The 72,089-nt window shown below is 42.5% G+C and overlaps 1 protein-coding gene across 1 annotated transcript; it reads right to left on the bottom strand.

The window, feature by feature from the left end:
• Nucleotides 1-25,176: 25,176 nt before the first annotated feature.
• LOC147633052 (NPL4-like protein A) lies at nt 25,177-64,042 on the bottom strand. Its single transcript, XM_086806050.1, has 2 exons — nt 62,920-64,042; nt 25,177-25,626 (listed from the first exon to the last, which is right to left on the bottom strand). Exons 1-2 carry the CDS (start codon nt 63,892-63,894, stop codon nt 25,372-25,374), a joined length of 1,230 nt encoding a protein of 409 aa, XP_086662176.1. The 5' UTR covers nt 63,895-64,042; the 3' UTR covers nt 25,177-25,371.
• Between the last annotated feature and the right edge of the window lie 8,047 nt (nt 64,043-72,089).

Genomic DNA, 72,089 nt, shown 5'->3' with positions numbered 1-72,089 from the left:
CTGCTTCAACTAGATCCAAAAAGTAAGCTAAATTGACCTAAAAATGGTCAAAAATTGACCAAACTGATCTGAAAAATTCTAGAATCATTTTGCTTGGTTAGAAGCTCACTTTTTCCTATAAATGAAGCCTCCCCCTTTGTAAATGGTTAATAGTGTTTTATGCACTGTTACTCTACTCCTCCCCATATTCAAAAACAGTGAATTTATTGATAATTCATTAGTTTTTGACCATTTCCTCTTCAAAAGAATTGGTGGCCACTCTTGTTGCAAACAAGAGTAGATCCCTCAAACCATCAAGCCAAAGGAAAGCTCACAAAAATTCATGTAAGCTAGAAATCCCACTTTTTCTTTATTCCATTTAATAGTTTTCTATTTTTTTTTCTTTAAAATGAAAAATGATGCTATGCCTTGTTGGAAAGGCTTTCCCCCTCTCTTCATTCTTGAATTCAGTCTTTCTTTACCCTAGATGTGTAATCAAATTGTTAGAATTAAACTTTTCATATTGTTTCTCTTCAAAAAGTGAAATTCGATTAGTTTAGAATGCTTTAAACCATTTAATCTCTAAGTAACTTGAGAATGAAAAAATTTGAAAAATAAGAGAGAGAGAGAGAGAGAGAGAGAGAGAGAGAGAGAGAGAGAGAGAGAGAGAGATGAAATGATATATTAACGTCTCTAAGAGGCCATAATGGCGAGTGAGAGAGAGTGAGCAGGCAAGAGAGGCAGGCGAGGGAGGGAGGCAGGCGGGAGGGAGGTGACAGAAGTTCGAAGCAGCAGGTGCGGGACAAGGAGGTGACCCAGGTTTGGAGAGAGGGAGGCGACAGAGGCCATACAAAGGAGGTTATGGCAAAACTTTCTTAAATTTTATGAAAAAAGTTTTATCTTTTATCATTCAAAAAGAGTAATCCCCACCGCTTGTGTATTCTAGAAGTGTTATTTTTATTCTATGCATAGAAAAATGTATATTAGAAATATTTTTATAATAAAAGTATTATTTTCATTAGAATTAATTTCTATGCATAGAAAGATGCATATTGAGAATTTTTTTATTATAAAAATGTTACTTTTATCAAAATTATTTTTTATGCATAAATAGATGCATAAAAGAATTTTTTTATTATAAAAGTATTACTTTCATTAAAATTAAGATTATGCATAAATAGATGCATAAAAGAATTTTTTTTATTATAAAAGCATTACCTTCATCAAATTTTGATTTTATGCATAGAAAGATGCATAAAGAAAGTTATTTTTATTTCAAAAGAGTTATTCTCATTAATTTTGATTTTATGCATAGAAAGATGCATAAAGAAAGTTATTTTTATTTCAAAAGAGTTATTCTCATTAATTTTGATTTTATGCATAGAAACATGCATAAAGAAATTTATTTTTATTTCAAAAGAGTTATTCTCATTAATTTTGATTTTATGCATAGAAAGATCCATAAAGAAAATTATTTTTATTTCAAAAGAGTTATTCTTATTAATTTTGATCTTATGCATAGAAAGATGCATAAAGAATTTTATTTTTATTTCAAAAGAGTTATTCTCATTAATTTTGATTTTATGCATAGAAAGATGCATTAAAAATTTATTTTTATTTCGAAAGTGTTATTCTCCTTAAAATTGAATTTATGCATAAATAGATGCATAAAAGAATTTTTTATTATAAAAGCATTACTTTCATCAAATTTTAATTTTATGCATAGAAAGATGCATAAAGAAATTTATTTTTATTTCAAAAGAGTTATTCTCATTAATTTTGATTTTATGCAGAGAAAGATGCATAAAGAAATTTATTTTTATTTCAAAAGAGATATTCTCATTAATTTTGATTTTATGCATAGAAAGATGCATAAAGAAATTTTTTTTCTTTCAAAAGAGTTATTCTCATTGAAATTGAATTTATGCATAGAAAGATGCATAAAAGATTTTTTTATTTCGAAAGTGTTATTCTCCTTAAAATTGAATTTTTGCATAAATAGATGCATAAACAGATTTTTATAAAAGTGTTATTTCCCACTGAAGTTGTTCTTATGCATAAATAGATGCTTAAAGAATCTTTATATCAAAAATAAGAATTCTCTTACATTCTATAAATAGATGTGATATGAATCAGATAGATGAGAATTAATAGAGGATGGATGTGATGAGAATAGAAGTGATGAGAATGAAAGGTAAATAGATGTGATGATATGTGATGCCAATCAGATAGATGGGAATGAATGGATGGATGGATGTGATGAGATGTGATGAGAATAGAAGTGATGAGAATGAAAGGTAAATCGATGTGATGATATGTGATGCTAATCAAATAGATGGGAATGGATGGATGGATGGATGTGATGAGAATAGAAGTAATGAGAATGAAAGGTAAATAGATGTGATGATATGTGATGCGAATCAAATAGATGGGAATGAATGGATGGATGGATGTGATGAGAATAGAAGTGATGAGAATGAGAGGTAAATAGATGTGATGAGATGGGATGCGAATCAGATAGATGGGAATGAATGGATGGATGGATGTGATGAGAATAGAAGTGATGAGAATGAGAGGTAAATAAATGTGATGAGATGGGATGCGAATCAGATAGATGGGAATGAATGGATGGATGGATGTGATGAGAATGAGAGGTAAATAGATGTGATGAGATGGGATGCGAATCAGATAGATGGGAAACAATGGATGGATGGATGTGATGAGAATAGAAGTGATGAGAATGAAAGGTAAATAGATGTGATGATATGTGATGCGAATCAGATAGATGGGAATGAATGGATGGATGGATGAGAATAGGAGTGAATAGATGTGATGATATGTGATGCGAATCAGATAGATGGGAATGAATGGATGGATGCGATGAGAATAAGAGTGACATGAATTTGAGGTGAATAGATGTGATGAGATGTAATGCGAATCAGATAGATGGGAAAGAATGGATGGATGGATGTGATGAGAATAGAAGTGATGAGAATGAAAGGTAAATAGATATGATGATATGTGATGCGAATCAGATAAATGTGAATAAATAGATGAGATGTGATGTCATGTGAATCAAGATGTAAATGAATGATACAGGATGTGAATAAATGTGATAACATGTGAATCGGGATGTGAATGAACGATAAGGGATGTGAATGAATGTGTTAACATGTGAATCGGGATGTGAATGAATGAGATGTGATGTAAAATGGATGTGATAAGATGCGATGTAAATTGGATAAATGTTATTTTATGTGAAGTGATGAGATGTATGGGTAGATGCAAGTAGATGTGATCTGATGAGCATAAATGAGGAAATAAGTGATGAGATAGAAAAAGATGTGATTAGATGAGAATGTGGAATACTTATAAAATGAATGTGGATTGATCTGGATTGATGTGTGGGTAATGTGGATTGATGTGGATGGATGTATGGATGATGTGGATTGATGTATGGATTGATGTGGATGGATGTATGGAAGATGTGGATTGATGTGTGGGTAATGTGGATTGATGTATGGATTGATGTGTGGGTAATGTGGATTGATGTATGGATTGATGTGGATGGATGTATGGAAGATGTGGATTGATGTGTGGGTAATGTGGATTGATGTGGATGGATGTATGGATGATGTGGATTGATGTATGGATTGATGTGGATAGATGTATGGAAGATGTGGATGGATGTGTAGGTGTGCGCTTTTGCCGCACGAGTCGTAGCTGGGGACTTGCCGAACACCGTATGCGAGCCACGAATGGCTGCAAGCATACAACCAGGAAAGCAAGCTCAAACAGAATGCAAGGGTGTGTCACTCACCGCTCAAACCACCGCCGCCGTGAAGGATTCCCACGTCGCAGTGAAGGAGGAGCTGTCGTCGCCGCTCTACCGCCTCGCCGCCGCCGTGCTGCTACACAGTGCTCGATCACTCTCTCACTTTCTATCTCTCTCTCTCACACACGCAGGAGAAGGAAACCAAGAAGATAAGGCAAGAGCACTCTTGTATTCAACACCTTGAGAATGAGGGTTTTAGGGTTACATTTGACTCTTATAGATGACTTGGCCGTTCACACATGGATGCCCATACATGGCCGGCCGATCCTAACATGGCCGGCCGATCCTAACCCTTATCCTACTGATATTCAAGGTGCGCCTCTCATCGGCAATCACCCAATCCCTTTATCCTTTACATATGGTGCCGACAAGCCCGGCCCATGACTCAGAATACTTAAATTAATTACATGACGTAAAACATGGTACATCTCAATGTCCGTCATAGGTTTAGGATATCCGTCATAGGTTAACAGTGGGTAATGTGGATTGACGTGAATGGATGTATGGATGATATGGATTGATGTGTGGATAATGTGGATTGATGTGTGGGTAATGTGGATGGTGTATGGAAGATGTGGATGGATGTGTGGATAATGTGGATTGATGTGGATGGATGTATGGATGATGTGGATTGGTCTGGATGATGTGGATGGATGTATGAATGATGTGGATTGATGTGTGGATGATGCGATTGGATGTGAATTGATGTGGGAATGATGTGATGTGATAGGGATCGATAAAGAAAAAAAATGTGGGAAGATGAGAAAAGATGGGGACTAATGTGAAAGGATGTGGAGTGATGAGAAAAGATGGAAATATTAGTGGAACTATATTTGTATGTGAAATCTGTTTTTAAATGGCTGTTTTATGTCAAGAATGTTGGGGAAGCATTTTGACCGTCTTTTGAATGAGGTCATGGAAGACCTATCTGTTAAAGTTGCAACTGCTGAGACGGAGAGTCAACGGAGGACGTCTCGCATAGCAAGGTCGACCGAGGTCTTGACCAGCCTCGGTTTTATTTAAATGGTGAGCTCCCGGTACAGTGGATGAGGGACCAAGGAAGCGGCCTATGAGTGAAGCGCTAGGTGACCTACGAAGGATCCTAGAGGGTGCTGACCGTACAGTGCTCGGGCGCTGGGTCACCGAAGATACCCACATGTACATCGAGGAAGATATTGGAACAAGGAGTAAGAGTTGTTTTCTGAAATCGGGCATGGTCCTCAACGGATGAGTCCATGGCTCTTTTATATGGATCCGTTGGTTGGTTGACCTTGCTGGTCCTCAACGGATGAGTCCATGGCTCTTTTATATGGATCTGTTGGTTGATCTTGCTGATCTTCAATGGAGATTCCATTTCGATATGTGAATATATTGCCGGTGACTATGAGCTAGGAACTATCGAAAAGGCCCCTGAGTAAACAGGTGGTGAGCGTTCTGGTTTCCAATGATGCCATAGGTACACCGATGAAGGAATGATTGGAAATAAGGATTCAACCGGATATTTTCTAGGATTGTGATCAGTGACACAATGGTTTCATTAAATGATTGTTTTAAAGATAGGTGATGCTGAGAAAAAGGCAATTTCTTCATATTGGGTGTGTAAGTGATGTGACTAGTTTTAAGTTTGCATGAATATCCGGCTAGGGGGCCTGGGAACTCTTTTCCCTGGTACTCGGGACAAAACCTAACCAAATTCTTAATTGGATCCCATCACTACAGTGGTTGGGTGGTTGGCTAACCCCCACAGGACTAGATGGGGTTAGGCTGCTGGACTGATGGATCCTTAAATTGAGACTCAATTCTGTTATGGTACGATAGATGAAGTAAATCCCGAACAAAAATTGTTCTATGGAAAAGAATCAACAACTGTGCCTCTCAATGAGAAAAAAAGCATTGGTCTCTATGATCCAAGTGCAATCTTTTCCCTGATCTGACTTGGGACTTACGGGTTCGGTCGGATCAGTTTTGTTACTTAAGGCTTTTGACTACGTTAGAGAAAAGTTATCCTGGAGGAATCACCCGTGCTTTCTGGGCAAGGGAAGTTTTTTCCGAGATCGGTTTTGGAAGAACTGATGGATTAGTCTCTTGTCCGGATATTCGTGGGGGCAAGGCCCCAAGTGAGAGACCCTGCCCCGTGCAAGAAGTGCTACTTCCGCTGCTACAACCCCTGAATTCGTTACGCGGTGGGGATAGGGACCTCACAGAGTGGACCAGGAGAATCCTCATCCAGCAGTTCTGTTGACAGACCATGGAGTGGCAGGCTGCATCATAATACCAGTCCTGAAAATGTAGTTGGTACATCACATAAAGACAAAGAGAAAGTAGTTGAGCCCCTTGGTATGCCTGATATTTATGCAGGGCATTCCCTTGTTGATGGAGATTCTAGTGGCTCGGAGATGAGTCTTGATGAGGAGTTTGGGATTCCAGTAATGAGAACACCTGGTGTGAAGAAGGCTATGGAAGCCATGAATGCAAAGTTACAAAGATTTGGAAGAATCAAAAACCCTGTGCAGAGGTTGACTTATGATGGTTATGTGGCACATCACTATGCTTATATGGCAAAAGTTGTGCAGGTTGTAGAAGCCACATGTTTTGATGAGACTATTAGAAATGTGTGTTGGGAGAAAGCTATGGATGAGGAGATGGATGCATTGTATGCAAATGTATGCAAATGAGACTTGGGATTTGGTGCCATTTCCCTGAAGGCAAGAAAGCTATTGGCTGTAAGTGGGTGTATAAGGTGAAACATAACAGTGATGGTATCATAAGCAAGTACAAGGCTAGATCGATAGCCAAAGGATATGCACAGACACATGGAATTGATTATGAGGAGACATTTTCCCCAGTTTCAAAGATGGAAACTGTGAGAGTTGTGATTGCGGTGGCTATAGCTAAAGGCTAGTTTTTACATCAGATGTATGTAAAAAATACGTTCTTGCATGGCGACTTGCAAGAAGAGGTGTATATGGATTAGCCACCAGGTTTTGAGGATCAACACCAAGTTTTGAGGATACAGGTCACCCAGAGTATGTATGTAAGCTTTGTAAGGCTTTGTATGGGCTGAAGCAAGCTCCACGAGCATGGCATGACAAGATTGTTGAGTATCTTGTCACTATTGGTTTTCATATGGTAGATGCAAATCACTCTTTGTATGTGCGTAATTGTGATAGGTATTGTGATCATCACCATATATGTAGATGATCTTATTGTTGGGGGTGACAACTTGGATGAGATTGAGCATGTGAAAAGTCTTCTCAAAAGGAAGTTTGAGATAAAGGATTTGGGAGATCTACGCTACTTTTTGGGAATTGAGGTCATTTGCACACCTGAGAGTATTTGGCTGTCACAAAGACATAGTATGTATTAGACATGTTGTCCAAGTATGGAATGGCTGATTGTAAGTCAATCTCGGTACCATAGATCAAAATGGCAAGCTTAGTGCGGATGTAGGTTATGTGTTGGAGGATCCCACTATGTACGGAAGATTGTGGGGAGTTTGATCTATGTCACGATCAGCAGGCCAGATTTGAGTTGCACTGTTGGCTTAGAGAGCCAGTTTATACAGGTTCCGCACAAACCACATCTTGATAGTGTGCGACGCATACTTCGGTATTTGTTGAGAGCCACTGTTGATTATGCATTATTTTATGCAGCAGGTGTACCATTGGAGCTATATGGGTACACAGATGCACATTAGGCAGGTATCATCTCAGCAGACAAGAGATCTATGAGTGGATTTATGTTTTCATTGGGGAGTGCTACTGTAACATGGAGCAGCAAGAAGCAGCCCATAGTTTCCTTGTCAAGTACAGAGGAGCTACGGTGGCAGCATGTGAGGTAGCTTGGTTATGCAAGCTACTTGCTGATTTGGAGTTGCATGGAGAGAAAGGTTGTCATATATTGTGATAATCTTAGAAGTTATAATTGGCTAGGAACCCAGTTTTCCATGGGCGTACATTACCACTTCATTAGGGGGATAGTGTCTTGGCAGGCGACATCAACTTGGCCTACATCAGCACACAGGATCACATAGCTGACATCTTCACGAAGGCATTGAGAGTTGAGAAGCTCCACAGATTTTGAGATATGCTTGGAGTTCATGAGCTGGAGTTGAGCTTGAGGGGGAGTGTTGAGATGTCAAGCTCAACATGAGATGACACTCACGAGGTGCCTGCATAACCATTCAACATTTACATCACTGGCAGGTTTGGTAGCTGGCACCGACATATCTTCACCAGATTCTACAGTTGGACTACACCGATTAGTCCACACCTAGCCACTCCACTTTAGCGTGTTCACATTATGGACCGCTTGTATATACTATATTATGTGTGTTAGTCGCTTTATCTTCTTTGTAGACCTCTTTTTTTGTGTGAAGAAGAAGAAGAATTTTCAGCCTCTCACCTTGTGTGTTCTCTTCTAGGGTTTGTGTGAGTGTGTGTGTGTGTGCTTGCAACAAGAGCTCAAGCTCTCTTCTCCCTTGCATCTTTTCATCAATGGGATGCACATGACATTGTCTGTGGATCTAGTAGATATATGCCATGTCATTAAACTTGCTATAGATTTGCACCTGAACATATGTTTTATCCGAGGTATGATTGGGAAGTGTTTGAGAACTTTTGCAAGAACCTTTTTCCCTTGAACATCTTGCCTGTATGTGAGCGCCCCACAACTTGGAAATTCCTTGAGATGTGTGTATTCATGTCGGCATAGGATAGAATCATGGTGGGACAAGCATGGATACAAATTGTAGTCCATGACAATCGAGCTTAACAATCTTTTGGCCTCCGCACGAGAGCTCAGCAACTCATCATCCTGTGGTAAGATTTGTTCCTTTAATAACCTACTAAGATAAAATAGGTATGCTTAATCAACAATGTGTACATTATACGCACAAGAAAATTGCATCATAATCATGTCATACATACTTGAATAGCTCTGTCATGCTTGCATTAGACCACCCAAACATTGATTGTAAGTTCAACATAGACAGGCATATGCGTAATTTGGATATTTGAGCTCGAGGATAAAGTGGTAGATGTGCGACGTTACGTAATTCCTCTTCTTCATGTGTTGTATCTCGACATTGTGTTGTGGTATCATTCTCCACACCATGACACTCTAGTCTATCGCCAAGTGATTGTATAAATGTGTCCAACATCTCATCCTCCATAGTAGTCTCCTCTAACATGTCCTCTCATTGTTGATGTTGTTGGATGGGTTCCCGAGGAGAATTGTCCTGTATATTTTCGTTTATTTGGTTTCTTGTCTTGAAAATTGTATCTGGTAGTGTTTTGTCGGGCTGGATTTCTATGCGCTCGATATGATCATCTATATTATTCTCCATTTTTGAGTGACCTTATACTTACAATGTTTGCACGGGCACATGTATCTCTCTTCAAGATTGACAGATGCCTCAATGGACACCATACCAATGTTTGGAGTCTCCATGTCATGAGCGTATTGGGGCGCCATGTTATCATTGTTTGCCATCTCCACTACATTGGGATGTTTTTAATTTGGGCTAATGGGGGTCTCTTATATAGGGAAATCGCTGCAGTACCACCACCCAACACACCTTGCTTGTAGAGAGCAGCCAGCTGATGGTAATAAGGGCTTTAGTAATTGCACTGGTATAATTGCCAACATACTCGTCAAAAATTATTTTAATTATTACTGGCATTATACTGATGCCTATACTAGCATCTATACCGCGTAGATATCGGTAGTAAGCTCTTTTTGAGATCAAAGATGATGCCAATCTAGATGAGAACAAGCAGCTGGATAGCCCCATGACACCAAAGAGGAAGCTCAAGGAGCATCCTGGTTACCGGATGCATGCTCAAATGAAGGAGCAGGATACATGGTGGATGCTCGCATGAATGAGCAGAATGTTTGCTTTGAGGATGTTCGAATGGATGATCAGGATGGGTTGCAACATGCACCCATGGATGAGGAAGAGGGTGATGCAGTGGAGGAGTTTTGTGGCCGAGAGAGCCTAGGAATGCCCTCACATGACAAGACCCCTCAAATGGATATGCAGGATAGCATGGAGGACAATCTCCAGGATGCTTCAATGCATCACAACAAGGGTGAGATTAGAGAGGAGCAAAGTGGCTGCGAGAGCCTGGAGAAGCCCTCACATGCCAAGATCCCTTGGATGGATAAGTAGGTGAATCACCAGTATGCAATTTATGCTCGGCAGTGGAGATTTGGATGATCCAGATAGTAGTCCTAGCCATGATGATGGGATGGTTATGCTGACCTGATGGTTGAGAGAGCATGGAAGGAGCATGAAGGCCGCAAGAGCTAGGTGATGCTCTTGGATGTCTCTAACCTTGCATCAGGTTTCCCTCATGGTGTACATAGTTTGAAAAATCCAGTTTCCAATTTCGGTCAAGATGATGACATAAACTAGTTTGACATGTTGATTGCCGATGATGGTGTGCCTGTCCATGGTGATAGCCTTGCAAAGGTTGATATAGCTTGGTTTGACACCTTTCTATAAGAGGAGGTGGATCATACAGATTATGGTTGTATACTAGATGCTGTGGAGCATGGTTTGAGTGTTCTTGATGAGCCTCCAAAGCATGATATGGATAGATTTCTTACTTGGCTACTTATGCACACACTCTTGTGCTATTTAGCATAATTTTTGGTGATGATGCACCATGTTTATCAATTTGAGCTCGCAGTGTTGTGCCAATTGGGGTACATTAGTATGTAGCAGATGTTGGAGCTTCATCGACCTATCCTTTTGATGGTGGGCAGTGTCATGCCTACCCCCTGTCTACTCCATGATAGTGGAGTCTAGGCATACTGGTCACAACCTAGTTTTATGTTTTCATTTTATATGATCATGGGTGGATGGCCTTGTACTTGATGGGTTCCCATCCCTGGCACGTTGCCATCAAATGGTTGCACTATACTTGCACTAGCTACATATTATGTGCATGACGCTGGCATGACCCTATGATTGTGGGTTTGAGTTGTTGGATTGGGAATCCGACCCACCGGGTGTGCCAAGTGTTGGCGGCCGGATAGCCCCACTGCCGAATCAACACCGCTGGTGGATGTCAGAGCCGACGGAATGGCGCACTTTATTATAGAGCTGGCGTGCCATAGTCAGGTGTGTCCACCTACCTTATGTGGTTGGGCATTGGGAGCATTCATGGGTAGAGGTTGTGTGTGTGTTGCTACATGAGCATTCACAACTATGGATTTTGTGTGAGTGAGGCTGCAATGGAAGGCTGTGTTCTTGTCTTCAGCTCTTCTTTCTATGTGTTTTTCCTTATCTTTTGTTGTTGTTTCTCTGTTAGGGTGAAGAGGCCACTAACACATTACTGGCAGCCAGTCCATCAGTTTTCAATGGTTTTTGTGCTATGTTGTTTTGTTCTAGATTCGTATTTCTCTGGTGTATGCTATGTGCATAACCAGTGACTCTCAGTAGGTTGCCAAGGGAATAAGCAGTCATTTTCCTCACTAATAGTATGCCTATCAATTGGGGAGCGGCAACGAATGTGGTAAGCATCCTACTACTACTTGCATGCATCTACTCATTTTTATTGGCATGTTTGCATTGAATACTAATTTCTTCTTATGCATGCATTGATATAGGATATGCCTTAGCCCTCACCTGGCAACGAGTAGTGTTGCGGTGCTAGGTTTACATAAGGCTTGTACACATGATTTTGTGTCATGTTTGTTGAAATATGCAAGTGAATGGGTGTGTGTGGGAAGCAGCCCTTAGCTAGAGACTATAAAAGGGAGTCTGTAATTGAGTGGGTAGCAGTGAAAAGGTGAGAAGAATATAATGAATGAGAGAATCAAGGGTGGCATGAGTGAATATAGGGGTGTGGAAAGATTCTAGGAAAAGGTGCCTAGATATAGGGGAGGTGGCACAAATCAAGGAGAAATCAGTGGGATTAGATGCTTGGCATCTTGTGGATGTAAAATCTATAAATTGAGGCATTGGCCTAATGCGAAATTGCTAGTTTTTGAGTATCCATGCCTACATTAAGCTATTAGATTAATTGTGCACTAATCTCATCTTAATCACCTTCTAATTACTTGTGCTAATCATTTTGATCCTTGCATTTGATCCACCATAGCTCATCACATTGCTGCAAATTTAACTTGGTATCAGAGCCACAGCTTAGGATTCAGCTAATTTTTAAGCTAATAAGCTTACTAATCATGATTAGGAACTAATCCTCTTTTTAGTCTTTTTTTCAACTAATACTCTGCAACCCCAATTGGTGGAGGGGCTTCCCTCCAACCTTAACATTAGACTAAATCCTCTTAGCCAAACCTAGCCATCTTCCCCATGCATCAGCCCATCAACTCAATTCGTCAAACTACTGAGAGGAGCAGCCGAGAATCGCGATTTTGTTGGTGCCTGTTTTTTTAGTAAAAGTGCAAATTGGTCATCATGCCTTGGAATTGGGAGCAATGGAGCTAGCCCAAGGGGTTTTGGGTGCTCTGAACATGTGGGTGACCGCAGAAACTTGAAATTCATCAAGGAGAAGCTACATCAAGCCCTGCATCAAATCTACAAGTGACTTTGGTAAAACAGAGATTAAGCATTCAATGTTTGGTCGAATCTTTTATTTTTGGACTTGATCCTCTAGTAGACTTACTGTTATTGATTCCCTTGAAAGAATTTGAGCTTATTTGAACTCTAAGGCACCAGATCTGGCCTCCTCGTACACTCTATTTTTTGAACACAAAATAGGAAATTAATTTCACTAATCTATGATTAATTAGCACTAATCATTGTATTTTAGTGCAATTGATGGTTCAAACTTACCATTGGGTATCTGATACAGATCTCTATCACTTTAGATTGCAATTTGAAGTTGGTTTGATGTCCCAACCATCTAGTCCAAACCAACTATCCTTAGCTTTATGTAATTTTGGAATGTATGCCGAAAACAAAAGAAGAAAAAGATGGTTTGATTCAAACAAAAAAAACAAGAGGTTCAAGAAAGGGGGATTCGGTCCAACTTTATAACCTCAAGAAAAACAAAAGAAAACTCAGGCTTAGAGGGATGGGTCCTTTTAGAATCTATGAACTGGCTTCTCTGTCTAGAAACATTGGATGGAATCCAAATGGAAAGATTCCTAAACAAAAGTAAACTCAGAAAGTTCTACATACCTCTCTCCTATGAACAACTTTTAAAGCCATCCATCAAGCTGTGGACACCAAAAAGAAAGAAATGGAAAGGAAGAAACAGGCTCGACGAGAAGAAGCTCATGAGAAGAAAGCTAAATTGCGGAGAGGTATTATACATGTCCATATGCCTAACATAAACACACATGATAGAGAAGAAGATGTGAAGCCCGCAAGAGGTATTATACTCTCAACCCTTCCCAACTCTACCACAAATAGTGGCCAACAAGCCAACCCTAAGGTAGAGATGTCCAAGCCAAAACCGAGGAACCATAGGAGGAACCAAAAAACTACCCAAGAATCACCAATCTTTGCTGCCTCCACTTCACCACCATTGCCCAAGAACAAACTTTGATAGATATGGGTAGCAAAAGTTCCAACAATTCCAACACCCAGCACCCATACCACTCCAAAAGCCAAGGTAAAGCAACCAAAAGAGGTATGGGTCGTAAAGGTCAGTATACCAAATCTACAATAAATCTCTCATGCAACAAGCTAGTATGGATTCCAAAGCGAGGGAGAAGTACTAGTGAACAAATGATCCAATCATTAACCACAGAACACTCCTTTGACGCCCAAGGATACTATCAAGGTCTTGTTATACCAAGGCGTAAGCCCACAAACGGGGGCCATCAATAAAAGAGCAAAAGAGTCAAAGGACATCAAAAATCATCATCGTGCTTAAAGCCAATCTAGCCAATCCACAAGCTAGTCAAGCTAAAGCATGTATGGATACCCAAAAGGACCAACAAAGGTAAGGCTAAAGTAGAGGAACAATTGAGAGTGGGAATAACTCCAAAAGAAAATATAGGACCTCCCCTCAACCTCCAGCAGTCATGAAGAATGTTCCTCTTAGTCCAACACAAGTACCGGTCCCCTCACCATGGGAGGGCCCAAAGTCCTTAAAGCCTTTAATCCTAACATGAGAAAAAACCTTGTTTGTAAAGAGGATGTTTTCATCCTCATGCCAAATCAAAGGACAAAGAAAGTTGTTGCTTACTCAATAATAGCACCTAGCAAAACAAAACAAAAAGAAAAGGCCAAGGGCTTGTTAAATTGTCAATTCGTCGGAGGGCCAAAACATGCCAAGGGCATAAGAGTCAAGAGTCGGCGGTGGGTGGTGAAAGGACAAAATGAGTCCAAGCATAAATCCTAAGCACCTTACATCTTCTCTTCACTACTCATTAGCAGCACCTAGGAGAATAAAAGAAAAAGAAAAGGCCAAGGGCTACTTGTTAAATTGTCAATTCACCGAGGCCAAAACATGCCTAAGGGCATAAGAGTCAAGAGTCAATAGGCAATGAAAGGCCAAAAAGAGTCCAAGCATAAATCCTAAGCACCTTAAATCTTCTCTTCACTACACTTTTAAGGGCTAGTCACTTGGGCTAGAGGGACAAGCATAAAGGTCAAGTCAAGGCACCTATGCGTATCCAACAAGGATCCCCCCTGGGCCTCCTCAAAAGAAGTGGGCTCCACCACCTCTAATGTAAGGGCATAATTCACCAAGTGTGCTTGAGCCCTCCTTTGTTCCTCTCTCTTGCTGGATCTTCTTATGTTAGAAGTTGGCTTGTCATCAATAGCCAACGACAGTGCTCCATCCACAAGCTACATGTACCACTTAGGATAATAGTCTAGGGGATTGGCATAGTGGGTAATAGTCTCAATAAAGTTAGACGTTAGAGGGAATATGGAAAGCCAAGAACAACTGTAACGGCACTTTGGAGAAGTTACAAGGCTAGGCTTGTGAAGAAAGGATTTGCACAGATAGAAGAGTTTGATTACCAAGAGACCTTTGCCCTCGCAGCACGAATGACAACAATCCGCACGGTAAGTTAGCTTTGCCAAGTCAAGACAAATGGCCCATGTATTAGATGGATGTGAAATCCACCTTTCTAAACAGGGACCTCGAAGAGGAGGTGTATGTCAAACAACCCCAAGGTTTCGAGATCCTTGGTTCAAAAATCAAGGGATGCAAGGTTGAAGAAGGCCTTGTATGGCCTTAAGCAGGCTCCAAAGGGATTAATGCTTACTTGAAGAGTATCAGTCTCATTTGGAGTCCATCTAATTCAAACTTATATGTGTTTCATGAGGATAGGAAGTGCATGATTATTGTCGATGACCTTATCATTACAGGTAGTAGTCATGCGAAGATTGTGTTGACAAAGAAAGCTCTTAAACAGTAGTTCGAAATGACAAACCTAGGGCTCTTGCATTATTGCTTGGGTCTAGAGATTCATCAGAAGCCAAGGAGAATCTTGAAAGGTATGCCAGACAGATTTTGGCAGCATTTGGGATGACTGATTGTAAACCGGCAACACCAATGGATGTGGATATCAGGTAGGCTTCGCGTTGCATGTGTGCCTTTCTCTGTAGCTCTACTATGGGTTAGGGCAAAGCAGAGTGTAGGTGTCTAAGCGTAGAGCTTAAGGGTGTGTTTGTCAACGCACTGAGCGTAGAGCCTAAGAGCGCAAAGCAAAGTGCGGGTGTCTGAGTGCAGAGCCTAAGGGCTAATCGTGCATCTCTCGGATTGTGTGCTACTGGATCAGATTGTGTCATCTTGGATCATGAGCAAAGTTGAGTCTGATCGTAGCCCAATCTTGGATCATGATCACAAAAGGACAATTGTAGATTACACAGTGCATGAGTTTCTTTTACAAAATATTGCAATTGTTTGCAGGTGTGACAGTGATTGCATTAATTGGGTTGCATGCATTATTATTTACCTTGGACACAAACATGTAGTGGTTTTGGAAGTTGTATGCATTTTTGAGGGCAGACAATGATTGAATGCCTTACATTGACAAATAAGTGACAAGAAGAGCTCTATAGAGCCACTTGGGGAATTGCATGCAAGTTGCCCTATGTGCCTTGAAAGGCTGAAAAGGAGAAATGGCTATTGCTGGAACCTTGAGCAAAGGAGAAGGTAAAAAGCCAGTGGATGAGAGCCATAGGCCCCACCTGAACCATACACCCCACTAGAAATCTATGAAGCTAGGGAGAGCTATCTAGGGGATTTATTTAAGAAGCTTATGGCTGCCCCTGAAGGCAAGCAAGTAACATGAGCAAACAATTCTTCTTATCCAATTCAGGGTGTTGGTGAGGTGATCCTCACAACAGCAGATGGTGCAGACTTATGTCTTCTAGATGTATTGTATGTGCCAGGGATTAAGAACTTGATGTCCGTCTCCTCTTTTGCTAAAAGAGGATATGCAGTGAACTTTAAGGACGACATCTGCACAGTGAAGGACCATGAAGGTGGCTATGCATTGGTCACTTCCGGCACATTGTACCATGGGTTATATAAGCTTGACAGGTTTGACAGGAGAGAGCATGATGCTCATGTGGTTACCACTCTTACACCTGTCATGCATGAGGCAGAATTGTGGCATGCCAGGTTTGGGCATGTGAATTATGACAGTTTGATGCTATTGCAAAGGCATAATATGGTACAAGATATAGCTCATGTAGAACTGCCACCAAAACATGTATGTGAAGAGTGCATATTGGGTAAAATTCACAGAAATGCATTCCCAAAAGATTAGTCAACAAGGGATGTCTGAAAATTACAACTTGTGCACAATGATGTGTGTGGTCCTATGCGGACACCATCTTTTGGAAAGCATCTATACTTTGTAACCTTTATCGATGACTACTCCAGATTTTCTTGGGTGTATCCCTTGAAGACAAAATCTGATGTATTCGTCTATTTTCAGCATTTTGTGGCACAAGCTGAAAATCAAACAGGTTGCAAAGTCCAGACCCTCCGTACAGATCGAGGGGTGGAATACATGTTCATTGCTTTTAAAGCATTTATGGCATAAAAAAGCATAAAGCATCAATGCACGATGCCATATTCTCCTTGGCAAAATGTTGTTGCTAAGAGAAAGAATAGGTCTTTGATGGAAATGGCTAGATGCATGGTTAAAGGCAAAGGATTGCCTCACAAATTCTGGATGGAAGCAATAATGTGTGCTACACGTGTTGAATAGATGCCCTGCCAAAGCATTGAAAACCAAAACGCCATATGAGGCTTGGCACGGAAGGAAACCTAAAGTTGGATCACTTTAGAGTTTTTGGATATATAACATATGCACATGTACCTCAGCAGTTGAGAGATAAGCTTGATGACAAAGCAGCTAAGTGCATATTTGTGGGTTATAGCAATGGGTCAGTAAAGGCTACCATCTCTTTAATCCTTCCACACAAAGGATTTTGGATAGCAGAGATGCTGAATTTTTTGGACAGCCACCTTCGGGCCCACAAAACATGTTTGAAGTTGGGAATTAATGGCTCAATAGATCAGCAATCAACTTTGCCTAATGGTGGACAGCATTTGGGTACTCAAAATCAGCCCATGAATGAGCTCATCACACCTCAGAATGTCGAGGAAGCAGTAGAGAAAGAGTGGAGAGCAACAGAAAAGGCTAGAGTTGTGTCTCGTTGTGGCTGCTCCGTACTTTACGGGAGAGCAAACTTTTAGCTCCACTTGGTAGCAGGACTAGGGCTAGTTCACGTAATGTAAGAGAACACACAGTTGTTGCTTGCATGAGTACACTTTGTGATGCAGATGAGCCAGATTCATTTGAAGAGGCTCATGAGGATGAGCATTGGATGCAAGCCATGCAAAATGAGATGGATTCTATCGATAAAAACAGCCATGGGATTTGGTAGACTACAAAGTGGTTTACAATTTGAAACCAAAGTTTGATGGTACCATTGACAGGTACAAGGCCAAGCTAGTGGCTAAAGGATATGCCTAGCAAAAAGACATTGATTATGCTGAGACTTTCGCACCTACTTCTCGTATGGCCACAGTTGGATGTGTTGTTGCATTGGCTGCCCATCATGGATGGAAAGTGGATATAAATCAACTTTTCTCAATGGGGATTTGAATTTTGCAAGAAGAAGTGTATGTAAATCAACCCATTGGTTTTCTGACGTGTGGTATAATGAAAACAAAGTATGCAAGCTTTGAAAAGCACTTTATGGTCTCAATCAAGCTCACCATCTCTCACTCTTGAGAGTGCTTGCTGTTGTACTTCTCTGTGTGCCTCATTCTTGTGCAACCCTAACCTAACAGCCAGATCTATTGTTTGATAGTGAGATCCCTAACGGCACGTTAAACCTAATCAGATATACAGTGGGCCTCACCTTCTTTTGCTAAGGCATGTCACTATTACAATCTGCTAAGCTATCCGTCAAAGGCTCAAGGTGTACATTCCAATGACGGTTGTTCAAGGCACTCTTGCCCTGCAGAATTTTGCTGACTTGTACACAGCATAGAGCTCATGGCAGAAGAGTATCAAGTTAGAGTAGCCCTTACTGTGGAAACCTGCCAAGCAAACTTGATGTGGTTAGAAGGTCAAGGAAAGACGTTGGCGGCAAATGCTTGCACAGTTAATCCATATGGAATGCCCTGCCAACCACCTAGAAAACTTCCTTTTACTATACATCAGGAGTCTGCCCACAATTGAAGCGGTAACTAGAAGAACAAGCATGCTTCTTCCGCCCCGAACATGTGGCCTATCCGCAGTCAATCCCCCACGAGGATCAGGCAGAACTGGAGGACCTCCTAGAGAAAATAGAACATCAAGGAAATAACACAAAGGAACATGATGAGTCCAACAGTTCAGAGGATGATGAGGACGAGCAGAACTTGCAAAAGCAAGAAGATGATAAGACAGATGAAGAGAAGCCACAAAATGATACAGACAAAGAAAGACAAGCACAAAAGGGATGACACCCAGGATAAAGATGAAGATTTAGGAACAGACAAGGGTGCTCATCACAACCAACAAGACATAGAAAGAGTCAGAAAGAGGTCACGACCAAGGTCAACAATTTGGTGGACCATCCATAGAACAAAGCAACCAAGAGGCAACTGAAGAGAAAAAGAAGACCGCAGACCAAGGCTTGCAGTAGGAAACATTTCCTTGTAGGAAACATTTTTTCAAGCAAATTTTTTGACTTTTTTTTTTGCCCCAAATCTAATGTTGAGATCTATGCGACTCTTTTGATAAAGTTTTTTATGTAGTGTCATGTATGGTTTTTTTTTTTGTGGCATGGATGATGGATGATTGGATCATGGATCATGGACAATGGACCATGGTCTATGAATCATGATCATTTGACATTGATGATGGATGATTATATGGTTTTTGTTATTTGTGATTCAAAGACTATAGGCTTCAAATTGATGTTTCCATGTATTCTATGCATTTAGTGTTATTGTTACATTATTTTATGCAATATATATTTGTACATGCAAAAACCTATAGGTAGGAAACTTTGGGCTGATTTTACGAAACGCGTTTAAAACTTTTAGGAAACCCGTTTCAAACAACCTCCTAACTACTATGCTAATGACCACCAGATAGCCATGACTCAAATGCCCCCAAATCGATGGACCAAGCAACGCCAACGTTATGATCTTCAACACCTCACACCCAGTCATTAGCCGACCTATCCAAGCTGGCCTTTTAAGACTAGGGACCCATGTCACACAGCTAAATCCACTGCAGCTTCCTACAAAGATGCAATTTTATCGGGACCACTTTATGAGACTTACAAAGTATGGCTTCATTCAAAATCTTGGTTACCTCTTTATAGACGCATGTCACGTGCCATGAGTATTATTATTGGCCAGAATAGAGTCTCTATCACACCGTCGGAGGGTAGAGGCGAGCAGAGGCACCGTCCAAGAGAATAAGATCTGCCAATTCCGTTCGCTAGAGCTTGAGACAAAGGAGCACTAATTTTTTGAATGTCCAATGTACTATGAGATATGAGGGAGCTTTCATTGCCTCTTCACACGGTGGGATTTGGGCTATCCACTTATTTCCCAGGCCAATGATGCATAGGACTCGACCGCATTGAGTTACGCTGCCACAAAGATGAGAGACGGAGAGGAAAACCCAAAGATACCTCACAGCCCATCACACGAGTTTCTTTCATCTAACCCATGATAGAGACCCCTGATGACCACCAGATAGCCATGACTCAAATTTTCCCTAATCGACCGACCAAGCAACACATAGTGATAGTACATGTGCCACAAGTGCCACCGTGTCACCTCTAGGCAAAACGATCGATGTGCAACGAGCTAGGCTCCCCCGACACCCACTAGCCTGATGAGACGCTCAACCCAATAGATTCAGGTCCAAAAATCCTCCGGGAGATACAACAGTGTCACTCCACAAGCAGTGGATATGGAGAGCCTCTACATGTCCATGACCCACTTTGATCCCCACTGTAAAATTGTACCATTTGCTCTTACATGACTAATGGTTTATTATGTTTTTTCAAAATTCTATCACTTCATGTGTAAGATTCCTCTCCAGTCCCTCACGATGTCCAGTATCTTCCCTTGTAATCAATTTCCTCTTCAAAATAATAAAAGATCTTGTTTCTACCTATTTTGGCTTAGAGAGAGAAAATATTCTAGAGAGAGATTAGATTTTAGATATTTTTGGATGAAAAAATATCTCTTCTTATTAAAATAAATTCTCCCGAAACAGAAGTTCAAAAAGATTTTCAAAAGGTGCATTAGAAATAAATTATAATCTATTCAAAAGGAAGGCCTTATCCTAAGGGTCCAGATTTTCTGAAAATTTTAAATTAAGGTTCTGAGGGACCAATCAGATTCATCCAAATGTATGCAGAAGATAAATTGAAGAAATAAAGAAAATCCTCCCCAAAAATGAGTAAATACTCACAGAAGATTAAGAGTGGACTAAGGACCAAAGGGAATACTAAAAAAATGAATTTTTGATACCTTGGAGTGGGAGATTCCCCCTCATGAAGGAGGCACCTATTTCACATGTGTGGTGGAGTTTTAAATTCTCAAATATTGAGATATTTCATCTCTCCTCTCTCCTAATTCAAGTCTAGTTCCAAAAAGTAAGCTAAACTGACCCAAAAATGGTCAAAAATTGACCAAACTGATCTGAAAAATTCTAGAATCAGTTTACTTAGTTAGAAGCTCACTTTTTCCTATAAATAAAAGCCTCCCCCTTTGTAGAAGCTTAATAGTGTTTTATGCACTATTACTCTACTCCACCCCAGAGCCAGAAACGGTGAATTTATTGATAATTCATTAGTTTTTGACCTTTCTCTCTTCAAAAGAATTGGCGGCCATTCTTGTTGTAAACAAGAGTAGATCCCTCAAACCATCAAGCCAAAGGAAAGCTCACAGAAATTCAAGTAAGCTAGAAATCTTACTTTTTCTTTATTCTTTTTAATGGTTTTCTAATTTTTATTTTCTTTAAAATGAAAAAATGATGTTATGCCTTGTTGGAAAGGCTTTCCTCCTCTCTTCATTCTTAAATTCAGCCTTTCTTTATCCTAGATAAGTAATCAAATTGTTAGAATTAAACTTTTCATATTGTTTCTCTTTTAAAAGTAAAATTTGATTAGTTTAGAATGCTTTAAACTATTTGGGATAATTTTTAAGTAACTTGAGGATAGAAAAAATTAAAAAATGATCAGCCATACAAAGGAGGTTATGGTGAAATTTTCTTAAATTTTGTGAAATAAGTTTTATCTTTTATTATTCAAAAAGAGTAATCCCTACCATTTTTGTATTTTAGAAGTGTTATTTTCATTCTAGGCATAGAAAAATGCATAGTAGAAATATTTTTATTATAAAAGTGTTATTTCCATTAAAATTTAAATTCCATGCATAGAAAGATGCATATTGATTATTTTTTTATTTTAAAAGAGTGATTTTCATTAGATTTAAATTCTATGCATAGAAAGATGCATATTGGTTTTTTTTAATTATAAAAGAGTGATTTTTATTAGATTTAAATTCTACTTTTATCAATATTAATTTTTATGCATAAAAGATTTTTTTTATTATAAAAGTTACTTTTATTAATATTAATTTTTATGCATAAAATGATGCATAAAAGAATTTTTTTTATCATAAAAGTGTTACTTTCACCAATATTGATTTTTATGCATAAAATGATGCATAAAAAAAATTTAATTATAAAAGTGTTACTTTCACCAATATTGATTTTTATGCATAAAAGATTTTATTTTTATAAAAGTGATACTTTCATCAATATTAATTTTTATGCATAAAATGATGCATAAAAGAATTTTTTATTATAAAAGTGTTACTTTCATCAAAATTGATTTTTATGCATAAAAGAATTTTTTTTTATAAAAGTGTTACTTTCATCAAAATAAATTTTTATGCATAAATAGATGCATAAAAGAATTTTTTTATTTTCATCAAAATAGATTTTTATACATAAATAGATGCATAAAAGAATTTTTTTTAATTATAAAAGTATTACTTTCATCAAAATTAATTTTTTATGCATAAATAGATGCATAAAAGGATTTTCTTTTATATAAAAGTGTTATTTCCATAAAAGTTAGATTTTATGTATTCCTCATAAGAATTCATGATTAGTTTTAAATTCAGTTAAGCAAAATACTCAATGATTGAAATTCAGTAAAGTAGTAATTGAAATATTACCCTTCAAGAAAGTTAGTTTAGGGAAAACCTTTATAGACTCAAACCCTAAATCAGACTATGACCAAGACCTAATCTCCTTCGTCAGTTTCAAGAAAAGACGATGTGACCAGTTCAGGAAAATTTCACTCAAATCACCCACCGAATCTGAAATCAAGCTAAGACCTTGATTCTGATCTGAGGATCAAGGTTACAGAATTCAAAAAATTCTGTTGAAATTTTAGACCTGTGATCTAGAAGTATTGGGATACGGATTTAAGATTACCCATTGTATTCAAAAGAAAATCAAAACTGAAAACTTGCATAGAAACCCTGTTTTCTTAAAGGACTGTCTTACGCTGTCTTATGCCAGAATGCTGGAGGGAACATTTGGTATATGTATTTTTCTAAGGGAAGTTCGGTTGCAACAGCTGACGGAGAGTGTTCAAAGGACGGCTCACGCGGCAAAAACCTGTCCAAGTCTTGACCAACCTGGATATGGTGAAAAATGGTGTGCTTCCGATACGATGGGCGAGGACCGACGAAGCGGTCCCTGAGTGAAGTGCCAGGAGGATCCTGGAGAGTTCTGACCAGGCGATGCACAGGCTCGCGGTGCTTAGGACACCCATGTGTATATCGTGGAAGATATATATATGTATGATGACGAGAAAATTATTATAATCTGTTACTAGATCTCGTTGCTGACCTGCTGGTCTCAACGTAGAGTCCAGAGTGATACTGTTTTGTGAGAAACAAGGATTGAATGAAATTTTTGAGTTATGACATCTGTAACCAATAATTGTTTGTCAATGGATTATTTTAAAAGTTAAAGTTTAAAGAGGAGTGTGTGTGTATCTGTATTCTAAAGCAAAAGTTAAGAAAGGCATTCAATCATGGATGGGTGAGTACTTGTCTGGTTCTACCAATTCCAATGTGGTTGGGCGGTGACTAATCCATGGGCCGGATGGGGTTAGGCTGGAATCAATAGAGTTTTCATAATAAAATTGATTAATAGGAATACGTTTGAAACACGAGTAATTAAATAAAAGCCTGAAGACTTCTCTAATGAATAGATCAACGGTGACTGTGCCTCATTCAATTAGGAAAAAAGCATTGATCCCTTCAAGTTAAGTCTGTAATAGTTTCCCTTCTATCTGGTTTATTCAGATGAAGGTTAGTTCAGTATCTTGACCTCGTTAGAAAAAATCGTTAAGAAATTCAAAATGGTGAAATCATCCCCGTTTTTCGAGCATGAAAAATTTTTCCGATTTTGATTTTCAGAATGACGACCAACTTAGTCTCGTGCCCAGACATTCGAGGGCGAGGCCCGGAGTGGGAACCCCTGCCCCGCGCATGAGGGAGCTGCTTCCGCCTACTAGCTACCGAGAATCCGGTGTGCAGAGGGGACAGTGGGATCCTACATCATGGACACAATGTAACACTTTTGGTCTCATAGACAGTCTAGTCCTTTGTAGACATTAGTATCTCTCTCTCTCTCTCTCTCTCTCTCTCTCTCTCATGTTATAGAGAGTGGTATACCATCTATGTTCTTAGTATTCCATGATGAGTTTCCATGGACAGTTTTGTATCACCCCAATGAGATAGCTATGTTTATGTTTTCGAGATATGCCATGGACATTATTGTATCACTTTGGTCTCATAGGCCCATTGGGTCTTTAGTAGATGCTTAATATATATATATATATATATATATCTCTCTCTCTCTCTCAAACCAGTAGGATCATGTACTTCTCGGATCAGAGATTCCTAGGACTCTTCCTTTTGGAGCTTCGCAGACACAAGGAGTCACTATTGTGGCCTAGACCAGCAACACCTAGCCAAGGACCAACGCAAAGAGCCGAGCTCCAAGGGCGGACCCACCCACCCTACCTAGACCCCAGGCTGATGGAGCTCGTCCCAGAGTAGTGACTGGACAGAGCCATCAGGTATGCATAGGTCGACAACCTCGACCTAGAGGCCCCCACCTACACTCGCACCACCATCGGAGGATCAAGGCCATCATCTTACACCATCATAAGACTTCCTCACGCCCACTCAGCTTTACCACTCTAAGTGCCGTGTCACCAACTCAGCTTTACCACTCTGAGTGCCATGTTGTGGCGCCCCATGCGGGATATCTTAGGATGATACGCAAGCCTTATGCTCTTTGTACATGGATCAGCCCTAGCAGCTCAGCATTGTCATTTTCTTTCATTTTAGTATCCATGATGATATATTCCATGGACATGATGTAATCCTTTTGGTCTCATAGGTCATTTTGGCCTTTTGTAGATGTTAATATAACTTTCTTTCTTTCTCTCTCTCTAGTGCCATCACAACCATCCCATAAAAATACCACACACTATTGTGCCAAAAACTATGACAACTTAAAAGCAAGTAGAAGAATAGAAGCTTTTAATTGAAAACAAGTTGGAAAACGTGGGGATCTTTTAAAAAAACAAATTAACCAAAAATATGAGTGAGAGAGAGAGAGTGAGAGAAAGAAAGAGAGAGAGATCTTATCATGTATCCTCCGACGGTGTACACAGGAAACAAAGAAGGAGCTTCACAAAGGGAGCAAAGCATAAAGGACCCATCAAGAATAGATAGTAAAAACCTACCTTAGTCATTGATAAAAACGATTAGGCCAAGCCTAGTTCATACATGCGAAGGCAAACCTTAAAACTGATTCTCTATGGACCCTTACAACAAAATATCAAGGTCATATAAACACACCCTCACAAGAGTTGATCTTAGTTAAGAACTCATAAAAATCAACAAAGTGTTGATGCCAAGAACACTTTAAAACTTTATGACGCCTTCAAGTAAATTATTTAATATTTTTGCCAATTACTGCCCATAAATATTGGAAGGTGAAAAAAGTAGCTATATGGTTGAGCAGAGAATTTGAAAATAACTTTATGCGCTATTTGCAAGAGAGTCGATAATGATCTGATATCCCTCAGGTACAGGGCCCTGGATTCGAACAGCCTCAGCGAGCTGAGGCAGATCCGCATTTACATCAAGAAACTTTGCAAGAAGTAAGAGCAAATGGAAGTCCGAAATACGCTTCACAAAAGCCAAACTTTTTGTGCGATCCAAATGCACCTTTAGATCTCTCAAAGTTGGCAGTATAGCACGGTTTTCGATGGGGAAAGTACATGACAAACTCCCCTGCAAAAGAAATTCATGTTAATACAAACTAAACAAGCTGCAAAAGCATAAAAATAAACACTCTACCACCACCACCTCCATTGTATAAATACATACCAGAAAGGTTGCTCTCCTACCATAGTTATGGGAAACGCCCAACGGACATGGAAATGAAAACGGTAACCACAGTTTTGAGGGGATTGAAATGGGAAAAGCCACATTAGCAAAGGAGATGAAAAATAAGGGGAGAGGAGAAGGAGAACAAGCAGAGGATAAAGGGTGCGGCCATGCATGAAGGCATCTACACTCATTAACGAGAGGGGTGCCAACCTTATAGGTTGTTCGCCCAAATTAGACTAAAGTATAAAGGAAGAGTTTGAACCGTGCTTACCACCTATTCACACGCACAATAGCTACTCATATTCATGAACATAGTAGGTAGTCATATTCAGGCAATTTATGCACACGCCCTTGGGATAGTTCCAGGCGTTTGCAGACCCTGATCGGTATTTCACAGGCAGCAGACACTAGAAACCAAGCAACATACATTACCAAAAAGTAGTTCATACCTTCAAATCACTGCCATACATCGAGCAAACAAACATAAAAGATGTAATGGACATGTTGTATCGGACAATCTCCCATTCTCAAAAGCTTCTAAATCACATACCTCGGCACAGGCGCAGGCACCAAGCTCCAATGTGCCTCTAGAGTCTATCCCAACTGTCATCAGTTCACTCGGCGCAGGCGCAGGCACCAAGCTCCAATGTGCCTCAAGAGTCTATCCCAACTGTCATCAGTTCACTCGTAGCCAATAATCAAGGATGGAACCGAAGCGTTATATTCCTCGTGAAGATAAAGACGAGAGGAAGGCCAAACTAGGGAAAAGGGTGAGCATCACAGGAAGAGGACTAAAGAATTCACAGCGAGACAAATCCATGAAGTTATGGTGAATTTAACTCTAGTAAGGCCTTAGCTTTTATCTTACAATTTGAAATTGCCTTTTATGAAGCAAAGTTTTAGAGAGATCACAACTCACACATGTGGAAATGTACATGAAAGGTACTTCTGCACATTGGTGGTTGGCCGAGAAGCTTTCAGGCAACACCATCACTACATGAAATGAATTTAAATATTAGTTTTATAAGAAGGAAGAAGAGCCCAAGGTGCATGCGAACATGGTGCCCGATGTGCACGGCACTACACGTCATGCAAACAAGGTATAGTATGCGAAGCACGGGGACAACTCAAGGATCACCCCGCTCTAAAGGTACTTCTGCACATTGGTGGTTGGCCGCCGAGAAGCTTTCGGGCAACACCATCGCTACATGAAATGAATTTAAATATTAGTTTTATAAGAAGGAAGAAGAGCCCAAGGTGCATGCGAACATGGTGCCCGATGTGCACGGCCCTACACGTCATGCAAACAAGGTAGAGTAGTATGCGAAGCATGGGGCGTACGTGCATACGTATGTATGTAATAGTCTTTGTGCGAGAGAGAGAGAGAGAGAGAGACTTGCATACATATGCAAGTCTAGATAAAAATGTGTACATGCATACATACGTATGTAATAGTCTCTGTACGAGAGAGAGAGAGAGAGAGAGAGAGAGAGAGAGAGAGAGACTTGAAACTGAGAACACAAAACGGTGTTTCAGAAATGGCATTTCAAGGTTTTAACAAAATGCGAAACACATTTCAATGTTTCAAGGTTTCAGCCGAGCTGAAACGCGTTTCAGGGTGACCATGGTCTAAGGTACCTCAACTCTTGCTTTAAGAAATTACATTTGCTTTGTTTTGCAAACAAAACTTCTCTGCTAAGAATATCTAATACAATTTTCAACCGTTGAGCATGTTCCTTTAAGATCTTGCTATACACTAGGATGGCGCATTAGTAAGTGCAAATGGTAATACCAAGAACTCATAATGGCCATATCTGATTCTAAAACCTGTCTTAAAAGATGGGAGAAACAGGAATAGGGTTTGGTCATGTGGGAGACATACACAGAGAAGAACAAGGGAGAGAGAGAGAGAGAGAGAGTTGTGGGGATAAGTCAACTCATCAATAGCATGAGTGTGTGACTCCCCTATCACACATGTATATTGCACTAGTACACATAGTGCACTTAGTACATTAAAAGTACTAAGTGTACTATGTACTATAACTTATGGGCTTGTACACACTATAAGGGTGGGCATAACGCCTTTACCCCAACAACCTCCCACTTAAAGGCAAAGTGCCCTTAAATGAAGGAAAAGAAAAATCAGCATGTACATGATAATATACAAGGCCATATCAAGGCTGAAACTGGCCTCATCCAATGCCCATCAAGTGTCTGCAATGAGCAAACCGCTCCGGAGACAAACTCTTTGTCAACAGATCAGCCGGGTTGTCATCCGTGTGAATCTTAACAAGCTGAATTTGCTTGTTCTCTATCACCTCTCTGATGAAGTGATACTTCACATCCACATGCTTCGTCTTTGCATGAAAAACAGGGTTCTTTGCCAACTGGATGGCACTCTGCCTGTCACAATGCAACGATGGAATATCCCCTGTATAACCCAAATCAACCACTAACCGAGATAGCCATAATGCCTCCTTGCAAGCCTCTGTGGCTGCAATATACTCGGCCTCTGTAGTAGATAAGGCTGTGCACTTCTGCATCCTGGATATCCATGACACAGCACCTCCTGTGAATGTAAAAACATAACCGGTAGTAGACTTCCGGTTATCTGGATGACCGGCATAATCCGAATCCGTGTAACCATGCACTAATGCATCCTGTTTGCCAAAACAAATGCACATATCCTGTGTGCCCTTCAGGTATCTCATGACACCTTTCACTGCTTCCCAATGCTTCTTGCCAGGGTTGGCCATGTATCTAGAAACCACTCCCACTGCAAATGCAATGTCCGGCCTAGTAGCAACCATGGCATACATGAGACTGCCACATGCTGAAGCATACGGAATCTTGGCCATATCAGTCCTGTCTCTATCTGACTGTGGGCTGTCCATAGCACTGAGTTTCACATATGGAGGCAAAGGAGTACTAGTCTTCTTCCCCCCGTCCATATTGAACCTCTGCAAGACTTTGCCAATGTATTCCTTCTGAGACAAATACAACACATGCTGATTTCTGTCCCGAAGTATCCGCATACCCAAGATGTGATTTGCATCACCCAAATCCTTCATATCAAAGGTTTGATGCAGCCTCTGCTTCAAGGTATCCATCTCTTTACGAGATTTCCCGGCAATCAACATATCATCAACATACAAGATGAGGATCAATAGACTGCCATCCAAAGCTTTCTTGGTGTACAAGCAGTGATCTATGTCACTTCTCCTGAATTTCTGGGATTTCATGAATGTATCAAATTTATGATACCATTCCCTTGGTGCCTGTTTGAGCCCATAAAGACTCTTTTTCAGCTTGCATACAAGCTTCTCCTTTCCAGTCACTGCATAACCCTCTGGTTGCTGCATATATATCTCCTCATGGAGATCACCGTGAAGAAAAGCAGTCTTCACATCCATCTGAATCAAGTCCAGATCATCATGCGCAACCAAAGCTAACACAGCTCTAAGTGTGGTCATTTTGACCACTGGAGAGAAGATCTCCTCAAAGTCCACACCATATTCTTGCTTGAAGCCCTTAGCCACTAACCTGGCTTTGTATCTTGGCTTTGCATCTGGTGCAACTTTGAGCCTGTAAACCCACTTGCATGGCAAAACCTTCTTGCCTGCAGGCAAATGCACCAACTTCCAAGTTCCATTTTTATGCACAGAATCCATCTCTGACTTCATGGCACGCTCCCAAAGAGCCTTGTCTGCCCTCTGTAAAGCCTCCTTATAACATGAGGGCTCCCCACAGTCAGTGAGCATCAAGTAGTCAACTCCTGGAACAAACCTGTCAGGGGCTCTGGAGGGTCTAGTGGACCTCCGTACCCAATGACCATCATTTGCAGGTTGCTGTCCAGCCTGCATATCACCCATTGGTGGCTCATGTTCCATGCCATAAGGCTGAAAAATCATGCCCGGTATCTCCTCCAACTGTGGTATATCCATAGGGATATCTTCTGCCATCTCTGGCTGTCCATTTGGACCATTTTCAGTACCATTTAAGGGCTGGTTTTCCTGCTGTAATGGCTGATTTACAGCCCTTTGTTGTTGTCCATGATGTCCATCATCATCAAAGATGACTATGCCAGGCTCCTGTTGCCTTGCAGGCTCCTTATACATGCATGTTTCATCAAAAATGACATCATTGCTGCGTATGATCTTTCTATTCACGGGATCCCAAAGTCTATACCCCATTTCACACCTGTCACCATATCCTAGGAATATGCATTTGTGAGACTTAGGATCAAGTTTGGTGCGCATTTCCCTGCGTATGTGCACGTACGCAACGCAACCAAACACTCTCAAGTGCTTGTATGACGGAGGCTTCCCTGTCCATACTTCCTCTGGCACTTTCCCACCAAGCCTCGTGTTAGGTGACCTGTTTATAAGGTGAACGGCTGTCATAACAGCTTCAGCCCAAAAACCATGAGGTAATGCAGCATGTGACAACATAGAACGGACCTTTTCCTGAATGGTCCTGTTCATCCTCTCTGCTGTCCCGTTTTGTGGAGGATCATAAGGAGTAGAGAGCTCCCTCTTGATGCCTTTAGCATCACAAAAGTCCTGAAACTGTTTGGACATGTACTCTCCACCATTGTCGGAACGCAAAGCCTTCAGTGTTTTGCCAGTTTGATTCTCAACAAGAGCAACAAACTTCTGAAACACTGAGAATGTATCACTCTTCAAACGAAGAGGATAAACCCACACCTTGCGTGTGGCATCATCTATAAAAGACACAAAGTATTTTGCCCCTCCCAAAGAAAGCTGAGGCATCTCACATACATCTGTATGCACAAGCTCTAACTGAGCATCTTTCTGTCCAAGAGCTTTCTTGTGGGGGCACTGCAGTTGCCTGCCATATATACAATGCTCACAAAACTAAAAACTTGAAAACTTTAGAGAAGGCAAGTAACCCAAACGAGACAATTGCTCCATTCCTTTGACACTCATGTGTCCCAACCGGCTATGCCACAGAAATTTCCGGCAGCTCGGTTGCATTTACATTAGCATGGTGACAAACACCTGCATGCATAAAGTAAAGAGTGTCCACCTTAGAGCCTCTGGCAACAACCAGTGAGCCCTTACTAATTTTCCACTTTCCACTACCAAATGTGGTAACATAATCAGCATCATCAAGCTGTCCAGTAGAAAGCAGGTTCTTCTTGATCTCAGGCACATGCCTGACATCATGGAGCATAAGCTGTGAGCCATCTGAAAATACAAGCCTCACATCACCTCTGCCAAGAATCTTGCATGCATGGTTATCACCCAAATAAACCACTCCTTCATTGCCAGCAGTATACCTGACAAACAAGTCTCTGCAACCTGTGACATGAAAGGAGGCACCTGAATCAATGATCCATGAGTGCATACCATGACCACCTGTAAGAAGTGAATGGGCATCAAGTGAAGAAGTAAATAGGACCTCATCCTCACTGCCACCTGCATGTGACACATTGATTTCTTCAATCTTGACTCCACTTTTGCCCTTTGGCTTTACATCTTTGGCTTCATCTTTCTCTTTGTCTTTGCCTTTTCCCTTTTCCTTTTGATCATTTTTCCATTTGTAGCATTGCTTTTTAATGTGTCCCTTTTTGCCACAATAATGGCATTCCAAATCCTTTTTGGAGCGAGACTTGCTCCTTCCCCTTTCTTGGCTTTTCCCCCTTTGCTGGGATCTCCCACGTGCATTCATTGCATTGGACTTTCCAACAGAGTTGTTTTTCCTGTTCATCTCTTCTTGAAGAAGAGCACCCTCAACATCTGCATATGACAACATAGCATTCGAATTGCTAGTGGCTGTCCTGAATGTATCCCAACTCTCTGGCAAAGTGCATAACAGAAAAGTGGCTTTGAACTCATCGTCCATTGCCAACTTTTGATTTATAACTTGGCTGACAATACCATTAAACTCATTGAGATGGGCTGTCATAGATGCCCCTTCCTTCATTTGAAGACCTATGAGTTTCTTCAACCAATACACTTTGCTTGAGGCACTCTGTTGGGCATACAAGTCCTGCAATCTCTGCCACATTCCCCAAGCTGTCTTCTCTTCACGAATGCTGAAAAGTAATGAGTCTGACACAGACAACATGATAGTAGATCTTGCCAGCTCATCCATATCTTCCCACTCTTCAGCAGTAAGAGAAGCGGGCATTACACCCCTTTCTTTGATAGGCTTGTGCTGCTTTTTCTGGAGCAACACATTGTAGCACTGGGTTTGCCAAATATCATAATTATGCGAGCCTTCAAGCTTCTTGATATGAAGCAATGAAGAGCTCTCACCTGTGGTTGCCATAGCAAAATGCAACCTGTCAATGCCTGACTCCCTGCAAAATGTGCAAACACTGCACCAAAAGCACACAAAGTGCTCACAGTTGTTCTCCCAAGCTTTATCTCCCACTGCGGAAGCACAAATGCAACTTTTCTCCCACTTTATGTGATGAAATCACCAAAATTTGGTTGCTGCAGATTTTGGACAGCACCTTAAATGTGCTCTGTTGCCCTTCCAAAGTACTGTACAACAGTACCAAGTGCTCACCAATGATGTACCAAACCTGTACCGGCAAGTACAACAACTGAAATTGAACTTTTTGGTCACTCAAAACAGTGTACAGCCATGCCAAAAGATGCACAAAGCTGTGCCAAATCTGTACCAACAGGTACAATAGCAATAAATGCTCTCCTGGCTGTCCAAATGAGTGAAAATCAGACTTTTACAGTCCTGTACACTGTATACAACAGTCCCGAACAGAAATTGGGCAAAAGCCCCTTGACTGCAAGCTGATTTTTGAGGATTCAAGACATAAAAGTCTTGCCTGCTGCTTTGCCAAGCTTAACAAGCATACGAACTTAAAAAGCCCCTTGATTTAAGATCAATTTCTGATCATACATGGTACATTGACGCACATGAAGGCATCCAGAGTGTTCACGATGCTTCCCCCTGGCCACATATACATCAAATACATGAAAGCCCCTTGATTTACAGGCACATTGAGTGCTTGTAAGGCATCAACACATTATCCACAGCATCAAATGCGATTGCCTGCATGCAAATCAACCAAATCGGCACAAAAGCCCCTTGATTTGCACTACAATTTGCTGCAATTTTGCCCAAATGTGCAATTTCTCACATCATACGGCATGTATGAGTGCTTAATTGCACAATTACATCAAAAGCCCCAAATTTCGACATTCAATTTCCTGCAAATTGATCCTGATTGTGACCAATTTCCTGCAAATTGATCCTGATTGTGACCAATGTCACCCAATTTTGCCAATTTTGCTCAAAAATTGAGCAATTTGGCACCTGTACCTGCTCAATTGCAAATAATGGACATAAAAATTCCCGAAATTGAAGCAAAATACCTCTAATTTGGGCTGAATTTGAGGGGCAATTCTGATTTGAGGGGCAATTCTGATGTTGACTGCTGATTCGTGTGGATAATTAGCTGCTGCTGCTGTAGAGGACACGTGGCTGTTTTTGGGCAGGCGAAGGACCAGACGGACAAGCTATGGCTTCTCTCGCAGTGATGAAGTGCGGTGTGGCAACAGTGGCGGGACTGCAGCAACGCCTCACGACTGGAAGGTGGGCTTTGTCGAACTGCACCTTGGGTGACGTGGACCAGCGCTGTCCGCCCTGCCTTCGCTAATGTGTTTCCGCTCGTTGACGTATTCGCCTAGCGCTTGCACGATTAGAGTCGCTCACGTAGCCAGCTTGTTGTATTACGCCTTCGCCTGCGTATTTTTATGCCATCGCTCCACGCTTTTCGCCTTCGCTCAACGCCTGGCGCTGCTTTCGCTTCAGTTTCGCCTAGCGCCAGCTTTGCTGCCTTCGTGTCCTTGGCTTCTTCGCTCGCCTAGAGCCAGCCTACACGCCTGAAGTCGACGGGCTCCCTTCGCTTGTGTTTCCGCCGCCTCCTTCAGTGGCTTGCGTTACACGTACTCGCTCACGTTTAGCAGCCTGTTGACGCCCGCCTTGTGGACCAGCCTGTTCAAATTGCAGCTGCCTTGTCCTCAGCAACATGAAAGAAGAAAATCCCACTTCTTTCTCCTCGAAGGAACTGAAGGCTCTGATACCAGTTGATGGGAGAAACAGGAATAGGGTTTGGTCATGTGGGAGACATACACAGAGAAGAACAAGGGAGAGAGAGAGAGAGAGAGAGTTGTGGGGATAAGTCAACTCATCAATAGCATGAGTGTGTGACTCCCCTATCACACATGTATATTGCACTAGTACACATAGTGCACTTAGTACATTAAAAGTACTAAGTGTACTATGTACTATAACTTATGGGCTTGTACACACTATAAGGGTGGGCATAACGCCTTTACCCCAACATTAAAGACATCACCCAAATATATCCTAATCTAATGGTAACCTATCCTCAGATCTATCTGCATGAAGTATTGCACTCCACAAAGCTGATCAATAAGGTCATCCATCCTCGGTAATGGATATTTGTTCTTGTTAAAACCCTTATAATCCACACACACGTTCGTGAGGTATTGCACTCCACAAAACTGATCAATAAGGCCATCCATCCTCGGTAATGGATATTTGTTCTTGAAAGTAAATTTATTAAGACCCTTATAATCCACACACATTTTATCCTTCTTGTCCACTAGAAGAATTGGTGCTCCCCAAGGTGATTTGTTAGGCCCCACATGCCCCATCCGGAGATACTCCTAAAGTTATCTGCCTAAATATTGGTTGTGCCCCAAGTCTAAGCTCAATTTTATGGTCTACATCCTTGTTTGGAGGTACATGCGATAGTTCATTTAAAAACACGTCAAAAAATTGGGACATAATTTCTCCAAAAAGTTTCCCTTCAAGAGAATGCACACTCCAAAGATCAACACACTTCAAATGATGCCGTATCCATGGGGGAGAACTCAAACTAGCTTGTTGGTCCCCAACAACAAATCTCTCAAGAAGAGAATTGCATCACCCATTTCTCCCTTACTCAAAAATCAATGGATTGTCCAAACCACAACATTTGGTTCAGCACCCGATGTGCTACTATGCTCATTACGAATGCACCACAAGTTGAAATGTCAATCGTGCTATTGTGCTCGTTATGAATGCACCACCCATTGAAATGTCAATCATGCTAAGCAATTGAGTATACATTTGGCCTACATTTCATAGCTTCTCCTCTAAATGTGATTTACATGTAGGTGAATAGGTAATTATAATAATTATCAGCATCAAATGATGGTGGGTGGAGTCATCTAGAAGAAGTCATTTTTGTTAAAGTTCTTACCCTTCCATGAAGCCCTTCCACATGTACTGAGCCATGCCAGGAACTCACACCAGGATATCAATCCATGGAGCCCTTCCACATGTACTAAACCATGCCTGGAACACACACACAAGGGTCTATACCTACCCTTCCATGGTGTTCCTCCACATGTGTATAGTCAGAAATATAACAGCCACACAGTACGTCAATAAGTTTTTGCCCATACCATAGTGTGGTTAGATGAACTAACTTCATAGGATAACTCTTCCTTGCCTAATTACAAAAAAACAATGCAATTGTGACAACTTGAACCACACATGGATCATCCATTCGCCTGACCAACCCCAAATCCAAAGATGCCTTCCACCTCCCAAACATGTCATGTCAACACAGTTGGTTTTGCTAATGGGATCGTTCCTTATGGAGTTGGGCAGGTTTGAGAAGAGAAGACGGGATAATCCAAAGAAGAGAGTGTTCAAGGCCATAATAAGGGATCTAGTACCTTGGAAGTATCAACGCAAATTGAAAAAACAAAGCCTCATGAAGATGGAGAATCTTTGTAGACCCCCACCCTATTCGTCCAGATATGCAGGAGGGTATGTCACATGGTATTGAGAATTAAATACGCAGTTATGTCAAGGCAAATGAGAAGGACTAGGCAAATTAGAGGTATTGGAGTTTCACTATAACAACTCAGTGCACGGTGCAGCAAGATATATGTCACCAGCCTAGACATTTCCTAGTATGAAAGAGGTCTGGTGGATTCCAAGACAAAAATCACCAAGGATCGCGACTCTGGATCCCATAATTTGTATGCTTTGGCATGAGAGGTATATCCAAGGGATTTGTACTTCCTGGACTTGGATCTGTCAGAATCAAGGATATAAACATAGGCATTACAACCAAAAATCCTAAAATGAGACACAAAAGGTTTCTAGCCTTCTCTCTAGTCATATGAGAAACCGCCTTTGTAGGAGAATAGTTGATGATATAAACAACAGTGCTCACAGCTTCTCCCTAGAAAGAGGGAGGAAGATATGGTGCAAGCCATATCCTTCATAGTCTTGTTCTTGCATTCAGCCACACCATTTTGGTGAGGAGTGTGAAGTGTGGAAAATTGACGGCTTATACCTTTCTGTGAGCAAAAACTATGTCGGAGCGGATTTGTCGAACCTTCTGTCGCAATCTCGACCATATTGGAATGAATTCTTGCCCTCCGCTTCTCACGCTAACATGTGGTAGTCTATTAACCCACATAGTGGGTTGGGGTCAACTTAAGCGGAGGGAAAGAATTCATTCCAACACCCCCCTGGATGTGATGCCCAAAGCCAAGCAGTAAGAGCCGATGAGGCCATGATACCATGAAAGAACGTTGAGCATTAAACACTAAGCGAATAGATGCGCAGCACGCGAAAGATGGCCATCAACTAGCCGGGTCCCCTCCGCCCCACCCAAACATCCCTCCACGTTCTTTCATGGTATCAAGAAAGTAGTAAAGTAGACCAAGATTAGTCATCTCAAAGGTATGACTCAGAAGATCCATAATCATAGCAGTGCGGTCGGGGTCGGATCCAGTGAGAATGAGATCATCAACATACAAAATGATAATCACAATGTGATCCTCCTCTATCAAAACATAAAGGTTATTGTCCGCAGGAGTTCTCTCAAAGGAATGAGAGAGAAAGAAAGCATCAATCTTTTGGTACCATGTCTTGGGAGCCCGTTTAAGGCCATAAAGAGCTTTCCACAAAAGATAAAACATGGTCCTCGAAACAATCGCAGATAAACCAAAGGTGGTTGTTCAACATATATTTCCTCTTGAAGGTCCCCATTGAGAGAGGCGGTGTAAGCCCAGCGGGGCGTGAAGTGACAGACTCAACCACGTGTCCAAGAGATAAAAATATAAAGAGAGAGAGGGGAGAGAGAAAAGGGAATGGGGATCTTGCATAGTACACCACATTGAGCGGGGAACAGGCCCCCCCCCTTTCAGGAATTTATTCAAGAACAATCCACGGGCACGCTAGCCAGGATCAATTCAATCAATGAATACAAAACAAACAAATATGCCGATGTAGGATATCCAAGTCGATGTTGATGTCAACGTACAAGATCTCTGATGTCGAGCACACCACGGGGATGACCCATGAGTATCTCTCACCGGGTTAGTACCAAATCCAAATATCCAAATCTAAATCCAATGAATCCAAATCTAAATCCAATGAATCCAAGTCCAATGAATCCAAATCCAAATCCAAATCCAAGTCCAAGTCCAAGTCCAAATCCAAGTCCAAGTTCCATGTTCATGTCCAAGCTTCATGTCCAACCTATATGTCCAAGTTCCATGTTTATGTCCAAGCTTCATGTTCCATGTCCAAGCTCTGTGCCCAAGTTCTCCATGTCCAAGCTATATGTCCAAGTCCAAGAAACACTCGCTCATCCCATGAGTAATCTTCACAACTCCTATAGCCTTGTCCATGAAGAAAACCATGGAAAAGCTCTTTCTCGCAAGAAAACTGATATAAAACCTGTTTTTAATGGTTTTTGGGTGATAAAAACATCTAAAAAGCAATTTTTAGGGTTTTTGGAGCAGTTTTAGGATTTCTGAATTTTTTAGGGTTTCTGATATTTCTGTCCGTACATGCGTCCATATCACCCATGCATATGCCCATACAAGTCTAGGGATGACCGTACATCGGAAAAGCATGTTGGAGAAGTTGTTGATGGCGAAGAAGAAGCTCTCCATAATCATAATGATGTCCACACATACTCCACGATCTCCTTCAATCTTCAATGATCTTGTTCATGGTACTACAAGAGAAGTCCAATCTTTTTTATACTTGTAAGAGACCCTGCTTTTTGCTAAAAAGCCTTCATGCTTTTGCTTTGCCTTTTTAAGCTTTGCTTTTCGCTTTTTACTTTTATTAATAAAATATTACTCAACTTTTGGTGCTTTGCTTTTCTTGCTTTAAGGCCTTGCTTTTTGGCCTTAGAGATGCTTTTTGAGAAAACGTCTTTAAGCTTTTTGGTTCGGCTCAATCTCCTCTTTTCAATGGTGCCCTTGGCTCGCGGTCAACCTGTTTGACTTTTTGCTTTTTCCCTCCTTTTTGACCAAGAATGGTGCTTTTTCTTAATCAATCCTTATGGACCTTGTCCCCATGTCTTCTTCCACCTGTCTGGTATCTGGGCATGGATTTCATTATGTGAAATAGAGCTAGGAGGGCCAAATAGTTACATGCGGACTTGACATCCATCTGAAAGATGGGCCCAGAGAAGTGAGCAGCAATGGCAAGAACAATGCGAATGGTGGTATACTTGGCGGTGGGAGCAAAAGTCTCTGAGAAGTCCTCGCCTACCTTCTGGGCATAGCCCTTAGTCACCAAGCGGGCTTTATACTTGTCGAGTGAACCATCGGCAAGAAACGTCACTTTATAAGTCCATTTGATGCCAATAACCTTCCTATGAGAAGGGCAGGGAACAAGTTCCCATGTGTGATTTCTGTTAGTGGCATCCATTTCCGCCTCCATCGCAAGCTGCCACTCATGAATTTGTAAGGCCTCCTCTAGTGTGGAAGGCTCCGCATGATGCATCAAGTAAGTCATCAATGCAAAATTAACTGTAAGCATGCCAGCACTCTGAGGTTGTAATCTGGCAGATCTCCTCAATCCGGATGGAGCAATCCCAGATTGATAAATGGTCAGAGAAGGGACTTGAGAATCCTACAATGTAGAGTGAAGTCACTGTCAGAATACGCAGCGGAGATGATGACCAGATCTGGGAACACGAGAGCCAAAAAAATGCAGGCAGAAAACAGCACAAGAGAGAGAGAGATGTAGGCGTGTAACTCTGCTCTGATATACACAAGAAGATCCCGGTATGATACAATAAGTGGTGGGGGCAAAGGGGCCTATATATATGCCCCTGGGAGAGCAGTCGGCCAGCATAAAAGATGCCCACGACTGCATAAATGCAGTCGGCCAGCAAAAGAAGTGTCCACGACTGAGTGAATGTAGTCGGCCAGCAGTCCAGTAGCCCATGCATCACCTGTGTGCAGTCGGCCAGCCACAGGACTGCTGTTGGGACAGTCGGCCAGCCCTAGAGTGCTCTTGCCAACCTCTGGCAACCCTCCCCACCACTAGAAAAAATGGAAAAAATAGGGGAAAAATGCGGGGAGTGAGGAAAAATGATAAAACACCTCATAGGGGCGGGCACACCCACGACAAAGGCCCTAGTGTATAAATCTAGACAGGAGATGACTTCTAACACCCCCTCTCAGCTCCTGACTTTGTGAAACCACCTACAGGGAGCTGGGGTGCCGCCTAAGCAAATCCTAAGAGAGCGACTTCGTGAAGAGGTCCACCGTACTGTCCTCCGTCGAACAGAACTCTAGCAAGATGTCATCAGCAACAATCTGTTCACGAACAAAGTGCCTCTGGATGACCATGGGTTCCTCCAGTAAAACTGCTCCTGGGCCATAAGTAGATCTCCTCGTGTCCGGATCTCCTCCCCAAACCGAGTCACTCCAACCGTGGAGTCGGACTCCATCCAACAATCCCCCTCCTGTGTACAAGAGTCCATAATCCTTCGCATGCCGCAGAAACCACAGGAAACACAATCCTACCTCCCAAAGAGTCATCCGCAACCATGAGCTCAACTGCCTCATCAGGAAGCTCCCGTCCAATCTAGTGTCCATCAACCAGATCAATGAACCATACAACTTCTGAGTCAAAGAGACATCACACTGCTCACAAGGATCAACACCTGTTACGGTGCACAAACAAGTCCTGGAAACCTGATTAAACCTGTCAACCACCCCCTCTAAATTCGGAACCACAAAGCCTGGAGAAACCACCTCCTTCTGCAAGTAAGCACCTGTCACCTGCCTGGCTTTCCGAAAGGTCCCCGTGGAAGGAACATCCTCAACAACTGGAAGTTCTATGTCCCGAACACTACGAGACATCAGAGCATAAGTGACCTGTTCAGCTTCCTCTGACTGACGAACACAAGAACTACCACCATCAGTACTGGAAAGTTCCTGCCAACGGCTGCCATCTACTGGCAAGCTATCCACCACCTGGTCTCGGAAAGCCCGCTCCTGCAGTGTATCCACACTTGAGTAGCCATTACCAGACTGCCACTCATCACAATCCTGAGGACCTGGGAGAGAGAGTGCTGAAAGCCTGTAAACTCCATTCTCCACTCCGCCTTCCCAAACCACTTGGCATGTTGCTTTGTCCCGGAGAGCAACAAAATGCTCATCAAACTCCACCCGTACGCCAGTAACCTGATGCACTGACAACAGATGAAAACCAAGTGCCGGAACATACAACACCTGGGAGGAATGCTTCCCCCCTCTGCCATCGAGAACTATCTCCATCCTGCCCTCACTATGAACTGGGATAGTGGATGTATCCCCAGTAAGAATATGACCAGAAAGCCTGCAGAGATCCTGTAAAAACCGGAACGGGAAGGAGTCATGTGCCTGGAAGCACCACTATCGAGAATCCACTCCCGAGTATCCGTTGCGGAGAGTCCTCCAATCTCCTCCCTGCCTGAAGAAAATGAAACATCGGTGTCCATCACCTCCAGGTGCACAAAAGCCGGAGTCTTCATGATTGCTGCTGAGGAATCTTCACCCTTATCGGTCTTCCGCTTGGGACACTGCCTCCAATAGAGGCCTTTCTCGCCACAATCATTACAGGTCCGCTCTGCCTTCAGTTTCTCGCGGTCAGCGTCGGACTTCTTCTCAGAAGACTTCTCCGATGAAGCCTTCCCTTTGCCCGAGTTACGGCCTTTCAACCGTTGGCCAGTAAAGGCCTCCGAACCTCCACCCTGAGGAGGGTTCGTGAATCGTTCCTCCTGGTCCAGGACCATGGGCACAAGCTCCTCCCACGTGATGGTGCTGAGCCTGCCACTGGTAATCAAAGAGGAGTAAAATGTTGAGTATGAAGAGGGCAAATGTGACAGCAATGTGATGGCCATGTCCTCTGACAATATCTCCTTCCCAGCCTGAAGAACTTCTTGCTGAAGAGCCTGCAGCTTGTTAATATGCTCCCGCATCGTCGACGACTTTGCAGGGCTTATAACCCGCATCTGTACTTCCAAGGAAATCCTCTTCATGGGCGATACCCTGTTGTAAAGTGAGGCCAAGTGCTGCCATATACCTCTGGCCAGCGTCATGTGCTTTACATGATTGATTACCTGTGGTGTGCAGTTGAGGAAAATAAACGAACGGACCCTAGCGTTGACACGATCCCACATGTGTGTCTGAGCCTCCCGGTCCTTTCGGGTCGACGGTAACTCCCCTTCCTCTACTTCCGGCCGTGGAACACCAACAACGACGAAATCGGCGAGGTCGTAAGACTCCAAAACAGATTCCATCATCACCTTCCATATGCCATAGTTGCTCCCGTCCAACTGACGGTCCACCGAGAACGTGGGGAGTGTCGGGATCTTCACATGTCTCTCGGCCATCTGAAACAGATCTGCCATAGCGGGGATGTACTCTGAAAAGGGGTGGGTGGTGGGAACAAAGAAGAACTAAAACCTGCAAGTGGCTGTCCAGCAAATCAGCCCGCCTTCCTCTTGCACCTTCTCTTCCCGATCAGCCCAAAACAGTCCACCAATCAGCCACAAAACAGTCCCCCTCTTGCTCACACAAATCCCAAGACCTATCTAGAGCCTAGGCTCTGATACCATGTTAGAATACGCAGCGGAGATGGACAACGGCACATGGCAGAAGCTGCGAAAGTTCTTCAAGGGGGCACCAGCTGATAGCGTGCTGCAGAGGGCAAAGGTAGCGGCAATATGCAGGCTGGGTGGCAGCGCAGCCAGGTTCTACTGGACGTGTAGGGGCTGCAGATGGATGAGTAGACAGCGCCTGGTGGCAACAGCAACAGCCGCAGGTGGCAGATGAGAGGCGGTTCACGGCAACTGTGCAGGTGTGCAAGGAGATGCAAAGCAGGTGTTTTGGAGTCTTATGACCTTGCTGATTTCATTGTTGTTGGGGTTCCACAGCCGGAGTTAAGAGGAAGGGGAGTTACCCTCTATTCGGAAGGAACGGGAGGCACAGGCACAATTATGGGATAGTGTCAATGCCAGAGTCCGTTCTTTCATCTTCCTCAATTGCACACCACAAGCTGCAGGCTCTTCAGCAGCAGGAAGTTCTCCAAGCAAGGAAAGAGATATCATCAAAGGATATGGCCATAACGTTGCTGTCACATTTGTCCTCTCAGTACTCAGCGTTTTACTCTTCGTTGATTACCAGTGGCACGCTCAGCACCATCACATGGGAGGAGCTTGTGCCTATGGTCTTGGACCAGGAAGAGCGATTCACGAACCCTCCCCATGGCAGAGGTTCTGAAGCCTTAACTGGCCAACCGTCGAAAGGCCATAATAACAACAACAAGGGCAAAGGGAAGGCTTCATCGAAGAAGTCTTCTGAGAAGAAGCCCGACTCAGACCGGGAGAAACTGAAGGCCGAGAGGACCTGTAATGATTGTGGCGAGAAAGGCCACCATTGGAGGAAGTGTCCCAAGCAGACTGGGAAGAGTGCTAATTCTTCAGCTTCAGCTACAAAGACTCCAGCCTTTGTGCACTTAGAGATGATGGACATGGATGCTTCATCTTCTTCAAGCCAAGAGGCAGTTGGCTTCACCGCAAAGGATACTCGGGAATGGATTCTCAACAGTGGTGCTTCCAGGCACATGACTCCTTCCCGTGACTTCTTTCTAGATCTGAAACGGCAATCAGGTCGCATTTTCATTGGCGACAATTCCACAATTCCAATACACAGTGAGGGCCGGATGGAGATCATTCCCGATGGCAGAGTGCGGAAGCATTCATCTCGCATTCTTTACGTCCCAACACTTGGTTTTCATCTCTTGTCAGTGCATGAGGTATGCAAGACTGGCTTCCGGGTGGAGTTTGAGGAGCATTCTGTTGCTCTACGAGACCGCAAGACTGGCCAAGTTGTTTGGGAAGGCGGCGTGGAGAATGGTATATACAAACTCTCCGCACTCTCCTCTTTGACAGGCTCTCAAGTTGGTGACTTGTGGCACTTTTTGCTTGGCCACTTAAATGTGGATGCGTTGCGGCGAGCTTTCCGGAACCAGATGGTGGTTGGCTTGTTAGATGTTGGTAGCAGGCAAGGACGCTGCAGTTCTTGCATACGTGGTAAGCAGCACAGGGAATCTTTTCCGAAGCACCCTTCCAGGCAGGCTTCGAAACCATTGGAGTTGGTACACACTGACTTGTGTGGACCTATGCAAACAGCATCCCTGGGAGGTTCTTTGTACTTCATGTTGCTTGTTGATGATTGTTCCAGATTCACATGGGTTTATTTCCTTTCTCAGAAGGACCAAGATTTTGCTCGGTTCAAGGAGTGGCATGTAATGGTGGAGAAAGAGTCTAGCTTGCAGGTGAAGACTCTTCGGGCTGACAAAGGAGGTGAATTTTCTTCTAATGCTTTCGTGAGATTTTGTGCAGAACATGGCATCAAGAGGGAGCTAGCGAATACAGGTTCGCCGTCACAGAATGGAGTAGTTGAACGTAAGAACAGGACTGTGGTGGAGATGGCGAGGACGATGCTGGAGCATCGTGATCTTCCTCGTCCACTTTGGGAAGAGGCTGTGGCTACGGCTGTCCATATCCTCAACCGGTCTCCAACGACTTCAGTACCGAACATGACTCCCTTTGAGACATTTTGGCAGGAAACCTAATGTCTCCCATTTCCGTGTGTTTGGGAGCGATGTCTATATTCACATTCCGAAGAAGCAGAGGGGGAAGCTCGACTCAAAGTCCCAAAAGCTTATCTTTGTGGAATATAACTCTCTTTCCAAGGGATACACGCTATATGATCCAAAGAGAAACGAGGTTGTTGTCAGTAGGGATGTGGGTCTTTGATGAGCATGTTCCGGTTTCCATTGTTGATGAGCCGCCACTTCTTGGAGACCCAGAGGATTCTGATGATTCCCAATCTATTGTTCCAGCTGGATAACCTCAGTCACTTCAGGAGGTTGAGCCCGCAGTTGGAGATGAGCCCCCGCAACAACAAGAGGCTCAGCGTTCTGTTCGAGTACCCAGGTGGTTGGTAGACACCCTTCGGGCGTCAAGGAGCTTCCCTCCAAATGGACCACAGAGGATGGACCTCGAAGATCACACAAAGTCCGTGATAAAAGTCATTCAACGGAGCTTTTACAGGTAAACTATGCTTTGATGTCTCGTATCATGCGGGACAAAGAGCCCACTTCCGTCAAGGAAGCCCTTGCACAAGATACTTAGAGGAAAGCCATGCAGGTGGAACTGGATGCCATTGAGAGAAGAACAACACTTGGGAGTTGGTACCGAGGCCGTCGAAATGGTCTGTCATTAGTGTCAAGTGGGTCTTTAAGACCACGTATACGTCAGATGGGTCGGTGGACAAACACATAGCCAGACTTGTGGCTAAGGGTTATGCTCAGCAGCCTGGCATCGACTATGAGGATAACTTTGCACCGACAGCGAGGATGACCACGATTCGGACCGTTTTTGCCCTTGCTTTTTCTCAGTGGTGGCCCGTATATCAGATGGATGTCAAATCTGCATTCCTTAATGGTGACCTGCAAGAGGAGGTGTATGTTGAGCAGCCTCCAGGCTTTGAGGTTCTAGGATCAAAGGGTATGGTTTACATGTTGAGAAAGGCCTTGTATGGTCTTAAACACGCTCCCAGGGCTTGGACTCAGAAGATTGATGCCTTCTTTCTCCGGGCAGGATTTCAGAGATCGATTGCAGATCCCAACCTATATCTCTTTCGAGAACGCGGCATGGTCACACTGAGTCTTCCATGCCCGGACCAAGCACATAGAGATACAATATCACTTTGTTCGTGAGAAGATCTTGGCTGGTGACATCTTGCTTCTTTATTGTTAGACGGAGGACAATGCGGCGGACCTCTTCACGAAGTCTCTACTTCAGGCTATGCTCCGACAGCACCCAACTCACTAGGGTTGGTTCCACATCCAGGAGCTGAGAGGGGGTGTTAGCAATCATCTCCTATCTGTATATTTACACCAAGGCCTCTGTTGTGGCTGTGCCCGCCCGATTTAGGTGTTTTCTCATTTTTCCCCTCTCCATATTTTTTCCCTGGTGTGGAGGGCTGTACGATTGCTCTGTTGCCCCCGACCTTCCCCTGTGTGCTGGCCGACTAGGAGATGCTGGCCGATTGGAGGGCAAAACTGGTCATGGGTACTTTTGCTGGCTATCGGCTGTTTTTTAGCAGGCCAACTGGCTACCTGGGGCCATATAAAATGGCCCCTTGCCCCCCCCACACTTTTCATCTTGTATTCCAGGATTTCTCGTGTATATAGCAGAGTTATACGCTTCTCTCTCTCTCTCTCTCATTTCTGCATTTTTCTGTTGTGCACCTGCTCTAGGTGTTTTCAGATCTTGTCTTCATCTCCGCTACATATTCTGACAGAAATGTGGGATACAAAGTAATGTGATAGGTGTGATTTGAACTTCAAAGATGTAGATAGAATGACTTACAATGCTTTGCATGAACTCATGCACAATCCATTATTTCATTAGCATGTACTCATGCTATACTTTCCTTTCCCAAGATCCATTATCAAACAATATCAAAACCAATGCAACAATCAAGATGAAGCAAATAGCATGTGGATTGGCATGTAATTTGACATTCCCAAGTATAAAGATGGCTTAAATGTCACACCAATGATTGAAGAAGCGTCGAATGATTCCAACGGCATCCAATGGTATATGGAATTGATCAAGAACTCCCAAACTTGAGAAACATGGCTTGATCATTGGTCTATTTGAAGCATTAGCCTGTTTAATGGCACCATTAGTTTACTTAATGATGATTAGACAAGGCTAATGGCAAGTTGAAGTGACCAATGTCAAGAAATTAGGGTTTCTTAGAAGAAAGCCCCAAATCTCAAGTGGAGATTCAAGAAATCCAAGAAATCAACCACGAAATGCAAGGGAATGCTTAGCAATTATTCAAATGTTACCAAGAAGCCATAGTCTTGAGTGTTGGTTGAGAAAATACCCTTGCCTTGATGAAAAACGTAGGCCTCTAGTTGCAGCTTTCTGGAGAGTCCATGGGCTTCATTCCTCAAGAAATAGGGCTCCAAAAGGGTAGAAATTGATGGAAGACTCTACTGCTAAGCTTGGGAGAGCATTTAGAACTTGTAATGAGCATGTATGTAACACGCGGAAGCTCTGGGAGTCTTCTTTCAGCCCTAAACACTACTGACAACATGCTGATGCTAAAACGCAGACAAAAGAGAGAGTAGAGAGAGAGAGATATGCTGGAAATTCAGTATAATCTTATGGTACAAAAAGGTACCCTAATCTACAGCCATAGGCTGCCTTACATAAAAGGTGGAATACACCAAAATCTGTCCTACTCTAAGGACCCAACTCATAAGGAGTTGAATGAGTAACACAATGAGCAAACATGCCTATTTATAGGATCTTGGACAATAGAAGAGCTGGCCGACTGCTGGTCGGCCAGCCGACTCGCAGAATTCTCCATAAATGATGATGCGCCTGCAACCACCTCTCATCTGGTTCAGCCGACGGTCCTTCTTGCAGCCGACAGTACCCTCCTTGCAGCCGACAGGTCATCCTAGTCCCTTCTCACAGCACTTTATGCTCCAACTTCAGGTTCTTATCATCTTTTCTTGGCTGCCCCTTCTGGACTAGCGTCAGGATATGTCCATGGGCAAGCATGCACATGACAATGTATGAGGTGCCAAATGACGATTTCGCCACCCTGCTATCCTGAATTTCACCGCCCTGTTGCCACCTCTTCATAGTTTGAATCACATGCTTATGATGCCCAAGAATCACTACCAGATCTTGGTTAGATGCTTGGTAACATGTATGTGAAGTTTGATCAAGAAATTTGATGAAACCTATGAGATTCTAGGGTTTTCTTGAAGCACAAAAGGAACTGAAAATTCTAAAGCTTTCCATGATGAAATTTGAAATTTGGGAAAAATAGGATCAATGAGAAGCTCGGATACCACTCCACTGAACTAGCATTGATCGCTCAAGGCATGGAGTGATAACATGGGTGTAGGAGCACCATCTGTCAAATCCACTCGGATCTCCTCGTGATCGATCTTGGTTCGAGACTCGAAACCTGCAAACAAACGAACAAACGAACAACAAGGGGGTGCAAGCCTGACTCACCTCCCAACCATGACAGCCGTGGGCGAGCCCACAGTCTTGGCTGTCCCCACCGAGCCACGAGCTGAGCTAACTAGGATGACGTACCGACCAATCTCCTCCTCGCGACGTCCCATACCGCCACGAAGCTGCCCTCGCGGGCCTCGAGACTGCTGCCGGCCTCGGCTACATAAAGCAGGTGCAAGTCTGCACTAGATCCAGGCTCCAAGACCATAGAGCTCTCACAAACTCGCGGGACTCTCTATATCCCAATAACTAACCTTGGCCACCCTTTTATAGGCTCTTGGCCGGTCATCGGGCGTCCACACTTGGACGTCCGCCCGTCCATACTTGGGTGCCCGCCCGTTCGTATATCCCTCACTCAGCTCGTCAATCAGCCTGCCTAGTTCCAAGCTTCCCCAAGCCTCGAAACTAGTCTTGCGTGCGTGTAGCACACGGTAGATACACACTGTGCACATGACATACTCCCCTTCCTCTAAGAGCTCACTCCTGAGCTCACTAAAAAGCCAAGGTAATCTCTCTGAAGAGTAGTCAATGTCTCCCATGTAGCGTCCTCCTCAACACGATCCTTCCACTTGATCTTGTATTCGGTGATAAGCGTATTACGCAATCTTCGTTCACGAAATCCAAGAATCCTTTCAGGTTCGTGCGGAACAAATGTCATGTCCTCGACATCTATAATTTCTTGAGGAGTAACTAACTGATCTGCTCCACCCAGTACTTCCTTAAGTCTACTGACATGAAATACAAGATGAACTTTCACATGAGAAGGCAAATCCAATTCATATGCAACTGAACCAATCCGTCGTGTAACACGAAATGGTCCACAGTATCTAGGGGATAATTTCGGAGATCTACCTGTCCTTAAAGTCTCAAAATCTTTCAGAACTCGCAAATACACCATTGTTCCTTCAAAGAACTCTCTGGGTGAACGATGTCTATTAGAATAAACCCTGTCTCGGTCTTGAGCACTTCTACCTTGGCCACCCTTTTATAGGCTCTTGGCCGGTCATCGGGCGTCCACACTTGGGTGCCCGCCCGTCCATACTTGGGTGACCGCCCATTAGTATATCCCAAACTCAGCTCGTCAATCAGCCTGCCTAGTTCCAAGCTTCCCCAAGCCTCGAAACTAGTCTTGCGTGCGTGTAGCACACGGTAGATACACACTGTGCTCTTGTAATCTATACACATTCTCCAGGTATTGTCCTTCTTTCTCCTAAGCAACACAGGTGCACCCCAAGGCGATTTACTTGGACGGATCTAGCCCATCCTTAAATAATCTTCGAGTTGTTTAGCCAACTCATCTTCCTCAGCTTGGCTCATCCTATAAGGTGGAATACTGACAAGATGAGCACCAGGGTTCAAGTCAATACGATGATCTACCGCCCGTTCAGGTGGTAAACCCGATGGCAATTCCTTAGGAAATACATCTTGAAACGAATCAAGTATCTTCTATAACTCTTTGCTTTCAAACACACTTAATTCATTTACATCCACCATCGAAGGGATGAGAAAAGAAGAAAGTGGAATCAATATACAATGGAAAGCGGTATACATTATATTTCCAAAATCAATTGTATTTACAAAGGGATGAATACAATCACCTAAAATACTATACTTGGTGTCCCTATGCTGAAAAGAAAAAATATAACTAGACCAATCTATCTCGACTTCAAGAGTCTTAAACCACTCAATCCCTAATAACAAGTCTACATTCTCTAGGTGCATTACATAGCATTCCAGAGTATCTTGGTAGTCCTGAATCTGGATTGGAAGCATCTCCACCTTGCGATCCCAAACTTGCCTTCCCGCAGGTAGATTTACCTCATATGTATGGTCGCTGAGTGTCGTATCAAGACTCAATTTCTCGACAAGTTTGTAGTTAACAAAGTTATGCGAACTGCCAGGGTCTAAAAGAATGTGAATTTTATGGCCATTCACTTCTCCATAACCTCGGAGAAGATCATGCAAGCCAAATACTTTAGAATTGAACAGACAATCAGAACAAGTACTAGGGCGAGAAAGTACAGTAATTGACGTACCTGTCAAAGACAACTGGTTAGCTGCCTTTGGCTTGGGTCCCGCGTTTGTCTTGGTACCCTTTTGCTTTGGGCACTCGTTACGCATGTGTCCTTTTTCTTCGCAGATAAAACAACGTCCTTCCTTCTTGAGCTTTAAAGCCCTAAGGAGTCGTTTCTTCTTCGCTGGTGTCGAACTGGAACTCTTCGAAGGTTGGTCCGAAGACTTTCCTTCTGTCGTGTTAGCCATAGGTGCGGAGAACTTTCGTTTATGCTTGTTCCCCTGCTCGGTAACGGGTTTCGACTTGGAAGAGACCATCGTATCATCATAGATACGTGCTGAATGAATGGCCTCATCTAATGTTTTACATTTGTTATTTTTAACCTGTAAACGGTACGAGTCTGGTAAACCAGCTACGAAAAACCCCAAAAGAGTAGTGGGATCCATCTTTGTAGCTTTCATCTGCAAGTCACGAAACTTCTGGAGATAGACCTCATAAGTGAGGTGCTGCGAGGTCATGGTCAAAGCTGAAAACCCGGCAACAACATCATAATCATTCTCTTTCTTGAGGAATTCTTTCTTGAAGACGTCTTCGAATTGTGCCCAAGTCGTTGACTTAGGGTTGAGTTCCTTCCACCAAAGCAAAGCTTTGCCGGACAGGAAACCTGCTGCTAACTGTATCGTCTTTCCATCATCATATGGATGAAACTGAAAGTGAACTTGCCACTTATGTAGCCACGTGTCCACGATCTCCTTGGTGCGCTACTTTTGCTCGCCCCTGAACGGTTCCAAAGTAATGTTGGGGCCTAAAGCTGAAGCCAAGGTATCCATATCCAAGAAAGTGGAGAGGGTAGTGGTCAATAGAGTGATGGAGTTTTGCAAAGCTTGCATCTGGGCTGCGATTTGTGCCTGACATTCCGTCGAAGAAGCTTCGAGAGCTACTTGGAACTCTTGGAAATCTGATTTTGACACAAAATCGTCAAAAAGATCGGCATCGGTACCTTCCGTAGCCGGCAAGTCTTCGCGTTCCACAAGGGGCTCCAACTCTGATTCTTGGGTCGACATCGTGAAGAGAGTAAGTGGAGAGAAAATTCGATCTTTGCACAACAAGAGTGCGAGGGAACTTGAGAGCTTGAGAGCTTGAAAACTTGAGAGATGTGTGGCAAGAAGCCCACTAGAGGGGGTTTATAAAGGTTTCCCAAAAGCTAAAAATCTCCAAAAGCTAGGCTTAGCTTTTGCTTTGCTTTTGTGTTTTTTTTTTCCTCTTTGAATAAATATATATATATATATATATATATATATATATATTAATATATATTCATTTATATATATTTATATATATATATATATATATATATATATATATATATATATATATATATATGGATATATATATTCTATACTCTTTAAAAAAAAATAAACACTTTGAAACCTTGGAGGAGGGGTCTTTTAAAACTTAAAAAAAAAAATTAAACTCAAAAAAGCGAAAGCCCATTAAAAAAACGTGTGCTTTCACCTTTTTTTTTTCTCCTCCTGGATTAACTGCCGACGTGTGCTGCTCTGGCACTGACATCAACCTGCGCTGCCCATCCTGCTGGCGCCTGAGTGCGCATAGGTGGGCTGCGCCACCCTCGAGTACGCCTGGCCACAGGGCCACGTGGCCTGGGCGACTGGCCTGGGCACTGCCTGGCTCGCTACGCAGGCCTGGCCGCTTGCTTCCCTGCCTGCGTACAAGTCCGCCTGCGCACAAGGCTTGCACACGTTTGTGTGCGAATGTGCTTTCTTGGCCGACTGTGTACTCGCCCACCACAACGCTGCCCATAAACGTGACGCCAACACGACTATCCAGCACGCCACCACGTTTCAACCCTTCACATCTCTCTTCGCTCTCTCTCTCTCTCACTCGTTCAATGAAAAGCAAACATGCTTTTTTTTTCTGTTTCTCTCCCTGCAGTTCATGCGACTGCACAAGCAACTCTCTCCTCTTCTTTGCAAAGCAAACGACCCTTCTAAGACTACCATCTCCCATCAACATGGGTCTCTTTGATGAAGAAAAACACATGCTGAATCTGAAAACAGCAGTATGCACAGAAAAAACAGCAAGCTTTTTAACACATACCTTCCCACCTCGTTTGAAGCATGGAGATCCCGCATCTCAAAGGCTGAAATCTTTTATGCAAAAGGAAGAGGTGACAGTCACCTCTCGACATGCATCTTCTCCACAAGGCACCAAGCCTAATAGATATATGTATGCTAGTGCTCATGGAGAGCATAAAAGTCACATGCATGCAAGACATGTATCCCATGGTAAGGGTGACAGGTCTGCTTCTAGAAGAATTTTGCCTTCTGAGTTGTCTCATGGAGAGACAATGCCTTATGCAGGTAAGTCACATGCATCTAAGTTTCAAGTTCGTGGAGCACGTGCCACCGTGCCTCATGAAACCTCTACGACGGCCCATGGAGCCCATGCAGATAGGGCTGCCCCGTTGGATAAGGGGAAAAGAAAAAGAGAAGACCATGAGCCTCATGCCAGAAAGCTCAAGGAATTCAAAGCAAGTGACAAATCTGTTAAATTTGATGTTTTTCATAGAGAACATGATGCTTCTAAAGTGTTAGCATTTGTGGCACAGTTCGACATTGCTTTTAGCGATGAGGACTTTACCGAAAAGTCTAAAGTACGCCATGCTAGCATGTTTTTGAAAGGGACTGCTGCTCATTGGTGGATCACTGAAAACATCACCAAGGATCCCATTTGCACCTGGAAGGAATTTAAGGACCGATTCTATGCTCAGTTTTTGCCACCAAATGCGGAGCAAACTCTCACTCAAAAGTGGGACAGGCTGGAGCAAAGAGAGAAGTTCTGGAAAGTGTTACTGGAAGTAACTCCCTTTATGCAAATCACTGAGGATGAAAGAAAGAGGAAGTTTCGCTCTGGACTGCAACCAGCATATCTATCGGGCATTGACATACTTTGCAACAACTCACAGCTTCTGCTCTGCTCTTGCTACGGAGCAATTGGTGCTCAAGATTAAACAAGATCAAGGAGGTTCATGATAGAATGTGCAGCGGAAGAAGGGAAAGTGGAAACACAGGAGAGAGAGTGAGAGAGAAAGATGGAGAGGAAACACAGGTGAGAACCTGCTCTCAATATCATCATCAAAAGGAATACATGTCCCGAGCAAGAGGGGAGAACCTCGTAAGTTAGGGACTGCAGCTAGACAAGCTAGGCAAGCAATGCAAGCAGTAAAATATGAGGGAGGCATGCCGGCTATATATACCTCTACATGAAGGCAGCCGACTAGGGATAAATACCTCCACGACTGGGGAAAATCCCAAGACCATAAAATGGGGAATAAATATGGGTAAAATATGAGTGAGGGGTGACCAGCCCCTCTGACTAACATGGTCAGCACTAGAGGCTAAAATAGGACACCAAATAGGAAGCCAGCAAGTAGGGGATGATGTCTAACACCCCCTCTCAGCACCGGATGCTGAGCAAACTCCAAGAAGCCAGAGACGCCGTCCTCGATCAAAGATGAAAGACTGCAGAAACAGGTACCAAGAAAGCTCCACAAGCAATCTCCTCAGCAACTCAGCGGCAAAAGCAACAGAACAAGCTGCCAGGTACACCGTTCCTCTGGAAGAAAACAACCATATAGGCTGCGACGTGCTGCTCCAAATAATGGTTCCAAACCCAAGTGTAAGAACACTCCCCGAAGTCGAATGTCGTGTATCCAGCCTGGAGAAGGTATGAAAAACCTCAAAACCAACCAAGATCAGATCCTGTATATAACCAATCCTGGGAGAAGCAAACTGCTCCTCACTGGAACCCTCAAAAGAAATAGAGTCAATCTGCTCCAACTCTGTACCAAGAGTAGCCAAATGCTGTATAAAAGCATCCTCTGAAAAGGTCGGCATCGCAAGATGTAAAGACTCTGTAGAAAATATGGGGTCCATCTGCTCAAACTCCATAACATGAGTTGCCCAATGCTGTACATAAGTACACGACACTGAGGTGGGCATCGCAAGATGAAAGGACTCCACATCCCCCTCTGAAAAATGATATCGTCGGACTGGTACAAGCCCAACCTGATTCTGATCCAAATCCAAAAAACTCTGGAAGTACCACTGTGCCCCAGGCACGATTAGCAACCACAGATCCAAAGCATCCCACCGGGTCCAAAAAACCATCCTCCAAAACAACAAGCCATCAGAACTGGCAGAGGGAGGGGCATCCTCAGAAGCATCACAAAGAGAGGCAGAGGTAGACTCCTCACAATGAGGAAGGGAAGCAGGAATATAAACTGCAGTGGCAACAAAGTCCTCAAAAGCATCACGGATAGCAGAAGACTGTTCCAGAAGTAGAACCAGATCCCAAGAATCAGCAACAGATAAAAGATCCATGTGAAAGGATCACACCGCAAAAGGGCAAAACACCCTCCTTGTTCTGCAAATACTGCAAAGAACACAAGCTCGGACAAAATAAACTCTGCTCAGGATCTCTGAAAAGATCACTGCTCTCCTCCAAATAACTGTAAACTCCTGTCAAAGAAGAATGTCTCCACAGATACAACACAGCTCCCAAAACTGATCCTCAAGTGAAGTAGCTGGAGAAAGGCCCCCTCTGAGTGTAGAAAACTCTTGTGGGAAGCAAAACGCAGCCAAAACACTGCTGTCCAGCAAAAATAGCACTCCACCGCCAACAGAAGGCAAGGAACATGTACAAACCGGGAAACTGTGTAGGCCAGGAACAAAACACAGGTATAGATGCTTCAAAATCAGCAAAACGCTGACTGAAATCAGAAATTCAAAATCCTCCTCAAGTACCAAACTGCCTCCAAAGCCACAATCCAATCAAGAAACCCCTTCTGCAAGTGATCTGTGTCCACTGGAGAAGAAAACGCAGCCAAACAAGGGCTACAAACCTGAAAATTCAGGCCAACCAGTGTCCACACCTCCTATGAGGAAAAACGCTGAAGAGAAGGTACCTTCGGGTCCAACAGATGAAGCCCAGTTGAAGGTAGAGCTACCAGCAAGATCGGTTCAGAAAAAACGCAGCAACCATGGCTGCAAATCTGAAAACGCAGAGGTATAAGGGGCTGTAGAACGGGCTGAATCTGGAAACGCAGAAGAAAGAGGTACACCCAAGCCTCAGATCAGAAAATCAGCATCAGAAACCTGTAGAAGAAAAAAACGCAGCAAATATGCTGCTACTGGCCTGTACAAAACATGCGACCAGCACTAAGGGGGTATGAACGCTGAGAATTGCTGTAGACAGCCACCTGAAGAAAAACGCAACAACCTATGTGCTGCTGCCCTTGCTGAAAACGCAAAAACGCAGGTCTGTCCAGGGGCAGAAAAAACGCAGATATGAAGAGGTATAGGAGGGAGCATCCAACGCTGAAAATCACCGGCGCTCTGATACCATGATAGAATGTGCAGCGGAAGAAGGGAAAGTGGAAACACAGGAGAGAGAGAAAGATGGAGAGGAAACAGAGGTGAGAACTTGCTCTCAATATCATCATCAAAAGGAATACATGTCCCGAGCAAGAGGGGAGAACCTCGTAAGTGAGGGACTGCAGCTAGACAAGCTAGGCAAGCAATGCAAGCAGTAAAATATGAGGGAGGCATGCCGGCTATATATACCTCTACATGAAGGCAGCCGACTAGGGATAAATACCTCCACGACTGGGGAAAATCCCAAGACCATAAAATGGGGAATAAATATGGGTAAAATATGAGTGAGGGGTGACTAGCCCCTCTGACTAACATGGTCAGCCCTAGAGGCTAAAATAGGACACCAAATAGGAAGCCAGCAAGTAGGGGATGATGTCTAACAGTTCAAAGGGGAAAGACAAGGCTGTCCCAAATCAGCAAAAGGGTGGACAGCCACCTAAAAAGAACTTCCGGGAGACCTACACGGGTGGTAAAGCTGAAAATAACACATCTAAAGATCAGGGCCCAAGGAAGAACAAATTCGGCTTAACCCCAGAGCAAAGAGAGCAATATGCCAAGGATGGAAAATGCTTTTCTTGTGGTAGCAAAGACCACATGTTTCGACAATGCCCAGATCGCAAACCTAAGCACGAGGACAAGCAGACCAAGGCTAATGTACATGCAGTTCCTGATGTGCAAGGAAATACAAGTCATGATGCAAAAGAGCGAATGGTTTGCAAGGCTTGGGGACAAATCAAGGATCAACCCGCCCTATTCATGTTTGATGACTGTGCAACCGATAACTTCATCTCTATGCAAACGGCAGCTGCATTGGGTATTGAGGTTGAAAACATGGGACCTCACATTGAAGCCGAAGCTGCATTTATTGGTAAAGAGGTGCAGGTTAGCCCATTGATAGGGAAGTTGCGCATCCATATACAGGGCTACCTTGATAATGAACATTTCCTAGTGGCTCCACTAAATGGATGTGATGTATTGTTGGGCAAGCCGTGGCACCATAGGCTTGAGCCCCGCAAAGACTACAAGTCCAATATGATTTCTTTTATGCATAAAGGCCGCATGCATTTTATTGATGCTGGCAAAGAAGGGGATTCCATCCCACTTGTATGACACATCCAAATCAATAAAGCAATGAAAAAGAGTCTTTCTGCGTACTTGGTTTTTGTTCGTGATAGCCTTGTGCCAAATCATCAAAATGTGGATGCTGTGTCTAATGATAGGCTGAACTTTCTTTATGCATTCAACGACTGTTTTCCTGATTCATTGCCAGGTGAATTACCTCCCCAAAGGCCCGAAGATCACCGCATAGACCTTGTGCCAGGTAGTTCTCCTCCTAACAAACCCGCATACCAGGTAAACGAGCTTTTAGAGAAAGGTTTGGTTCAACCCAGTTCCTCACCTTATTGCTCTCCTGTACTTCTTGTTCAAAAGAAGGACGGTTCATTCCGCATGTGCGTGGATTATAGAGCTTTGAATAAGCTTACCATCAAGAACAGATTCCCAATTCCGCGTATTGATGATATTTTGGATAAGCTTGATGGTTCGGCTTGCTTTAGCCGACTTGACTTGAAGAGTGGTTATCACCAAATACGAGTGGTGCCACAAGATGTCCATAAAACTGCATTCAGGATAGCCTTCGGATTATATGAATTTTTGGTAATGCCTTTTGGTCTCACCAATGCTCCTGCTACGTTTAATCGTATGATGGATAGGATATTCCAACCCCATCGCAAACTTACAGCAGTATTCTTTGATGATATCTTGGTTTTCTCCAAGAATGAGCAAGAACACAGAACTCATTTGATCACAGTGTTTGAAGAGTTGCGGAAGCATAAACTTTTCATTAATGCCAAGAAAAGTGAGTTTTTCCTTTCAGAGATTCATTATCTGGGACACATTGTATCCAAGGATGGAGTTACAATGGATCCTGCAAAGATAGAGACCATTCGGAATTGGCCCGAATTGCAAAACGTACATCAAGTACGTAGTTTTATGGGATTATGTTCGTATTACAGGCGTTTCATAAGGCATTTTGCTATGATTGCCACTCCTCTACATGATCTCACAAAGAAGAAAATCACTTTCAAATGGACTTCAAAAGAACAGGATGCTTTCTTGCAGCTCAAGCATGCTATCATATGTGGACCCGTTCTGATTGTTCCTGACTTGCACAAGTCATTTGTAGTTGAATGTGATGCTTGTGGTGATTGTATAGGAGCTGTCCTAAATCAAGAAGGGCATGCAGTTGCATACGAGAGCCGTCGTTTGCATGATGCCGAGCTTCATATGGATATCTATGAGAAAGAGCTCTTGGCTGTAATTCATGCCTTTAAAATATGGAAACATTATCTTCTTGGGGCTGAATTTGTAGTCAAGACAGATCATCAAAGCTTGACATACTTTCTATCTCAGACAAAGCTTTCAGAAAAGCAGATGAGAATGACAAACTTTCTTTCCATGTTTCATTTTCAGATTGTGCATACTCCAGGAAAGAAAAATGTGGTGGCCGATGCATTATCCAGGAGGCCTTATGTAGCTGCAGTCTCAGTGGCGTCTCATGGAGACTTATCTGCTATGCGCGATTTGTATCATTTGGATGATGATTTTTGCCATATATGGACTGATTTGATGGCTGGTCATTCACATGCCTCTTATGTTATCAACGAGGGTTATCTTATGAAGGATAATTGCCTATGTGTGGTGAAGGATTTGCGTCCAAAGGTTATGGACGAATGTCACGCTCCACCCTATGCTGGTCATAGAGGTATCATGCCTACTACACGCATGATTCAGAGATATTTCTTTTGGCCGAGCATGCGTAAAGACATTGAGGCTTATGTGCGTGCATGTATTACTTGCCAAAAGGTGAAATTTGATAGGAAAAAACCTCCAGGTTTGCTTCAGCCATTGCCTATTCCCTCGCAACCTTGGGAAAGTATTACTATGGATTTTATTATGGATTTGCCTAGATCCCAGCATGGGAATGATGCTATTTGGACCATTGTGGATAGGTTTAGCAAGCAAGCTCATTTCTTACCCGTCAAGAAAACCATTAAAGCTGATCATATGGTAAAGCTTTTTCTTGCTAATATTTTCAAGCATCATGTTATGCCTAAATCCATTGTTGGGGATAGAGATCCCAGGACTACAAGCCTCTTTTGGAGGGCTTTATTTGATAATATGGGTACTAAACTTGAATTTTCATCAGCTTATCATCCCCAAACGGATGGCCAAAGTGAAGCTGCAAATTCAGCCATGTTGGATTTATTGAAGTGTTATGTGGCAGATCAAAAGACTGCATGGGAGAAGTATCTTCCACTTGTTGAGTTTGCCTACAACAATACGATCCATGCCTCCACGGGAAAGGCTCCGTTTGAGATTATCTATGGCAAAGTGGTATTGCCACCCATCCTTCGTACAAAGGATGAGATTTTTGCAGCTGATGAATATGTTCGTGACTTGGATGTAGCCTTTGGTCAGGTACGGACAGCCATTGCAAGATCTCAGGATAAGCATAAAATGGCTGCTGACAAGCATAGAAGGGACATGGAAGTCAAAGAAGGTGATTGGGTTTTGCTGAAATTTGAGAAAGCCAGGCTTCGGAAGAGGCCAGGACGAGAAGGATCATATCCTAAGCTTTCTCCTCGCTATTATGGACCCTTCAAGGTGATTCAGAAGATCAATGAAGTGTCCTACAGGCTTGCTTTGCCTAGTCACTGGAAGATTCACAATGCTTTTCATGTGAGTCTATTTCGGAAATATGTGGGGCCAGATCCTGATGAATCTGTCACAGAAGATCCACCAGAGATTGAAGAGCTTGAGGAGATCCTCCAGCCAAAACTGATTGTCTTTCACAAGGAGAGAAAGCTACCTGCAGGAAAGCTTTCCAGAAGATACCTTGTGAAGTTTAAGAATTATTTGCCTATTGATGCCAAGTGGGTAAATGAGGACTATTTTGTTGATTACCCACAGTTGTTGCAGGCATATCTTGAGGCTTTTCAGTTGAGGACAACTCTTTAGAAGCCCGGGGGGATGTCACCAATTGGCCGACCATTTGGTCCATCTCCAGTTTTTGTGTCTCGTTCACTTGAGGCCAGGCCGGTGTCTCATGTGAAGAGGCCAGTATTGTGCTGACATGGACGGGAGCCAGACTGGTGCCACCCGTGTATGACCTGGACTGTGTTCGACCATGGGATTGTCACGCCATGGAAGAACCAGTATTCGTGCCGTGTTTTGCCTATGGGACTGTCACTCCATAGGGAGGCTCGTGCCTGGAACTGTCTCTTACCTATGGGACTGTCACTCCATAGGAAGACCAGGTTTTTATGTTTTACGTCGTGCCATTTTTGTGCCGACAGATATTTTGTACTTGTTCCATGAACGGGAGATATGTCCATGATACTATTTGCACATGCACACATGTTTTGCATGTTTGAAACTGTTTTCGCATGACTTGTATTTTTGTGTTTGTCTGCTTGACGTGTTACTTACTGAGCGGGGACGCCTGCCAGTGAGTCGTGAAGTCTGCTCTGTCTTCTGACGAGTTTTGGTGCATGTGAACAGGTGGTAAGTATATTGCACATGTTAATTTAATACCTTAATCTCTAACCTTTTGATTTATAAGGTCATTTGTTCACACTCACTTAAAAGTGGGCACCTCCTTTGGGCACTTAGGGACCAAGGTGGGGAGCCCCACTTAAGTGTGTGTGGGAGTGGGCATGGTCACCTACCACACCCCTTTGGAACTGGCCACCCACATACAAGCGTGGGGGGCCAGCCAAATCACTAGTCGTATTACTCCCTCTCCAACCTTAATAAAAGAAAGCCATCACCTCCATCGAATGCATGCTGGCGATCATCTCTTTGTTTTTTTTTTTTTAAACAAACGGCGCCATCTTCACGAAGGCTGCAGGCTGTTGTATTCGCTCAGGCGGCTGCTTCTCCCTCCTCCAACCGACGGCTGTACTCTCTGCACTGCAAGCAAGCACAGGTTGTGTACTCTCTCTCCCAGGCGGCTGCATCTCCCCAGGCTGCAGGCAGTTGTACTGGTCTAGGTGGCTGCGCCAGTTATTCTCAGCAGGCTGCGCTGCCTTTCTCTTTTGCAGGCAGTCGTGGGCCATCTCCAGAAGGCTCTGCACCCCATCATTAGGTGGCTGCGCCAGTCATCCAATAGGCTGCCCACTGCACAGTAGGCGGCTGTGCAGGTTGCAGCCAGGTGACTGTGTACAGCAACCAGGCGCCCCTTCTCATCTTCTCAGGCAGCTGTACCCTCATCAGGTGAATGCACTTGACCACAGCTGGCGACTGCGCGTGCCGCTCATCCCATACAGACTGCTGTGCCTCGGTGTTTCTCTCAAGTAACTGCACACATGGGTATTGGACTTGTCACTTCCTTCTGCCATCCACAAGTAAGTGAATTTTCAGATTTAAATAAAGTACTCATCAAAGGTGCTGAGATCAGGAGAGCCAGGCGTTAGTACGAGAGCGCCTGTTTGTGCGTGGTCTCGGAACACCAGTGAGGCGCTCTCCGCGGAGTCCAGTGAAAGCACAAGACCGTAGAGACTGGACCATGCTAGTGGTCGTTCTACTTCGAACTTCTACTTCAAACGTCGACTTCGAGCCTATTTGTTTGGTACTGTACTCATATGTACATGGGTTCTTGGAACCCATGGAGCATTGTATTTGTTAAATACTCCCAATAAATATATCATATATTGAGGGGGGGTCGGCCCGTTCCGGCCCCAGTGCTGGTGTCCATCTTTCCATTTCATTTCATTTCAATTCAAGTTGTATTAAGTTGTCCATTTCAAATTGTGGTTTTAAAGTTGTGTTATTACGCGTGTGGGTGTCCAACGGAGTCTTCCCACTTGACGGGATCGGTTTCAACCGACGCGAGCCTTCGACACCGACCACCTCTCGGAGTGCCTTTGCCTTACATCGACACGAGCCTTCGTCATCGACCGTGCTTCAGCTCCGACATCATCTTTGCTTCTGCATTGGTCTTCTACTCAAAGTCTCCTCACATCAGAGGGCCTCTTGTACATATTTGCACTCACCATCATATATACACTCACTCACCCATTTCATGTTGTGTTGTTTTGCTCTAATCTCTCGTACATCTAGTCCTTTCGTCCTTTTGTCCTCACATACTCTTCACTGACATATGTTCGAGAGGAAGTTTTTATACTTCTAAAATTATATTTTTCCTATTTTGTTTGAATCATGGGTTCTCTTGCTCAGGAAGTCTCCCAAAATCTGAATTAAATAGTGTGTTTTATTTTGTAATGCTCCATCATTGCTCTTTACCCCTACTTAGAGCAAGGGGGGTTTGTCTTGATAGAGTGATGTAGGCTATCATCTAGTAGTCAAACTCTTATATCAAGCTGAACATGAAAGTTTGGGTGATTACATCACTATGTTCTTTTCTATCACATGATTGCTTGATGCCTATAAAAGCATGTACTTGGGTGGTTCTATAATAATGAGCATCATTTGAGTTGTGCAATCTTTTCTCTCTTGTTTGCTATCGCATCTCTATCTCTCTTTCCCTCTTACTCACTCTCTCTCTCCATAATTGTGCACCAACTTGTCATGGGTTGAACCTCCACCTCTCTTTGCACATGCTCCATCCTAGCACCATGAATGCTAACACATGACACATCCAATGACTGAGGATGATGCATGTGACATGAAGGTGCTCCAATAGAGAAGAAGTGTACACAAAAAAAATCGGAGGCATGTTTCTCCATCAAGCCTCACAAAGGTAGGGAATTAGCACTCCACATAACATTTGTTGTTGAATGAAACTTCCCAGATTGCTGCCCTCCACAGCCTAGAGCTTGGTGGCCAATTGTTGAATTGTGTTGCACCCCTGCTCTCTCCTATAGATGTGAATGCATGTGTGGCACACCTGTCCTTCTCTATATGTTGCTTCTCAAACTCCTGCCACAACATCTACACTTGCCCCCCAAAATTAAATGGAGTCATGAATAAGTTATCTTGATTCTAACTAATAGGACTCACATTGATTCTAACTAATAGGACTCACATTGATTGAATCACGAAAAGAAGAATAAAATCCCACAAAAACTTTCTACATGCAATGTCTGATAGATGCTCATATTCAAGCTAAAGGAACAAACCATTCTCACTACTTGGGCCTAAATAAATGTCCCTATCATAATTTGGCACTCATCCTATGTTTAGTGTGAACTTGCCAACAATGGCTGCTCACGGCTTCTAAGCTAAGTAAAGCAGGCCAGGTTAGCATGTTGTTTGCCTCTAGAATACACAGCCATAAACAACCACTAACTTGCCTCAAAATCTGCCCCGTCAGACTCCAGAGGCCATGTCTTACATGACAAATTTACCTTATTTGGCCTGTTTCTTCCAGCCCTCCGGAATTTCCAGCAAGTTTTAGAATTTGCACAGTTGGATCACTTAGTGACAGTATGGGTTTTCATTTTGTGATCGGCTTCAGATTCATGATGAGTTTTGTAAAAAACCCCAATGTCTGGTGTAGCTTAATGCATAAAGGCATGTGTCAAAGTGTCTACACCTGCCTTCAGTGACTGGACAAAAAAAAAAAAAGGGACTTTCACATCTACACCCCTTAATGTGTGTGTTTTCTTATTTTTCATCAAGTTTGGCATGTACTTGAATCAGCTGTGTATACATTTCAGTCGTGCAACCAAAAAGGGACGAAAAAAACATTTTTAAACCCAACGGAGTAAAATTTCTGATGTATGAACATCCAATTAAAGCAACAGCTAGATCCATTGACTTTACAGCTACATGAGCTACAGCTAGATCCATTGACCGTAACAGAGGCCAACTACCTCCACACCATAGGGCAGAGATGTTATTGTTGCCTCCTGGGATACATTTACATGCTTCGCTACTAGGTAGGGCCTAGGCGCTCTCATAAAAGCCATTGCCAACTGGAGCAGCAGCAAGTAGGCAAGGGACAGCAAGAATAGCAGCAGGCCATTCAGACACCAACTGCCAAGTCACAAACTGATTGGGGCCAGATGTCAGACATCCTCCACAATGACACTAAGTCGGACCATTCACAGTCATTCGGTTGCAGAAACAACTTCAGCCACCCACTTAAGGAGCCAAGGGTTCATGCAATCTCAGTGATGCTCACTCAGAGGCCATTCATGGCAACCTAAAAGTTTGGTCGATAAGTAGCTCACTGTCTTTTTCTTTTTTTTTTAAGTGCAAGATAAACTCAAAAATGAACATTTTATATATGAAAATAGGTAAGGCAGAAAAACCTGATGATCTAGGATCTTCACCAGCACCAAGAAGAAGTCATTGTCTACATCCCGTGTGTCCTTCCCAAGTATAACCACGTCCTTGTTCATGCGTGAAAGTTTTGGATCAAGCTCTGTGCAATCATCTACGAACCAGCCATCCTTCCAGAGCTTGATACATTGATCACTCAGCTGAAAGGCTTCAAAATGGACATCGGCACTGCCTTCGTCATTAACCTCCAGCTTCACAACTGCGGTAACCCAAGCATTGAAGCTGCTCTCAGCGTGAAGTTCAGCAGCCTGCCGGATCTCTGTACATGACAGGGTATAGTCTCTCTTGTTCTGGCTAATGGTTTGGGTGAAGATAAACCCAACCCTGCGCATGCCCAACCCCATGGCTATGGCGTCCACCTGTCTCTCCTCTTCGGGATCCCTCAATAGAAGGAGGCCATCCTCCATGCCCTGCTGCGGGGGCTCGTAAATGAACTCCACAGAGACGTCGTTCTGCTCGTTGACAGTGCCATACATGAGCCCACCTCTTTTGACGGCAAACGCCAGGGATTCGTTGACGTAATGCTGGAAGGCGCTGGCAGTGTCGCGGTCGAAGGAGACGGAGGCGCAGTGGGGCTTCTCCTGGCGCTCGATCCGCGTCTGCTTGGCGATTAGGTCGTCCATAGTCATCTTCTTGCCGAAGATGCCAGCGGGGTTCACAGGGGGGCCGGCCACAACGCGCTCGCCTTCGTAGAACAGGAAGACCACGGAACCATGGGTCAGACCGAGCGAGGCCAGCGGAGCCGAGGCGTCGGTCAGGTCCTGTAAGGCGGAGGCGGACGAGGCGTCCTTGGCCAGGAGCAGGGCCTGATTCCGCGAGATGATCTGCGCGGCCACCGGGACTCGCAGCTGGGAGGCTATGGCGTCCTGCAGCTGCCCAACTGAGGAGGACGGCTCCATGCTAACCCGCTCCAGGCCATCGCGGCTTCTGATGCGCAACAGCATATTTAGAGACACACAGCGTTGCACCGAAGTTCTGACGAGCTAATCCGCGCACGGCATCCTCTGTGTATGCGCGCGCGCGTTCGAGTAAAGAATCGTGAGCAAGCTAAGAGAACAGAAAGCTTTTCTTTCCGTTATAAAAAAACCCTTAACAGTGTACACACCATCAAGATTTTTTTCCTAACAAAGGATCCCTCAACTTTTGTGCTAGCTCAACTTGCCTTTTAGCAATCAGTGCTACGCATTACAATGGTGGATTTGTACACTAAGGCTTGTTACTTATGCAATGGGACACATACACTACCATCAGAACAAGATTGTATACCCGTGTTCCTCACTTGGTAATATTGAAGTATTGAGTTAGCAGTTATAGACCATGTGTTACTTGATCCCCTTTCGGATTTACAATGTTACTTCAAGATACACTTTCAGATTTGTAATGTTACTTCAAGATACACTTGTTCCTACTTACTTCTGACTCCCATTAGCTTTATTTTTTATTTTTTTATGTGTAGATAAATTTACATAAGTGTGCTCTTGTGACCTATGTGGTCAAGCCTATTTATAATGAAAATCATTATGAAGAGCCCTAATGCTCTTTTGTGCAATTTGCTTCTGCTAATGAAGTTGACTATTGGAGAGGCTTTAGGAAGTTGTTGGCTTATGAGGCTATAGGCAGTGATGGCCTTAGTGTTGATTTCTTCACATGTGGAAGGTAATCCATGTAATCGACTTCAATGAAGGTAATCCATGTAGTGGACTTCGATAGGGTACATTCTTGTGAAGATTTGATTTTGAAGGGCCCCCAACTCACTAGCAACTTACAAGGTATAGGTTGTCAAATGTTGTGTCTACACCATCAAGGAAATCCATGGGCCATACCATGGACTAGAGCCTCTCTCTAATAACGATGGCCTCCCCATCCAAAGATATACCTAAAAGAGATTTGATGTCGCGAGTGCAAGTTTGTGTGTAATTTGCTTTAGCTTAACAACCACTGCAATTCCAATGTAGCACGTAACGGTGAGATTGTGGAGGCACTTATTGAAGTAGCAAGTGAGCTTAAAGGACACATTGTTGATAAAGACAAATTGTGACCTTGCCGACAAGATGGGTCCTTGTGTTACTACTTCTTCTTGTGATGCCACTTCCAAAAGGTGTGAACTACTCCATCGGTTAAACATGGTTTTGTCCACCGTCGTCCTATCATAAAATGCTTTGTCATCTTACTTGCATGTCACATGGAAGCCTATCCTTTGGAAGAAGCAGGCTTACCCTTAGCTTACTATCAAATAGGGAAGTAACAAACTTTATGTATATACTTGCTTAAGGCTAGAAATAGTGGCTGAGGACCTTTTTTAAGTTTTATTCGGCCAAGTGTGAACACTAACCATTTGTATACATGTCAATTTTGACATTAAGCAATACACTACAATAGAATACTTGTGAACTCTCCACCTTTATTGGATTCTTCTATAGATTGATAGTTGCTTTCGTGGATAGGTTTGAGCTCTCCCCCTTTTATTAGATTCTTGCATAGCTTGATGTTCGCTTGCATGGACAGGTGTGAGTGTAGGTTTCTCCCTCTCACAAGCTTCTCTTCTACCCCCCTCTTGTGTTTTAGAACCATTTGAAAGTAACCCTTTTCTTGCCTCCATCTAAGCAAATGTAGTTCTTCATTCAAACCCACAATGATGGATTCTGGTGTGAGCTTTTGATTAGTAGCATTGGAGCATATAAAACCAACCAAACATAATTAGTAGCATTATTGAAAGGCATTCACTTTCCAAAATTATGATGGCAAGAAGGATGCACAAGTTCTCATTGCTTGGATTAGCCAACTAGATGATTATTTCTCTGGCAAACAAGCATTTGAGGTTAGTTGCTTATCCAAGCAGGAGGGATGTTATATAATGTCCATTCTTTAGTTGTACGGGGACGCCGAACACTAGTGTGCCATGCTAGTGAATTGGTATCATGGATGACTCCACATTAAATACTGATTACCTAGTGGTATTGACATAGCTTGAGACCATGCTTGACAATTGTATTATGGTCAAGTGAATTGGTATCGTGGGTGACTCCACATTAAATACTGATTACCTAGTGGTATTGACATAGCTTGAGACCATGCTTGACAATTGTATTATGGTCAAGTGAAACAAGTGGACTATGCTTTACAACTGCACACGGTCAAAGTGAAATAAGTGGTTTATGCAACTGATGTGCCATGCTCATTGGAGTGTAACAAGTGGCAACTCACACCATGCTAGATGATGTGTACATAGGGATACTCTCATCATAGTGAAGCAAGTGGTGAATATATGCTGTGTTTGTGGTGAAGAGCAATGTGTGTGTGTCACACATAAGGGATCTGTCTATATCATATTAATTTTTATTATTTGTGATTTGATGATGGTGCGAACATCACCAATTTAGGTGTCGCATTGTAGCATTTTCTTTTCCGCAATTGAGGACAATTGCTTCCTCAAACGGAAGGACTATTTTACAGGTATATATTTATTCATATTTTGATGAATTAATAATCTTATAAAAATATGTTTAGTTTAATTTGTGTAGGATTCAGTTGAATGGAATATGCAAATGGGCACAAGATTAATGTATAGGTGTAAATGTGCACATAGTTATTTATGTAACAAGGCCCACTAGCAATTTTATATTGGACAAGGCTTATTTTTTTATGAAATGCTTTAAAAGCATTGGACTAAGGTTCAATTTTGTAAAAAGCCTAATTTTGGAAAAGCTATGCTATTTATGGCTCCAAGGACTAAATTTATTGATATGATTTAAATACCGTGTGTGGGAGTGGAGCCACACACACGGGGGGGAGATTGCACCCAATCTTGTCTTGATGGTGGTGATGTTATTCTTTCTCTCTTGTCTTATGTTATTCTATGTGATTTTATTTTTCAATTAAATTCAAGTCTTTGTTTTAATTTTTGATTTAATTTATGAGTTTTTAATTATTTCTTTAAGAAGATTAAAGGGTCCCATGACACAGTGAGGTAGCGAGACCATAACCACGACCATCAAGGTTCTCAAGGTTCGCTCTAGCCAAAAGTAACATATCAAATGCCACACTTTTTCAAACCCTTGGCATCGATCCTAAACGGGAATGCCAACCAATCCACAAACTGGTCCACAAGCACATACAATGCAAGTACGAGTAGTACCACCTCCTAAAGGAGCCCATTTTGGAAGCTTCTTCACTAAGGAACCAAGTTTGAGTTCCTCTCCATTTGGATGAGGAAAGGGCAATCACCTAATCTTTCCTCAGATATAGCAAGCCTACAATCTCAAGGAGGCCAAGCAGAGGACTAGAACCATTTAATAGGCCAACCTCACGGGGCATGAAATTTGACAAAGGGTTTTGCACAACCATGTTTCTCCACCACATGAATAATAAATACATAGAAGACATTCTAAGGATGGCATTTGAAATGGGAAGGCCTGGATTTAAGAAAGACCAAGCTAATCCACATATTAAGGCTCATTATCAAATTTGATGAAATTGGAGATTCGTTTAGTACCTCTAGAAGTTTGATTAAGTTTGCAAAGCCTTAGGAATTATTGATGATCTTGGTAAGATCTACTCATTTGGACCTTTCCTTAAAGGCAAAGAAGGCCCAGTGGCTCAGGAGGACCACTTGAAAAGGCTAATTATGAGGTCTTGAGACACACTTTCACTGTGGGACTCTCACCCAATTGAGCCATATGAGACACTTTCATTGTGGGATCCTACCAAGGTCTGCTCATTTGGACTTTGCCAACCCACTTGAAAAGGCCAATTATGAGGTCTTGAGACACACTTGCATCATGGGATTCTCACCCAATAGAGCCATATAAGGCCTCTTAGCTCAAATACATTCCAAAGCAAGTATCTCCATATAAGATGCAATCCGAGACAACCTCAAGAGCAGAGGCTTCATGACTACCTTTACGAGTCTAGACACTACGTCTTTGGTGAGAGTTGTGCCACGAGGTAATGGGACTTAGGAGATAATATAGGGATGCAAAAAAGTCATCACCTAAACCAAGAGATAGGGGACGCATCACCTAAAGCCCTAAGGGAGCCCAAACCATCCCCCAAAGGATCCTAGTCAATGACATGAGCATGGATGAGTTGGTAAACAATCTACTAAACCAATTAGGCCCCAACATTGGCACGCCCATCCCCAAGGGAAACCTCAAGGCCAGTCCCGCAAAGCAAAAAATACCAAGTCTTGGGCCTATCAAAAGTATAAAATATAATTGGTATGCACAAAGGTTTGAGGCCTTATCCTTACAAAAATATTAATGCCAAAATATTATACCATAGTAGGTATTCACATACTTCCAAAATATTTCATAGTGGTCCAACACATGTTTCACCCGTGATTTAACACATAACCCACCACTCAATCTTCCAAAATATCTCATAGTGATCTTCCAAAATATCTCATAGTGGTTAACACATGTTCCACCCAAAATTAACGCATAATCCGCCACTTAATCATTGGCTATATCCAAAATAATATTAGTCAGTGCACACACAACTGATTTGAACATATTAATCTTGACTATATCAATGTACACAACTAATTAAACACATTAATCTTGGTAGTAGATGATATAAATAAAAGGCACATTTAAAATAAAATATCTCGAAATAAATGATGGGCGTCCCCATAAAGGTTATTAGACTAACAGCCAAAGTTCACTCTACTGGATTTCCTTGGAACCAACAATGAGTTATGTTATAATTCCCGTGGCATTAGTAATGAGCACAAAATTGATGTTGTCTTGAACTTAACAATGGACACTCCATGCTTGTATATGTTTTTAGATGCAAATCGTGCACCATACCATATCTCTCTGTAAGAATAAGTAAGGGTGTCCGCCTTGCTATATTTTTGTAGAGCTTTTATGCTCAAAAACTCAAAAGCACTTATGCTTTGTTTTTGGACTTATTGTTTTAAAAAGCAAGCCTTTTAATACATATAAACATGGGTGAGTGGTATAAGGGGCCACACTCATCCATGGGAGATCAACCCAATCTTGTGTTGATGGTCTCTTTCCTATTTTCTAGCTCTCTTGTTTATTTAATTTTGTTTATCAAGGTTTATGCTTTTAATTTGTGCAAGTATATGCTATGCTTTAATTTCTATTCTTGAGAATTATAATTTCTTCTCCAAGTGTCTTAAAGGTCCTAACAATGGTATTAGAGCATTGGGGACCACTCAAGGAGAAGGATTTTTGAGAAAAACTCAAAAGAAATTTTTTACGCAATTATTTGGAGTAAAGAAGGCAAAGGATTTGATTTTTGTCAATAAAGAACGGACTTAATTCCCTTTCTTCATAATAGGTTTAGGTATACATGGATGATGATAAATACCTTCTTCTTCAGAATTACCCTCTTGCTGAAGAGCGAAGTCGTTGTCCTCATGATTGACTCGTGCAAAAATTGACCCTTGATCAAAAAGCAAACCTTGACAAAACCTTTGAAATTTTCTTCTTGCTTGTAGCCCTTGATGCTCAATTTCCAAAAAGTAATGCTTCTATAAGGCTTTACTATAAGGCCTTGTTGATTTTTTGGGCTTAAGTCTTTGCAAACATTTAAAATGAAGAACTTATTTAGCTTTTCAAATATAAAGCTTGAAATAGTTTTAAAGCTTTGGAGAAGAAAGCTTTTGAATGTAAACTTTTTAAAGCTTTTAAGCTTACCTTATAGGCTTTCTTTTTCTTTTTGAAAGCTAGGCTTAGGGCTTTATTTTAAGCCTTATAAAATTTTAAAGACTCTTAAGCATAAAGCTTTTAAGCTTTTAAAGTGTGAAGATCTGGAGTGCCAAGCTTTAAAGCTTTATAGGTTTAAAATATGAAACTTTTTGAGTTTAAAATATAAAGCTTTTATAGGTTTAAGATATAGCTCTTAAAAGCTTTTAATACTTATTATAAGCTTTAAAGCTTTTAAATTTTAAGTTTTGTAGCTTTTAAAGCTTTTAAGTGGTAAGCTTTATACTTTTTAAGTTTTGTAAATAACAAAGCTTTTAAAGCTTTGTAATAGAAGAGCTTTGAAAGGTTAAAGCATGAAAGCTATATAAAAAATAGTTTTTCTTTTATAAAATTAATTTAAGCTTTAAAGCTTATAACAAAGCTTTTAAAGCTTTTAAATTGTTGAGTGAAGAGCTAAAGCTTTGAAAGCATTTAAAGCTTTAAGTTGGAAAACTTGTAAGCTTTGATAAAGGAAGCTTTGCAATTTTCTTACATGTGCTTTGCTTAGCTTTAAGACTCAAAAGATTTATGTGCAAAGCTTTAAGGAATTTGAAGCTTTTGAAAAGAATTAAGATTCTTTTTTTTCTTTTTTAAAGCTTGAGAAGAATAACACTTTTTTTAAAAGTGGAAAGAGTAAAGCTTTTATAGCTTTAATTAGGAAAGCTTATAGAAGCTTTTTAAGCTTATAAGGTATTAAGGTGTAAAGCCTTTTTAGTCTTTTGAGTAATAAAGCTTTAGCTAAAAAAGCTGATGGGTGGCCAGTGAAAAGAAAAAAAGGTGACAACGTGCATGCGAAGAAAGAGAGGATGTCACGAAGAGGGAGAAAGAGGCAAAACGACCGGCGAATATAGAGAAGGGGAGAAACTGCCACCGGCGGCAGCACAAAATCTTTGATATAATTATTTTTTATTTTTCTTTAACAAAATCTTTTGAATTATCTAATATGGATTTCCTAGTTTCAACTATATCATTGGTAGAGACTTAGAGTATCTTTGCCTGTCTAAACAGGTAGTCTTCTAGCCTAGAAGGCGATTTCGCACGAGAAACTGCGGAATCTCATTTCGGCCATTCCTCTCGCCATTTCTTCCAGTTTTCTCTTTTTTGGTTTGTGAAGCTGTTGAAATTATGAGAGAGCGGGAGAAGAAGCCTCGCTCTTTACTCATTTGATCCATACTTACGGTTGGATTTTGGAGAGCATGAGGAAATCAAACTGTGGTTTTGTGGTTTTGGAGAGAGGTTTTGAAAAAGGTGGTGGAAAAGATTTCCTTCTTATTCAAGTATTTCTCCTTTGTTTAAAGCTTTGGTAAATCTTGTAGAGTAAAGTTAGCTCCCAGATCTTATGGACCTTTTAAGATAATTGCAAAGATTGAAAAAAATGCATATAAGTTGGAGCTATCCTCTCGTTGACATATACATAATTAGTTTGTTAAGACCTTTTAAAGGACCTCTACCTTCTCATCCTATATTAGAAGAACCTCCTAAATTGGTTAATGAAGAAGAACATATTGTACTTGAGTCTATCATTGACCATGAGACCATCACTATACGCACATGCAACGCTTATGTGCAACCCAAGTAAGAGGGTTTTTGTTTTTGTTTTTCAAGCCGGGGTCAGAAGCGAGTAAGCTCATTCTAAGACTCGAACAGAGAAACACTTTTGTCATTAGCTTCCTCGTCTCTGTCGTATAGACGGTTTCGTTACTTCCTTCAGACATGACCCCGGAAGAACTAGAAACATGTGTTGAACCACCATGAGATATTTTGGAAGACATGTGAATACCTATTATGGTTTTACATTTTGGCATTAATATTTTTATAAGGCTAAGGCCTCAAACCTTTGTACATACCAATTAGTATTTTATACTTTTGGTAGGCCCAAGATTTGATATTTATTGCTTGCTATATTTTTGTAAAGCTTTTACGCTCAAAAAATTAAAAGCACTTATTCTTTGGTTTTGGAGTTGCCTTTTTAAAAGCAAGCTTTTTAATACATATAAATAAGGGTGAGTGATACAAGGGGCCACACTCATTTAGGGGAGATTCAACCCAATCTTGTGTCGCAGTGATCTCTTTCCTATTTTCTAGCTCCCTTGTTTATTTAATTTTTTTAATAAGATTTATGCTTTTAATTTGTGCAAGTCTATGCTATGCTCCAATTTTTGTGCTTGAGAATTAGAATTTCTTCTCTAAGTGTCTTTAAGGACTTGACACTGGCAGTGAACAACATCGACACCATTATAGATGATTGTAGTGCCATGGTAACCATTAGCCTTACTCGCCCTAGCCGCTCGACCACTTCTTAATCAACACAAGCACTAGTGCCTGCTATGTCTACCATAATCCCTTACTAGCTGAGAGATATGTACAAACTGCCACAATTGTGATACCCACCTCCAATATTACCACCCAACCAATTCCTCCACGTG

This window comes from Cibotium barometz, chromosome 12 (assembly GCF_041138505.1).
Source record: "Cibotium barometz isolate CiBa-2024 chromosome 12, ASM4113850v1, whole genome shotgun sequence".
Classification (NCBI taxonomy): Eukaryota; Viridiplantae; Streptophyta; class Polypodiopsida; order Cyatheales; family Cibotiaceae; genus Cibotium; species Cibotium barometz.
The sequence above is the reverse complement of the archived record's forward strand: the minus strand, read 5'-3'. Positions and strand labels throughout refer to the sequence as shown.

Coding starts and splice junctions, on each gene's coding strand:
- LOC147633052 (XM_086806050.1), bottom strand. CDS start 63,894: ATGCTGTTGCGCATCAGAAGCCGCGATGGCCTGGAGCGGGTTAGCATG. Junction 25,627..62,919: donor TGAAGATCCTAGATCATCAG/GTTTTTCTGCCT, acceptor TTTCTTTTGCAG/GGGAGTTTGTCATGTACTTT.